Source organism: Heterocephalus glaber, unplaced genomic scaffold, assembly GCF_053883595.1.
Source record: "Heterocephalus glaber isolate CG9 unplaced genomic scaffold, H.glaber_assembly_v1.0 deba00001060, whole genome shotgun sequence".
Taxonomy (NCBI): domain Eukaryota; kingdom Metazoa; phylum Chordata; class Mammalia; order Rodentia; family Bathyergidae; genus Heterocephalus; species Heterocephalus glaber.
In genome coordinates, this window is record NW_028258185.1 from 2,402,865 (window position 1) to 2,474,953 (window position 72,089).

General features: G+C 37.1%; 1 protein-coding gene and 2 pseudogenes across 1 annotated transcript; 1 reads left to right on the plus strand and 2 right to left on the minus strand.

The window, feature by feature from the left end:
• Nucleotides 1-13,418: 13,418 nt before the first annotated feature.
• On the minus strand, nt 13,419-16,936 carry LOC101708239 (olfactory receptor 7G2-like; annotated as a pseudogene).
• Nucleotides 16,937-48,383: 31,447 nt separating this feature from the next.
• LOC101722798 (phosphatidylinositol 3,4,5-trisphosphate 3-phosphatase and dual-specificity protein phosphatase PTEN pseudogene) lies at nt 48,384-50,039 on the plus strand (annotated as a pseudogene).
• A 922-nt stretch (nt 50,040-50,961) lies between these two features.
• On the minus strand, nt 50,962-52,427 carry LOC101722450 (olfactory receptor 7G2-like). The gene has a single exon (XM_004872817.4). It carries the CDS (start codon nt 52,063-52,065, stop codon nt 51,103-51,105), a length of 963 nt encoding a protein of 320 aa, XP_004872874.3. The 5' UTR covers nt 52,066-52,427; the 3' UTR covers nt 50,962-51,102.
• Between the last annotated feature and the right edge of the window lie 19,662 nt (nt 52,428-72,089).

The following is a 72,089-nucleotide window of genomic DNA, read 5'->3' on the forward strand; positions in this document are numbered from 1 at the left end:
GATGTGTACAGAATGTTCCACCCCACAACATCAGAATATACATTCATGTCAGATATACATGGGATGTTCTCCAAAACTGACCACATACTAGCTCATAGAACATGATTAAATAAATGCAAAGTAACTGAAATTATCCCATGCATATTATCTCACTATACACATAATGAAATTGGAACTTAATTGCAAAAGAAACCACAAAAACTACATAAACACATGGAAATTTGAAAAACAACTTGCTGAACAACCAATGGGTCACAGATAAAATTAAAGAAGAAATAAGACAGTTTCTACAAATAAATGATCATGACCATAAAATGTATTGGAACTTATGAGATACAATGAAAGCAGTGCTACCAGAGAAATTTATAGCGGTGACTTACCACATCAGGAAAAGAGCACAAGCTCAAATAAACAACCTAATATTGAAGCTCAGACTTCTAAAAAGAGGAACAAGTCAAGCCCAAAGATAGCACAAAGGAGAAAATCGTAAAGATCAAAGTAGAAATTAGTGCAGTTGTGACTAAGAAAACAATACAAAGAATCAATGAATTGAAGAGTTAGTACTTTGAAAGTTTGTATAAAAATGACAACTCCCTAGTCAACCTTATCAGAAAAGGAAATAAAAGACTCAAATGTATACAATTAAGAATGAAAAGGGCCAAGGATTTAGCTCAGTGGCACTGTGCCTGCCTTGCAATTGCAAGATCCTGAGTTTAATCCCCAGTACCAGAAAAAAAAGAATGAAAAGGATGAAATCACAACAGATCCTGCAGAAATCAGTACCTACTTCAAGAAACTGTATGCTAATAAGAGGGAGAACACAGACAAAATAGACAAATTCCTTGACACATATGAGTTACCAAAGCTGAATCAAGAAGTTCTAAAATTTCTAAATAAACCAATATCAATGAAATTGAAGATATAATTTGAAAATTATTAACAAAGATAAGCCCAGGTTCCAATGGATTCACTGCTGAATTCTACAAAAAATGTAGAATAAGATCTACTGCCACTATTGCTCCAACTCTAATGAAATTGAAAGAGAAGAAATATTCTCAAACCTGGAATCAATCATTATCCTGAAAACAAAACCAGAGAGGGATGCTACCATGAAGAGGGCTACAGGCCAGTTCCCCTAATGAACATAGATGCAAAAATCCTCAATCAGACACTGACAACAGAATGCAGCAAATCATCCAGAAGATTATACACTATGACCAAGTAGGATTCATCCCAGGGATACAGGGATGGTTCAATACACGTAAACCAATAAATGTGCTATATCTTATCAACAGAAAGACAAAAACCATATGATAACTCAATAGATGCATAGAAAGCATTTGACAAAGTCCAATATGCATTCATAATAAAAACCTTACAGGAAATTGGAATAGATAGCCTTTATCTCAAACTGATAAAAGTCTCTATGACAAACCAAGAGCCAATAACATGCTAAACTGTAAAAAAATGAAAGCTTTCACTCTAAAATCAGGAACAAGGCAAAGATGTCCACTATCACCATTCCCATTCATTATAGTTTTGGAAATATTAGCCAGAGCAATTAGATAAGAGAAAGAAATAAAAGGAATAAGGATAGGAAAGGAAAAATCTAAATTATCATTCATTGCAGATGACATGATACTCTACATAGAAAACCCACAAAACTCCACCAAAAACATTTAGATTTCTTTAATTAATAAAGTTTATTGATACATTTTAGGTATACATAATGATGACATTCATCATAGGGAATTTGTACCTGTACATGATATATCTTGATTTTTATTTTTTCCATTCTGTTCCACTCCCTTCAACTCCTCTTCCCCTCCTTATTTACAAAAGCTTTGTTTCCATTATTTCCTTCTTTTCTTATTCTTTTCCTTTCTCTTCCTTCCTTTCCCCCTCCCCTTCCTTATTTTCCTACCCATTTGATCATATTCTTTCTATTTTACTATATCTACCATAAATTTTGGTCCTGAATTATACTTTCTATTTCTCACACCAGGGAAACAATGAAGTAATTACACATGTGTTTTCAATTTATTTTACTTAAGAGTAGTCTCAAGGTGCATTCATTTACCTATAAATATCTCATTTATTTTTCTCTATGGCTGAATATCCATTGTATAAAAGAAATCTTTTTCCATTCATTGATTGATGGGCATTTGAACTGTTTCCAAGATTTAGCTACAATTTGTGCCACTATAAACATGAGTGTGCTTATATGTCTGTGGTATGATGCTTTTGATTCTTTCCAGAACATATCAAGAATGGAAAGAGCTTTGTCAAATGGAACCTCTAGTCCTAGATTTTGAGGAATATCCACACTGATTTCCACAGTGGTTGTACCAGTCTACACTTGCACCAACAGTGGAGAAGGTTCCTTTCTCCCCAAAGCCTGGGCAGCATTTGTTATTGGTTGCTTTCTTAAAAATAGCCATTCTTTCTGGGGTGAGATGGAACCTTAGCGTTTTTTTTAAATTTTCATCTCACAAATGACCAGTGATGCTGAATAGTTTTTCATGTATTTATTTTCTGTTTATAGCTCTTCATCTGAGAAGCGAATATTCATTTCAATACCCATTTTTGTATTGGGTCTTTAAATTTATGGGGTCTGATTGTTTGAATGCTTTATATATTCTATATATTAGACCTTTGAGGAACAACTGGTAAAAATTTTTCCCACTCTATGGGTTGTCTTTTCACTCATGGTGATTTCTTTTTCTGTGAAAAGTTTTTTAATAAGATAAGATCCCAGTTGTTGATTCTTTGTAGTATTTCCTGTGCAACTGGGGTTTTGTTCATAAAGTCTTTGCCTATACCTATGTCTTCATAGTAGAGAGTAGTTCTGCCTACTCTCTCTACAAGAAGATTTAGTCTTTCTGCTTTAATATTTAGATCTTTAATCTATTTTTATTTTAGTTTAGTGCATGGTAAGAGACATGGGTCTAGTTTCAGTCTTTGGCATGTGGAAAGCCAGTTTTTCCAGCACCATTTACTAAAGAGTATTTCTTCCAATGAAGGCGTTTGGCCTTTGTCAAAGATAAGCTGGCTGAATGTATTCAGAGTTGTTTCAAATTAAACCATATTGAAACTAAGCACTTGCAACCACATATTAAGCACTCTAAAGAACACGCAAGAGAAGCTATAGTCCTAAAGAATGAATTTGCAGAAGGGCCGGTGGTTTAGCTCAGTGGTGACACACCTGCCTGGCAAGAATGAATTTCCACCTGGGGCACCATGGTGCATGGCTCTAATCCCAGCACTTTGGAAGACTTGAAGAGGGAAGATTCCATTTTCAAGACCAGCTTGGGCAATTCAAAAACCTAGCAAGACTCTTATTCAAAATTTAAAAATATAATTAGAAGCGGACGGTGCTCACTGCAAAGCCCTGGGTTCAATTTAAAATATACCGCTAAAAGTAATAAATTTTCAATATGCATTTAAAATACAAAGCATTGCCAAATATATCTATCAATATTATTAATTAATAAAATGATAAAATTTCAATAGATATATAATAACATATTTCTCAAAAGGGAAACCTACATAGCACAAAATACCTATGTTCATAAAACAACAATATATTACAAACTTTATATCTGAATAAATAAAAATATTTGGGGGATGATAGAGAAACCCAGGAATATATAACAGGAAGTCAAGCAGGTTAATCTCTTTAAAGTCCCCAAAGGTGAAAAATCTACTCTGCTATAGTCAGTAAATTCATTCCAATTATTAAGTGGGTTTTTTTTTTCATTTTTTTTTTTTTTTTTTTAGATTCTGGTGATGAAATCCAGAAAATCAGGCATGCGTAAGTGTAAAACACCAATTAGGTATATCCCAAACCTCAAAACCATCATGTTTTAATTAGTATTTGTTTACAATATATAACAATTACATTTATATGGTCAGTGGGTACATGTATATTATACATCTTTTTTTCTCTCTCTTTTAATCCCCTTCCCTATCCCTCCTTGCTCCTTCCAACTCTTGGTCCCCTTCTCATTTGCCCAAGCTTTATTATCATTTTTCCTTCAAACTTACCATTCTTTAGGAGATATGAAGGAGAACATTTCAGTTCAATTCACAATACTAGAAAAATAAGTGCCAAAAAATTTTTTATATATCCTTTTATTGGTACATTTTAGGTATACAATATAATGACATTTATCATTGGAGATATGCACCTTTACATACTCCCTTGATTCTTATTTTTCCCCCTTCCCCTGCCCTCCCTTCAACCTCTTCATCCCTCTCTATTTACAAAGAGTTTGTTTCCTTTTTTTCATTTCCTCATATTAGTTCCATTTATATTAATTCCATTCCCTTCTTTCCTTTCCTCTACCCCTCCAACTTCCCTTTCCCCTTTGCCCTTTTTCTTCCTATTTCATATTTTCTGTTATACATTTTAGTCCTTATTTACACTTTCAGTTTCTCACACTAGAGAAACTATTCAGTATTTACACATATGTGTCCTATTTATTTCACTTAAGAATATCACCTCAATGTGCATCCATTTAGCAATAAATGTCTCTAATTTCTCATTTTTGATGGCTGAGCAGTACTCCACTTTATATTTTTTAAAAAAGTAATTTTCTTTTTCCAGTCTCCAGTTAATGGGTATTTCGGCTGTTTCCAAGTTTTAGCTATTACAAACTGTGGTGCTATGAACATGGGTGCTCATATATAGCTGTGGTAGCATTCTTTTAATTCTTTTAGGAAAATATCCAGCAGGGGTATAGCTGGGTCAATGGGACCTCTAGTCCTAGTTCTTTGCGGTATCTCCATATTGATTTCCACAGTCGTTGCACCAGTCTGCACTCCCACCAGCAATGGATAAAGGTTCCTTTCTCCCCACAATGCCACCAACATTTCTTATTGGTTGAGTTCTTGATAGCAGACATTCTTTCTGGGGTGAGGTGGAATCTCAGTATTGTTTTCCTCTGTATCTCTCCAATGACCAGTGATGTTGAATATTTTTTCATATGTTTATTTGTTGTTTTTACTTATTTGTTTGAGAAATGTCTGTTCATTTCAGATGCCCATTTTTGAATTAGGTCTTTAAATTTGGTGGGTCTGATTTTTTTCAGTTCTTTATATATTCTAGATAGTACTCCTTTTTCTGAGGTACAGGTGCCAAATTGTTTTCCCCACATTGTAGGTTGTCTCTTAGCTCTGCTGATGTGCTCTCTTGCAGTTCAGAAGCTTTTTAATAAGATGAAATCACAGTTGTTGATCTTTTTGCTACTTCCCATGCTACTGAGGTTTTGTTCTTGAAGACTTTTCCTATGCCAATGTCTTCCAGACTTCTACCTAACTTATCTTCCAACAAGTTGTGTTTCTGTTTTAATATTTAGTTTTTTTATCCACTTCAATCTTAGTTTAATGCATGGTGATAGGCATGGGTCTAGTTTTAATCTTTGGCAGGTTGAAATCCAGTTTTTCCAACACCATTTATTAAAGAGGCTATCTTTTCTCAAGTGAAGGTGGTTGGCTTTTTTGTCAAAGATGAGGTAGCTAAGTATGTCTGGACTTGTTTCTGTATCTTCTAATCTATTCCACTGATCCTTGTGTCTGTTTCTTTGCCAGTAACATACTGTTTTTATTACACTGGCTTTGTAGTAGAGTTTCAAGATGGGGATTTTGATACCCTCTGTCATGTCTCTGTTGCCTAGAATTCCTTTTGCTATTCTAGGTCTCTTCTAGTTCCAAATGAACTTTTGGATTGATTTCTCTAGTTCTGTGAAATATACTTTTGGGATTTCAATCTGGATTGCACTGAATCTGTATAGCACTTTTGGAAGTATGGCCATTTTCACTATACTGGTTCTTCCTACCCAGGAACATGGGATGTATTTCCTTTTTCTTATATCCTCTTTGATCTCTTTTTTCAGAGTGCTGTAGTTTTCAGTATAGAGGTCTTTTGCTTCCTTAATTAGATTGATTCCTAGATATTTTGTGGTTTTTTGATGCTACTGTGAAAGGAATTGTTTCCCTAATTTCTCTCTCAGTGAGTCTGTTGTTTGTGTACAAGAAGGCTATTGATTTTTGAGTGTTGATCTTGTATCTATCTACTCTACCTAATAGGTCAATTAAATCTAGAAGTCTTTTGGCAGAGTTTTGTGTGTCTTCTATGTAGAGTATCATATCATCAGCAAATAACGACAGTGTAACTTCTTCCTTTCCTATTTTTATTCCTTTTATTTCTTTCTATTTTCTAATTGTTGTTGCTAATGTTTCCAGAACTATATTGAACAGGAGTGGTGATAGTAGACATCCTTGTTGGGTTCCTGATTTTAGCGTGATGTTGGCTGTTAGTTTTTCATAGATAGCCTTAATCAGGTTGAGATAAAGACTTTCTATTCCAATATTCTGTAGGGTTTTTTTTTTTTTATCATGAATGGTTGTTGGATTTTGTTGAATGCTTTCTGCATCTATTGAGATGATCATATGGTTTTTGTCCTTGGCTCTGTTATCATAGGGTATTACATTTATTGATTTATGTATGTTGATCCATTCCTGCATCCCTGGGATAAATCTGGTTTGGTCAGTGTGTGTTATCTTCTTAATGACCCTCTGTATTCTACTTGACAGTATCTTGTTGAGGATTTTTGCATCTATGTTCATCAGGGTGATAGGCCTATAGTTCCTTTTTTGGTTGTGTCTTTCCCTGGTTTTAGAATAAAACAGTTGCTTCCAGGAATGAATTTGGAAGAATTGCTTCCCTTTCGATTTCCTTGATGAGTTTAAAGAGTAATGGCAATAGTTCTTCTTTAAATGTCTTGTAGAATTCAGGAGTGAAGCCTTTAGGACCTGGACTTTTCTTTGTTGGTAAATTTTTTATTACATTTTCAATTTCACTCATTGTAAATGTGGTGTTTAGAATTTTTATATCCTCTTCATTGAACTCTGTCAATTTTTATGGATCTAGGAATCTGTCCATTTCTTCTGTGTTTTCCATTTTATTAGAGTATAGGTTCTCAAAGTAGGTATTGATGATTCTCTGGATTTCTGTTGGATTTGTTGTGGCTTCACCTTTTTCATTCTTAATTGCATGTTCCAGCTATCCTCTCCCCTAAGCCAGTCCAGGTTTCTATGGGAAGTACTGATCCCACCAACTTACCATCCACAATGGTTCAGTGTGCTTTTATTGAAAAGATTTTCTTCACTTACCCAGTGGGCTTCACTTTTCATTGAGGAGCTTCAGAGAGGCTCTCTCTGTTGTTCACTTCTGCTATATCTTCTGGGGCTCATAACTATGGCCTTTATGTTCCCCCTGGCACCTCTGCTGTGCAGATACATATACCATGTGGCCTTCAAGGTGGGGTCCAGAGGGGTGCAGCCCAGTCTGGTGGGACACGGCCTGCACAGTGGGTCCAGAGAGGCTACTGGTGTCCTCAGGGATGAGGCCCCATGGGCCTGCTGCCATCCATGGGGCCAGGGTCTGGTGGGGCTGCTAGCATCCTCAGGGATGGGTTCCAGCATGGGCAGCAGCTGCTCTCAATATAGGTTTGGAAACATTAGCTATAGCAATTAGACAAGAGAAAGAAATAAAAAGAATAAAGATAGGAAATAAAGAAGTTAAATTGTCACTACTAGCAGATGATATGATACTCTCTATGGAAGACACCAAGAACTCCACCAAAATTCTTCTAGACTTAATAGCCAAATTCAGTAGAGTACCTGGATACAAGGCCAACACACAAAAGTCGATAGCTTTCATGTACACACACAACAGACTCACTGAAAAAGGAACTGGAGAAACAACTCCCTTTACAATACGGTCCAAAAAAATGAAATGCCTAGGAATCAATCTAACAAAAACAATCAAAGACCTCTACAATGAAAACTATAGCCCTCTGAAAAAAGAGGTCAAAGAGGATATCAGAAAATAGAAGTACATCCTGTTCTCCTGGGTAGGAAGAACCAACATAATGAACATGGCCATACTTCCAAAACCTCTATATAAATTCAATGCAATCCCAATTGAAATGCCAGAAGCACATTTCACACACCTTTAGAAAACAATCCAAAAGTTCATTTGGGAAAAGAAGAGACCTAGAATAGCAAAAGCAATTCTAGCCAACAAAAACAAGGTAGGGAGTATCACAGTCCCCAACTTGAAACTATCTTACAAAGCCACTGTGATAAAAAACAGCATGGTACTGACAAATAAACTGACCCTAACATCAATGGAACATATTAGAGGATGCAGAAAGAACTGCATACTCAGCCACTACATCTTTCAAAAAGGAGCCAAACACCATAACTGGAAGAAAGATAGCCTCTTTAATAAATGGTGCTAGAAAAATTGGGCTTCAACTTTACAAAGATTAAAACTAGACCTATATCTCTCACTACACAATAAACTAAAATCAAAATGGATTTAAGATCTAAATATTAAAACAGAAACATTAAACCGGCTGGAAGAGAAGTTAGGTAGAACTCTTGAAGACATTTGCATATGAAAAGCTATCATGAACAAAACCTCAGTTGCACATAAACTAGCACAATCAACAAGCAGGATCTCTTCTTATTAAAAAGCTTGTGCACAGCAAAAGAAACCACCAACAAAGAGAAAAGACAACCCACAATGTGGAAAAAAATTTTAGCACCTCTTGCTCAAACAAAAGTCTACTATCTAGAATATATAAAGAACTTAAAAATATCAGACCTCCCAAATTTAAAGACCCCACGCAGAAATGGGCATCTGAAATGACCAGACATTTCTCAGACAAAAAAGTGGAAATAGAAAATAAATATATGAAAAAATGCTGAAAACCATTGGTCATTTGAGAGATGCAAATAAAAACAATGCTGAGATTTCACCTCACCCCAGAAACAATGACTGCTATCATGATATCAACTAATAACAACTGCTGGCAGGGCTTTTGGGAAAGAGGAACCCTTCTCCAGTGTTGGTGGGAGTGCAGACTGGTACAACCACTGTGGAAATCAGTATGGAGTTACCTCAAAGAACTAAGATTAGAGGTCTCATTTGACCCAACTATTTCCTTCCTAGTTATCTTCCTAAATGAATTAAAAGGATCATACCACATAGATATATATGCACCCATGTTCATAGGGGCACAGTTTGTAATAGCTAAATCTTGGAAACAGCTCAATTTCCCATTAACTGGAGACCAGATAAAGAAAATGTGTGTGTGTGTGTGTGTTTTATAAAATGGAGTACTACTCAACCATAAAGAATGAGAAATTAGAGACATTTATAGCTAAATGGATGCATATTGAGGTGATATTCTTAAGTGAAATAAAAAGGACACATGTGTAAATACTGAATAGTTTCTCTAGAGTAGGAAACTGAAAGTGTAAATAAGGACTAAATGTATAATAGGTAATGTGAAATAGGAAGAAAAGGGGCAAAGGGGAAGGAAGTGGGAGGGCTAGGGGAAAGGATAGAAGGGAATGGGATTAATATGAGAAAATGGAAAAATAGGAACAAAATCTTTGTAAAGGGGGAAGACTGGAGGGGTTGAAGGGAGGGCTGGGCAAGGGTGAAAAATAAGAACCAAGAGAGACTATGTAAAGGTGCAAATTTCCAATGATGAATGTCATTGTGTTGTATACCTAAAATGTACCAATGATTAGAATGAATAATTGATAATGCAAAATAGGAAGAAAAGATCCAAAGGGGTAGGGGTAGTGGGAGGGGCAGGGTAAAGGAAAGAAGGGAAAGGAAAAATGCTGAGAAATGGAAAAAATGGAAATAAAGTCTTTGTAAATAGGGAAGGGTGGAGGGCATGAAGGGAGGGGTAGGAATGGAGAAAAAATAAGAACCAAGATGCATTATTAAAGGTACAATTCCCAGTGAGAAATGTAATTGTGTTGTATACCTACAATGTACCAATAAAAGAATTTAATTTTTTTAAAAAACGAACCAAGATATAAAATGTAAAGGTACAAATTCCCAATAATGAATGCCAGCATATTGTATACCTAAAATGTACCAATGAATTAATGGATAAAAATTGGAGAAATACTAAGAAACTTTTACAGCAAAAAGCACTTCAAGAAATTTATGACTATAAAACCAATGGTACAAAAGTACTCAAGGATATCCTAAACAGAGACAATAAAGACAACATCAGGGAAGATACGGGAATGAATAGAATGAGCAGGATGAACAGTTAAGGAAAAGAGAAAATGAAGGAATCAACAATAGAAAAACAACACAATGACAGGAATCAATACATTTCAGTAATACCTCTCAATGTAAGAGATCTGAATTCCCCAATTAAAGACACAGATTGGAAGACTAGATAAAAAAACCCCTATGGTATAATACATACAAGAAACATGTTTAATATTAAAGAAAATATAGATTAAATATCACAATATAGAAAACAATCTTTCACGTAAAAGGAGGCTGAAAGGAAGTAGGAGTAGCTATCCAATAGACTTCAAGCCAAAGGTGACCAGAAGAGACAGAGAAGCCTGGGATGGTGGCACACTTCTGTAATCCCAACACTCAAGAGGCAGTGGCAGGAAGATTGCCTGAGTTCGAGGTTAGCTTCAGGACCAGCCTGAACTACAAAGCAAGCCCCTGTCTCAGAAAACCAAGAACAAAGTGAGAGAGAGAGAGAGAGAGAGAGAGAGAGAGAGAGAGAGAGAGAGAGAGAAACTACATAATGACAATGGGAAGAATTCAACAGGAAGAGATAACAATTGTAAATGTATCAAATACTGTCACTTCCAACTTTGTAAAACAAATACTACTGAACACAAAACATCAGACAAACATCAATACAATAGTTAAAAGGACCTCAATACACCACGCTCAAAAATAGACAGATCCACAAGATAAAATATCAACAAAGAAATGTCAGAGTTGAACCATACCTTAGAACAAATGAATTTAACTGATATCTGTAGAGTATTCATCCCAATAACAACAGAATATTACATTCTTCTCAGCAGCACATAGAACTTTTCTCCAAAATAGAATACATAACAGCCCCAAAATCTTGCTTAAATAAAAATGATCAAAATAACCCCATGTTATTTTTATCATGGAACAATAAAAATAAAAACTAATGACAAAAAGAAACCACAAAAATTATTAATACATTTCAGATTAAGCAATACAGTAACAATAATAACAATGGGTCACAGAGGAATAAAAAATTAGTTTCTAGAATCAAACAATAATGTCAATAAACCTTACCATCACTTATGTGAGGTAATGAAACCACTTCTAAGAGACAAGTTTATAACTATGAATGTCCACATTAGAACAGAATGATCCCAAATAAATAACCTAAGGGCATCTGAAGGCCCTAGAGAAACAAGAACAACGCAAATTTAGCCCAAGGAAAAGAATTTTAAATATTGGATGTGGAGAGCGAAAGGTTGAAATAATCTTGAGAGACCTCTGAGTCTCTTGAGAACATAATGAATCCTGGATACGCAGCTGGCCCCAAAACAAGGATGGTTACTTGTAACAAGAGTGGTTAAATAGAAAGAGTTCGAATGTCTGCAGTGCAAGGGAAAGTTATTCCCGGAGTTGTAAAGATACATTTGACCTTTTCCCTGGAAAATAATTAGTCCCCGAATTATGTACAGAGGAGGGGTTGTGGGTTGTGGAAAAGGTATATAAAGGGCAATAAAGTGGGAAGAGGGCTCTCTCCTCCGCCTCTCTCTCCTTTTTCTTTTCCTCAGAGGTTGTGTTTTTCTTTCATCCTCTCCCCTCCTCTCAGGTACTGTTCGACTAGTGACGGCTGGCACCGTCACAATTGGAGTTGAAATTGAGAGTAAAATTACAGTACAAAGTATTAATCAATACAAAGGTGGTTCTTGTAATACACAAACTAGACAATCCTAACCCAAACTTTCCAAGAGAAGGAAAGTCAAAACTGTATCAATGCATTTAGAAATGAAAAAGTCAAAATCACTATGAACACTCTAACATCCAGAGTTTTATAAGTATCTACTTTGAAAACTTGTACTCCACTAAACTGGAGAATCTAAAAGAAATGGGTAGATTTCTAGATGCATGTGAGTTCCAAAAATTTAATCAAGATGATAAAAACCTGAATAGTCCAATAACAGGCAATGAGGCAGTAATAAAATATCTACTGAAAAAGAAAAGATGGCCTGAAAAGATTCACCACTGAAATCCCAAGAACTTTAGAAAAGATCTAATGCCAATACACCTCAGATTTTTTACTGAAATAGAAATCGAAGGAGTGCTGTCAAACTCATTCCTGAAGGGTGCCATTACCCTGATATCAAAACCAGAAAAAAATTATGTAAAAAAGAAACCACAGGCCAATTTTTCTACAAAACAGCGATGTAAAATCATCAACAAGATATTAGTGAATAGAATGTAGCACACCATCAAGAAAATCATACATCGTGATCAAGTTGAATTCATCCTCATGATGCAAGGATGGTTCCACATGTATAAATTACTAAATGTAATACATCATGTAAACAGAAGCAAGGGAAATAGCCACATGATCATCTGATTAGATTCATAAAAAGGCTGTGAAAAAACCCAACATCCATTTATAATAAAAATATCTGAAGAAAAAAATACATATAGAATGACCATATCTCAGTCTGATCAAAGCCATTAATGACAAACCTATGCCACCATCATATTAAATGGGGAAAATCTGAAATCTTTCCCCTAAAGTCAAGTACAAGAAAAAATTTCCACTCTTGTCACTTCTGTTCAATATAATTCAAAACTTTATTTATTGAGTTTATTGCTACGTTCAAAGAATAAAACTTCTAATGTCACATGTTTTTCCTTAGTGGGCCTGAACTAGCCCATTCACCATAAGTTTTCATTCCTGGATGGAATTAATAAAACTGTATTCAAGAAAGAAAAACTTTAGCCAGGGCTCTCTGGGAAGAGAAAAATAAAGGAGGCACACATAGAAAAGGAAAAAGTCAAGATATTCATATTTGCAGATGATGTAACCTAATACATAGAAGATCCAAAAATTCCACCAAAAGATTGCCAAAACTAATAATTTCTGCAAAGTTCCAGGACACAAAATCAATACACAAATGTGAATACCATTCCTGTATATCACCAGTGAACACACTGAGAAGGAAATCAAGGAGACAATAGCATTTACAATAGTTTCAAAAACAATTAAATACCTAAGTATTAATTTAAGCAAGGCAGTGAAAGCCCTCTACAATGAGAACTCTAATCTAAGGGGACACACATAAATGGAAAGACAACCTTGTCCCTGGATAGGCAGAACCAATACATGAAATACAAAGTTGCATGAAATACAAAGTTGAAATGTACTTAGCCTTTATATCATCATCTGGTCATTTTGATGAACTTGGTGATGGAAGAATCAAGCATTCTAACACACCAGTATTTGTGTCACTGTGGCTTACTGTGTAAACCCCAGTTCAAAGCAAAAGACATATCACAGAACAGAAGACACTCTACTGAAGAACTTCCTTAATGCTTCTTTCATATCTCTGTTCCTGAGACTGTAAATAAAGGGGTTTGTTATTTGAAGAACCACAGAATACATCACTGAAGCCATACCAGTTTTTCTGGAGGAGTCCATAACAGCAGAACTAATCTAGACACCCAATCCTGTCCCATAGAACAGGGAGAGAACTGTCAGGTGAGACCCACACGTTGAAAAGTCTTTAGACCTTCCTCTAACTGATGGAATCCTAAAAACAGAAGAGACAATTTGAGCATATAAGAAAACAATTCCAGAGAAAGGAACACCACCAAATATGAAATCTGCAACATATATGAGGATGTTATTGATGATAGTGTCAGAACAGACAAGTTTCATGATTTGAGCAAGTTCACAGAAGAGGAATATTTCCAGATCTGTGCAGAAAGACAGCCACAGCACTGACAGAGTAAGCAGGAGGGCATTCAGAGTACTGATGAGCAAGGAAAGTAGAACCAGGAGAGCACAGAGGCAGGGGTTCATGATAATTGTGTATTTCAGGGGGTGACAAATGGCCACATAGTGATCATAGGCCATTGCTGCCAGGAGACAATTCTCCAAACCAGCAAAAAATGAAACAAAGCAGGCCTGAGTAAGGCAGCCTATGTAGGTGATGCTCTGATCCTGTGCTTGGATGTTCACCATCATCTTTGGGATTGTGGTGGTGCTCATACAGATGTCAGTGAAGGACAGTTTGGAGAGGAAGGAGTACATGGGGGTGTGGAGGTGGGAGTCAGAGCTGATGGCCAGAATGATGAGCAGGTTCCCCACAATGGTGACCAGGTACATGGACAGAAACAGGCTGAAGATGAGCAGGTGCAGGGCTGGATCATCTGTTATTGCAAGAAGAAAAAAATTTGCAACATCTGTTTGGTTTCTAGCTTCCACATTGCTTCTGATGGAAACATGGCATGAAATAATGTGTTAGCACCATCAGCAGTATCACTTGGAAGCATGTAAAAATGACAGTTCATTGTCCCATCTCCAAACTTTTTCATCATAAACTCTGCTGATGGGGCCAGCAGTGCATGTGTTAATAAACCTTCTGGATGACCTGACAATTAGAAATGTTCCATGGCTCAGGCAAACCAAAGATGAGAATGCAGTTATGAAATCTGTCTTCCAATGCAATGGTTCCCTAAATCTAGCTTGCCTTAGAAAACCAGCAGTTTGTGTCAAATTGCACATGTGATTTCCTGCTACCATCCCCATTTATCTAAGAGAATCCTTAGGTAGAGCGATGTTACATTGTGCATATGAAATAAACAGTACTTGGCAAAACCTATATTTGACCTCAACTACACTAACTGCTGAGTTAATTCTCTAGAGCTTGCACTGTTAATGCTTCTGGATACTGAGTCAGGGAGCTGGAAAGACTTTTAAGTAACAACTTGGCAAGAAACAAGTGGTCATAAGGATTAAAACAAATAATTGATAATTTGAAGTAGTAAGAAAAGGTCCAAAGAAGAGAAGTGGGAGGGGAAGGGGAAAGGAAAGAAGGGAAAGGAAAAATTATGAGAAAAGAAAAAAATGGAAACATAGTCTATATAAATAGGGAAGGTTGGAGGAGGTGAAGGGAGGACAGGTAATGGGGAAAAAATAAGAACCAAGATATATCACGTACAGGTACAAGCACCCAATGACAAATGTAAATGTATTGTATACCTAAAATGTACCAATGAAAGAATTTAAGCAAAAATAAATAAATAAATAAATAAATAAATAAATAAATAATAAATGCAGAACAGAAGAGGTAAAAAAAACGAGAGAAAGAAAGAAACAAGTGGGCAGTTACACTTCTGTGCAATAATGAGAGAAAGAAAGTGGATGTTTCATCAAAGGGGCAGCTGGCTACACTCCTTGAGATAAGATAGCAGACTTCCTGGGCAAACTGGAGAAGCTCATACAAGAAACCAAACTCCACTCCAACTGTAGACCCTTGAACCTTTGAAAACTTTAATGACTAATGATATTCTTTGAAGACTTCATAAGAGTCAAATATCTCCTTTGTTCTGGACTCCATCAATGGAGCACCCAGCTGTGTTTCTTTCTCACAATAAATTTTCACTTCATTTTCTCTTCAGGCCTAGAGTTATATGATTTCCATCTTACACAAAATGATTATCTACACTAGCATATGACAATTATGACAGAATTGTCCTTGCACACTGATAATTGAGATCTCACCATTTATTCTCATTATTTTAATATTTTCCTCTAGTCTTTTTCTTTCAAGATATGTCCATCTCTACCTATGAAATTAGTTGCAGCAGGTTTTTGACATCTATTCAGTGGACCTGAGCAAAGGCTACAGAAGGTTACCTCTAAACTTCAAGTTCATAAGACTCTTCTACAAATTGTGTGCCATGTTCTTTAGCAATTAATTTTAGAACAAACTGGACACCTCTGTATATATCATTCTCTGTCTCTTGGCTATTTCTTCTCTTAATTTCAGAAGTAGCATATCATTACTAAAGCAGCTAAATGAGAGAAATAGTGACGTACATAGACTTCTGGAACATGAAAACAAAAATTATTTGGTCATATTCAGAAAACAGAAACTTACAAGAAAACACAGATTTGTAAGATACCTAGAAGATAATCAGGATCCTACTAGGAGTGTTATGGTAGAGCAATGGTCTCTTTCTTCAAAGAGATAAAAAAGAGGCTCCAACATCATTTATCATTCGGTACAATACTGGACTCATACATGTTGAATGTGACCCAGGCCTTATTACATGCTTTCTGAAAGGGGAAAATCTTCAAGGATATGAGAATCCAGACCTCATATTTGTACAGCAGGAGTAATATGATTCCTGTTTGATTACATTGATCATTTTTCATTTTATATATGTACCAACCACCACTTTGTATCCCTTCCAAGGATACATTTTATTCAATGATTTTATACAGACCTGGAAAAAACTATGGGGGTGTTATATGGTGAGAAACAGATTCAAACACCCAGCACAGAGATCAGCACATGGAATGTTTGTATTCACATTTCGTATTGGTTTATTTTTGTGTTGTCTTGTACTATTATACATGGAACTATTCTTTCTTCATAAATAAGCAGTGTACCAAGGCAGCTGAGGGAAGAAAAGAGAAAGAGGACATTGCTAGCATAATAAATGAGAATCCTAGGAAAGTGTTTATGTGTTGCAGCCACCTTTGGTTATGATGGTCATGGTGAAAAAATGAGAAAGGAAACATCAATAATACCAATATTCATTTGGCATAGATATATTATAAAATATGTACCAACTAAAGTGAAATAAATAATAAATGAATTAGATATATGAGTCATGTCTGACCTTACTTCCAAAGCGTTAAATATGAGACTTTATTACCTGGTTGTCTTTAAAAAAATGATCCTCAGTATCTCACCTGAGTATTGCAAATGGAGATGCATCCTCCAGAAGGACTGGTGGATTGAATGAATCAACACGCTTCTGGTCAACAAAGACCATCTTTGGTAGGAAGCTTAGGTATTGCTTCTTAACTGGTCAGGGCAGTGGGGGAAGTGGTCACAGGCTGACTTCTACAGTATCTGGATCCCCAGGGGATCAATATCCAAAGCTCCTCATTAAGCCAGCTATTTTACTATAAATCTGCTCCCAGAAGTACATATCCTTAAAGATCAACTCTATAGAAGTGAGGAATTTTCTGACCCATGGGAACATGTTTCCATCACTTATTTCTCAGCATTTCGTCTGTTCATCTCCATTTCATGGGCCCTGAAAACATTACATATATTATGTACTTCTCATTACATATATTACATCCAGTGTTACCCTTTAGTTTCAGATGAATCCTTATGTAGTGAATAGTATAAAAGTCTAATTCTGATTTTAACTTATCGACCATTTCTATTTCTTCATTTGAGAAGTGCCTATACATTTCAATCACCCATTTTTAATTTAGTTTTTTTTTTAATTTTTGGATCTCTGGTTTTTAGACGTCTTTATATAATCTAGGTGTTACTCCTCTAGCCAAGAAATAACTGAACAAATTTTTCCCCTTCCAAAAGTTGTCTCTTTACTCTTGTGGTTATTTCCTTCATTGTGCATATTTATAGTTGATATAATTCCATTTCATGATACTTAGTATTAGTTCTCCTGCAATTAGGCTTCTGCTCAGAAAGTCCTTGCCTACACCAATGATCTCAAGAGTTTTACCTATTTTATATTCCAGTATATTCAGTGTTTCTGCTTTTCTATGTAGGTCTCTCATACATTTTTGTTTTATTTTACTAGAGGGTGAGGTAAATGAGTGTAGTTTCATTCTTCTGCATGTGGATTAATCAGTTTTCCCAACACTATGTGTAAAAGAGGCTATCTTTTCTCCAGTATATGTCTTTGGCCCCTATATCAAAGATAAGATTGCTGAAAGTGGATGGAGTTTTTTCTTCATGATCAATGCTGTTTAGTTAATCAATTCTTCTGTTTTTGTGTCAGTATCAGGGTTTTTTTTTATCACTACAGATTTGTTATATTATCTGAAGTGTGGGATTGTGATACCTCCTGCTTTGCTATTGTTACCCAGGTTTGATTTGTGTATACTGGGGCTCCTTTGGGTTTCATATAAATTGTAGGATCTTTGTATTCATTAAAGAATGTTGTTGGTTTATTTATTGGAATTGCATTAAATTTATGTATCATTGATAATACATTAATTTTGAGAATATTGTTCCTGCTTATCAAGTAAAAATGTCTATTTTCTAATATTTTCTTTTTTCAAATTACTATAGCTTTCATTATAGATGCCTTTCCTTTCTTGGTTGTTTAATTCCTTTTTATTAAACACTTTTAAAGTGCTACAAATGGGATTATCTTCCTGATTTATTTGTCAGTGCATTCATTGTTGCTATACAAAAAAGTGGTTGGTTTTCTGTATTGCTTTGGTAACCTGTGATTTTCTAGTTTTTCATGTGTTCTAAGTTTATTTTGGTGGAGTATATTTAATTTTCTATGTAAAAGAACATGTCAACGTGAAAAGTCATATATGCACTAATACAATTATAGTGGGGGACCTCAACACCCCACTGTCATAAATAGATAGATCAACTAGACTAGAAATAAGTAATGAAATATTAGAACTCAATCGAACTCTTGAACAAATGAATTTAACAGATGTTTACAGAGTCTTCCACCCCACAAAATCAGAATACACATTCTTCTCAGCTGCACATGGGTCATTCTCCAAAATACACCACATACTCACACATAGAACATGTTTAAGGAAGTGCAAAGGAATTGAAGTTATCCTCTGTATATTATCAGACCATAGTGCGATGAAATTGGAGACCCATAGCAAAAGAAACTGGAAAAATTTCATAAACACGTGGAAATTGAACAACACACTTCTGAATAACCAATGGGTCACAGAGGAAATTCAAGAAGAAATCAGACAGTTCCTTCAATTAAATGACAATGACAATACAACATATCAGAATCTATGGGACACAATGAAAGCAGTTTTAGGAGGGAAATTCATAGCAGTGAAGACACATATTAGGAAAACAGAATGAGCCCAATTAAACAACCTGATGCTGAACCTCAAGCTTCTAGAAAAAGAAGAGCAGGACAACCCCAAAGCTCATACAAGGGAGGAAATTATAAAGATCAGAGGAGAAATCAATGCAATGGAGACTAAGAGAATGATACAAAAAAATCAATGAAGCCAAGAGTTGGTTCTTCAAAAGAATCAACAAAATTGACAAACCTTTAGCCAACCTTGTCAGAAAAAGGAAAGAAAAGGCCCAAATCCATGCAATTAGGAATGAAAAGGGTGAAATTACAACAGACCCAGCAGAAATCCAGAGGATCATCAATACCTACTTCCAGAACCTATACGCCAATAAGATGGACAACACAGAAGAAATGGACAGATTCCTAGATACATATGAATTGCCAAAGCTGAACAAAGAAGACCTAAAAATTCTGAACAACCCAATATCAACCAATGAAATTGAAAATGTAATTAAAATCTTATCAACTACGAAAAGCCCGGGCCCTGATGGCTTCACTGCTGAATTCAACAAGACATTTAGAGAGGAACTGCTGCCACTACGGTATAAACTCTTCAATGAAATTGAAAGGGAAGCAATACTCCCAAATTCATTCCTGGAAGCAAGCATCACCTTGATCCCCAAAACAGAGAAAGACCCAACTGAAAAAGAGAACTATAGGCCAATCTCACTAATGAACATAGATGCAAAAGTCCTTAATAAGATAATGGCAAACAGAATGCAGAAGATCATCAAGAAGATCATACACCCTGATCAAGTGGGATTCATCCCAGGGATGCAGGGATGGTTCAATATATGAAAATCAATTAATGTAATACACTATATCAATAGAGCCAAGGACAAAATACATGTGATTAACTCCAAAGATGCAGAAAAAGCATTTGACAACATCCACCATGCATTTATGATAAAACCCCTACAAAAAATTGGAATAGATGGTCTCTACCTCAAACTGATAGAAGCCATCTATGACAAACCAACAGCCAATATCATACTAAATGGTCAAAAACTGAAATCCTTCACACTCAAATCAGGAACAAGACAAGGATGTCCACTATCACAACTCTTGTTCAATATAGTTATGGAAACATTAGCCACAGCAATTAGACAAGAGAAAGAAATAAAAGGAATAAAGATAGGTAAGGAAGAAGTCAAATTGTCATTATTTGCAGAGGACATGATACTCTATATAGAAGAGCCCAAGAACTCCACCAAAAGTCTTCTAGACTTAATAACCAAATTCAGTCAAGTAGCTGGTTACAAGGTCAACACACAAAAATCAATAGCTTTCCTCTACATGAATGACAGACTCACTGAGAGAGAAATAGGGAAAATAATTCCTTTCACAATAGCATCCAAAAAGCTGAAATACCTAGGAATCAACTTAACAAAAGAAATCAAAGAACTCTTCTCTGAAAACTATGGCACTGTGAAAAGAGAGATTGAAGATGATATCAGAAAATGGACAGACATCCCCTGCTCCTGGGTAGGAAGGATTAATATAGTGATAATGGCCATATTTCCAAAACTGCTATGTAGATTTAATGCAATGCCAATTGAGATCCCAGCAGCATACTTCATAGACCTTGAGAAAACAATCCAAAAATTCATGTGGAATAAGAAGAGACCCAGAATATCAAAAGCAATTCTAGGTAACAGAGATATGGCAGGGGGTATCACAATCCCCAACCTGCAACTCTACTACAAAGCTACTGTGATCAAAACAGCATGGTGCTGGCAAAGAAACAGACTTGAGGACCAGTGGAACAGATTAGAAGATGCAGAAACAACGCCAGACAAACTCAACCATCTCATCTTTGACAAAGGAGCCAAACACCCTCACTGGAGGAAAGATAGCCTCTTTAATAAATGGTGCTGGAAAAATTGGGCTTCAACTTGCCAAAGATTAAAACTAGACCTGTATCTCTCACCATGCACTAAACTAAAATCAAAATGGATTAAAGATCTAAATATTAAAATAGAAACTCTGAACCAGTTGGAACAAAGGTTAGGTAGAACCCTTGAAGACATCGGTGTAGGAAAAGATTTTATGAACAAAACCTCAGTTGCCCGTGAACTAGCACAAACAATCAACAAATGGGATCTCTTCTTATTAAAAAGCTTCTGCACAGCAAGAGGAACCACCAGCAGTGTGAAGAGACAACCCACAATGTGGGAAAAAATCTTCACCTGCTCTTCCTCATAGGTCTACTATCTTGAATCTATGAAGTACTTAAAAAGATCAGACATCCCAAATTTAAAGACCCAATCCAAAAATGGGCATCTGAAATGAACAGACTTTTCTCAGACAAAGAAGTAGAAATAGCAAATAAATACATGAAAAAATGTTCAACATCACTGGTCATTCGAGAGATGCAAATGACAACGCTGAGATTCCACTTCACTCCAGAAAGAATGGCTGCTATCATGAAATCAACCAATAACAAATGCTGGCAGGGATGTGGAAAAGAGGAACCCTGCTCCACTGCTGGTGGGAGTGTAGTCTGGTGCAACCACTGTGGAAATCAGTATGGCAATACCTCAGAGAACTAGGACTGGAAGTCCCATTTGACCCCCTTATTCCACTGCTGGGGATCTTCCCCAAAGAATTAAAAGAATCATACCACAGTGATATATGTGCACCCAAGTTCATAGCAGTGCAGTTTGTAATAGCTAAAACTTGTAAACGGCCCAAATGCCCAGCAACTGGAGACTGGATAAAGAAAATGTGATTTTTTAGTAAAATGGAGTACTACTCAGCTATAAAAAATGAGAAATTAGAGACATTTATAGCTAAGTGGATGCACATTGAGGCAATACTTTTAAGTGAAATAAATAGGACACACATGTGTAAATACCGAATAGTTTCTCTGGTGTGAGAAACTGAAAGTGTAAATAAGGACTAAATGTATAATAGGTAATGTGAAATAGGAAGAAAAAGGGCAAAGGGGAAGGAAGTGGGAGGGCTAAGGGAAAGGATAGAAGGGAATGGGATTAATATGAGAAAATGGAAAAATAGGAACAAAATCTTTGTAAATAGGGAGGAATGGAGGGGTTGAAGGCAGGGCTGGGCAAGGGTGAAAAGTAAGAATCAAGCGAGACTATGTAAAGGTGCAAATTTCCAATGATGAATGTCATTATATTGTATACCTAAAATGTACCAATGATTAAAATGAATAATTGATAATGTAAAATAGGAAGAAAAGGTCCAAAGGGGTAGGGGTAGTGGGAGGGGCAGGGGATAGGAAAGAAGGGAAAGGAAAAATGCTGAGAAATGGAAAAAATGGAAATAAAGTCTTTGTAAATAGGGAAGGCTGGAGGGGTGAAGGGAGGGCTAGGAATGGGGAAAAATAAGAACCAAGATGCATTATATAAAGGTACAATTCCCAATGAGAAATGTAATTGTGTTGTATACCTACAATGTAACAATGAAAGAATTTAACACACACAAAAAAGATCATGTCATCTGCAAATAAAGATATGACTTCATTTTTATCCAGATCCCTTTCATTGCTTTCTCATGCCTGATTCTTGTGTTTCAAGTAGTATTTTGAACAAGAGTGGTAAGAGTGGATGCCTTTATCTTGTTCTTGATTTGAGTTTTTCTTCATTTCAGGTGCTTTTAGTCTCATTTACTAAACACAAGCTGGCAAATCTTATATTGAGAAAATTACAGATTTTGATATTAAGATCTATTTAGCACAGACTATGAGGGAAAATCCTAAACAATGTTAAAACTAAGTATTTTTGGTCATGAACTAAACACTAGAAGTATCCACAAAGACATACGCTCTTAAAAATGAATTATACACACACACACACACACACACAAGCCCCAAAGATCTACTTCAACTATATAGATATATTATAAGCTTTTAAATCAGACATTCAGCTTAATGGAAATATTAAATATGCACAGATTGTGATACAAATCACTTAGGAAAATCCATTGGAAATATCCAGACATGAAAAACCACTCTATTACAGCCAATATTTCCACTTTGAATAAAAAAGTATCTTTTATTTCCTTCAGAACAAAGGGAATAGACAATTCAAGTGACATTATTCACAATACTGAAAGAACATATAATTAAGGCAATTTTTGGATGATTTCCCAGAATATTGTGCATATTGTTATTACCTTAAAAGAAGAGTGTTTTGCCAGCAAATGATCCTACTAATTGCTTCACAAACAATGAATGTCTGCTGCTTTTCCTGCAGTAGGATTAACACTAGTAATCAATGCACATGGTGGAACCCATTCTCTGCATATTTTCTATATAGGACCAAAGCTTTGTTTAAAACACTTCCAGCTCTGTGCATGTTTTTCAACATCACATTTAAAGGGTCCCCCCTTAATTCACCAAAACTAGGGCACTTACTTCAAATTGTACTTTTATGAAACCTGAACAATGTAATTGTGCGTGGATTATGTTTGGAAAAATATAAAGCAGATGTCAAAAATTAGTGAGCTAGACAAAAATCAATATCCTAGTTAAAGTCAAGTGAAAATGTGCCTGGTTATTAAATTAGCCATATAGCTGACTGTCATGGTAGAAGTTTCAGATACTCTTGATCACTAGGGATGCTGTGTATTCCACTTACTCAAGAAACACAAATCCAAATTAAATGACATATTAGAAAAAGAGCTGTCCCTCCAATAAATTCACTCAAGGATTCTTTTGTTTTCAAGTTCCTCAAACTATAGATAAAGAGATTCAGCAGTGGATGTACCACACTATACATCATTGAAGCCACAGAAATCTTCCTGGGTGATCAATAACTGTGTATCAAATTTACACTCCCAAATCTGTCCCAGAGAACAAGATCTTTAAAGATCAAACACCATAACCAGTTGCTACCAATGCAAGGATGGGTCAACATTGATAAAACAATAAATATAATACATCACATAAACAGAAGTAAGGATAAAATTCACATGATTTTCTCAATAGATACAGAAAAATTACTTTGACAAAATCCAATATTTATTCATGAGAAAAACCTCTACAAAATTTGTTTACAAGGATCTTACCTTCAAATGATAAATAACATTTAAGACACACTACCAACAACATATTAATCAGGAAAAAAACTGAAAGCCATCACATTAAAACCAGAAAAGGGGGCCATGGGCTTAGCTCAGTGGTTCAGTGCCTGCCTGGCAAGCACAAGGTCCTGAGTTCGATCCCTGGTACAAAAACAAACAAACAAACAAACAAACAGAAAAATACAAGGGTGCCCACTAACATTACTCTGTTCAATACAGAACTCAATATTTTAGCAATTAACGCAATTAGGTGAGAAGAATAAATAAAAGGAATTTGAATAGGAAAGAAAGAAGTTAAAATATCCTTATTTGCAAATGATAGAATCCTTTACATAAAGGTTCTCAAAACACCATGAGAAGACTCTTAAAATTCAAAAAGAAATTTAAGCAAAGTGGCATGATACAAAACAAATACGCAAAAACAATAGCATTTCTATGCACTAAGAATGAGCCTACCGAAAGAAATCAGCAAAAATATCCCATTCGGTGCCTGGAATTTAGCTCAGTGTTTCTGTCCCCTGCCTCACAAGTGCAAAGACCAGAGTTCGATTCCCCGGTACCAAAAAAAAAAAAAAAAAATCCCATTCACAAAAGCCTCAAAACTTTAAAAACTTTGTAATTAACTTAACCAACTGAAAATGCTCTACAAAAATTAAATTGCTCTGAAAAAATACATTGAGGAAGGCATTAGAAAATGGAAAGAAGTCTCCTGTTCTTGAATAAGCAGATGTCATCAAAATGGTCCTACTACTAAAAATTAGATATGGATTCAAAGCAATCCTCATCAAAATACAGCAGCTATTTATACAGAACTAGAAAAAAAATAAAACTAGGGTTTATATATAAACAGAAGAAACAGAGAATAGCCAAAGCAATCTTGGACATCAAGAGCAAGGCAGGAGTCATTACAATCCCAGACTCCAAGATATACTACAAAGCCATGGCAGTAAAGACAACATGGTATTGGCATCATCATATTGATAAATGAAATAGAATACACAGTGGATAAATAACACAGAGCATCTTTAGCCAATTGATCTTTGACAAAGAAGTTACTAATAAACATGGGAGAAAAGCTACCCTCTTCAACAACTGGTGTTGGGAAATTAGTCATCCACATGCTGAAGAATGAATCTTGATCTATATCTCCCATCCTGCAATCAAATCAAATCTAATCAAAATAGATTAAAGACCTATATATAAAAATAGAAACACTGAATCTTCTGGAAGAAAAATTGATAAAACTGCTGGAGACATTGGCATAGGCAAAGACCTACTGGAAAAAAAATTCATAAGACATAATACCAAGAATCAAATACTTGGATTATATCAAATTAAAAAGCTTCTGCCCAGCAAAGGAAACAACCACCAGAGTGAAGAAAACCTACAGAATAGAAAATAAAATTTGATCAGCTATTCTATGGCCAGAGGTTTAATTTAGAATAAAGAACTAAAAAAAAGACCACCAAAATAAAAAGACCCAATCAAAAAAATGGGCAATTGAAATATACACTTTGCAAAATATTAATGAAATATAGAAGAAATACAAAAGTCAATGAATACATGAAAAAATGTTCACCATCTTTAGCTATTAGTAAATGCATAAAACAATACTGAGATTCTCTCTCACCTCAGTAAGAATAACCACTATCAAGGACTCAAAAACCAGCAAAAGCTAGAGAAATTGAGTGAAAAACAACCCTTCTACATTGTTGAGGGGAAGGTAGACAATTATAACCACTTTGAAAATAGCCACAGCAATTTCTCCTGAAACTGAAAATAGAAACTCCATTTGACCCAGCTATATCTCTCTCTCCTGGTTATGTTCCCAGAAGAGCTAAAGGTATTCTACTGCATTGATATATACATATCCATGTTTACAGCAAAACAACTCACAATGTGTAAATCATGGAAAAAGCCATCAATAGATGAATGAATGAAGAAAGTGTGATTTGTATACACAATGAAGCACTAGTCAGCCATAAAGGATAATTTTTTTTTGTTTTGGTACCAAGGATCGAACTCAGGACCTTGTGCTTATGAGGCAGGTGCAGTAACACTGAGCTAAATTTCTGGACCCATAATGGATAAATCTGAAATTTTTCAAAGAAAAATGGATGGATCTTGACACAGTGATGCTAAGGATAATAAGTCAGTCATGAAACATTAAATATTGCATGTTGTCTTTAATATAAATGACCCAAAAAATAAACAATTTAAAGAGGAAAATAAAGAAGCACATGAAGGAATAAGGAGATAGTCTGTAGAGATTGGAAGGGGATCTGTGTAAGGAGGGAGAGGGAAGGGAGGAATAAGGAGATAGTCTGTAGAGATTGGAAGGGGATCTGTGTAAGGAGGGAGAGGGAAGGACTGGAATGGTAAGGGAAGAGTAGGAAGACGGTGATATGTGTACATAGCATATTCCCAAGCCAAATAAAAACACTGCATACCACAAACATCTTAAAAGAATAATAATCAATGGAATTGACCACTCAAGAAAAAGAGAGAGAGGAAGAGAGTCAGAGCCTGACCTGGGTAACTTAACACCTTAGTGAAACCAAATCTCTAAATAGATACATACAAGCATACATACATACACATACATGCACATACATACATACATACGCAAGAGGTTTGGGGCTGTAGCTCAGTGCAGAGGTCCTAACTTCAATCCCAAGAGTAGGTAAAATCCCCAGCACTTAGGCTACGTCAGAAATTATCCTTACTTGATTTGGCAGGAAAACAGGATGTAGATGTTTAGAGATGGGGAAGATGAGAGGGTGAAGACAGATAGTGGAGTAATGAGATAAAAATGGTCAAAATACATCAGATATGTGTATGAACTTCCTGAAACAAAGCACACCATTCTGTATTACTGATACACACTTTCACAAGGCTTCTTATTTTTAATGCCATCAAACCCAATGTAAAAAGGAGAACATTGAAAACAGGTAAATGACAGCTAAATCCAGCCAACTGATTCTGAAACACAATGTTGGGGAACATAACAAGATAGAGGATCCTTCTAGCAGTTTGAACCTCCATGGGCTCAAAAAGAAGACTAGCTAAAGAAATTGGGATGTCTGTGGAACTGATCTGAGAAATAATGGCTTTGGTGGGCAAAAGTGAGTAGATATGAGCAATTACGCATGGGCTGATCAATCCAATTACTGCCCCCATAGTTAACTCATACTTTACCAGTGAACTCTCTCTCTCTCTCTCTCTCTCTCTCTCTCTCTCTCTCTCTAATAAGGAAACATATAATCACATTTTAGGAGTCAAACATACAATCAAGAAATTACTCCTTTCTGCCAACAGGCAACATGCACCCGTATGATATATGAGAAAATATGATACTGGTGGGACAGGATCTGGACATATTTTTGAGCCTCAATTCTGTCCATTACAGAGATAGTACAGATGATCTGTGAGAAACTTAACCACCAATGGACCAAGAAAACCAGTTTCCTGTCTCTGGCATCATGACTGGGTGTGACATCTGCATTTACCACAACTACCTGTTAACATGAAGGAAAACTAGCTCTATGATAAGAATAGCTCCTGGAGATTACAATGAAGCTCTAAGCACTGATCTGATATATACCTGCCCCCTGAAGTCCTTGTTAACAAAAGGCAACTCTATTGTTTAAAGATATTAGTGCTTTGAAATTAAGGTTTTGGGTTTTTTTTTCTTATTACAATTAAAAATGTTTATTGATCAGTTCCAAATATCACATGATCTGTCCAAATTAACCTTATCATCAAATAATGACAGTTTGATAAACAATGACCCTGAATATGGTGGATTCTGTTTTTGCATCAGAAAGAAATAATGTATCAAGAGCTGGTCCTAGTAATTCTTTTACATACAGAGAGTTTCCACTGCTTAGCCCCACTGTAGGATGGAATTCACATGACTTTAACTACACTATCAGGTAGAAACTATTCTTTCGATATGGCCAAAGGCTTTGCTAAATAATATCCTACCTTGTACATCTTCTCCAACTTGCCATGTCTAAAGAGTGTACCAAAAATATTTCACAGAATTGGAACATTTGCTTCCCATTTTGCTTCTGTAGAACTTGGACAAATTGACTGTGTTTGGAAAATATAAATCAGGTATTACACATTACAGAGGTGGACATATGTCCAGGCAGTAGCCCATATCTAAGCAACATGAAATGCACCTGGTCAGTCAGTTGCTTAGTCATTTAACAGGTAATAGTGACAGAAGTTTCATACATTTGAGATCACTAGGGATGCTGTTTCTTTGACTCATTCTAGAAACATAAGTCCAAAGCAAATGACACATCATCATGAATAAGAAACTAACCTACCACTGAGTTTTTTCAAGGCTTTTTTCATGTCCCTGTTCTTCAAACTGTAGATAAATTGATTTAGCATTTGATGGAAAATGGTATACATCACTGGAGCCATTGCAGCTTTCCTGGGTGAATCAGTAATTGTGGACCCAATGTACACACCCAAAATCTGTCCCATAGAACAGGAAAACAAAAGACAAGTGAGATCCACAGGTAGAAAAGCCTTTATGCTATATTCCTGAGAACTTCATTCTCAAAATAGAGAATTCAGTGCAGATTAAGAGAAAATTATCCCAGAGAGAGGAACACTATCAAATATGTCAGATACAACATTCATAAGGATCTTATGAATTGGAATATCAGAACAGGCAAGTTTGATAATCTGGCTAAGTTCACAGAAGAAGTAGAGGATTCTCAGGTCTCTGCAGAAGGACAGCTGCAGCAGCATCGGGCTTTGGAGCAGGGCATGCACAATGCTAATAACAGAGACAACAGAGCCACCAGACCCCAGAGGCAAGGGTTCATGAAGATTGTGTACCTGAAGGGGTGAGAGATGGCCAAATAGCAATCATAGGCTATGACAGCAAGGAGGGAGTTTTCAAAGAATGTAAAAGTGATGATAAAGCCAACCTGGGAAAGGATTTCCCTCTAGATAATGCTCTAATCCTGTGCTTGAATGTTCACCAGCATCTTTAGGATTATGGTGGTCCTTAAAAAGATGTCAGCCATGGACAGGTTGGAGAGGAAGAAGTACACGGGGGTATGGAGGTGGGAGTCAGGTTTCCCAGGATGGTGAACAGGTACATCTCCTGGAAGAGGTTGAAGATGACAGGTTGCTGCCCTGGATCATCTGATAGTCCTAGGGGAAGGAATTCTGAAGCACTGTTTAGTTTACAGATTTTATGCTATTGAAGAATCTGATATAAATGGGGTAAATATTAAAATATATGTACAGCATAGATGGAAATATATTAGATACCCACCTCTGTAGGCACCTTGATCTTTGGACTTTAGCCTCTGAAGCTATGAAAATAAATTCTATTGCTAATTTTTGTAATTTCTGGTAATTGTTTGTGAGAGCCCTACCCATAAGTACACTCATCAAATCCCTACTGCCCAACATTACCATGAGAATAAAAGTGAATGTGAAAATGTTTTGTAATGCTCATCACACTTTAGAAAGGGCTGATTTCTCATGAGAAGTAGTCCTTGTGGATTGAGTAATTGAGTGTGGATGCAAATATTTAGGAGAACTGCCAAGAGGATGGGCAATATTTGATGGGAGAGGCACGTAGGCTTTATTTCTCATCATTTTATGCATGCCTTCTTTCTTCACAAAATGAAATTTTAGTAGAATATCTGTCCTCACTTCCAAAGCATTTGGTAAGGGACACTCTGTTACCTGGTTGGTTTCAAGAGGAACAATGATCAGTAGTATCTGACCTGAATATGTAAGATGGAAGCTGTGTCATCAGGAAGTGAAAATAGAATAAAACGGTCACCAGGCTCTAAATCAGGAAGCATCACCTCTTGGAAAATGTCCAGGTGTTGCCTTATGACAGGCTGCTGAAAGAGGTGGTCACATGCTGACTCCTGAAGTCTCTGAAATCCTGGTGGAGGGGTCTATATCCAAAGCTCCTCATTTAGATCAGCTACTTTACAATCACTCTGATCTCTAGGATGCATATTCTCATAGGTCAAACCTGTTGAAGTGGTAATTTTATAATAATCTGATTCCTTGAGATTGTTTGCTGCATTCTTTTCCATTTAATGGATCTTGAATACAAAATACAAAGCACTTCTCTAACATATTCCCATGTTCTTTTTAAAGTTACAAGTGAAGGTATCTCTATGTAATTACTGTACTTAAATCAGGCAGCTTGATTCCCAATTTAAGTATGAATCTATGTCATATATATGTCAGTACAAACACCATAGTTATAAATAATATTATCTCATATCTTTTGGTACCAGGGATTAAACTCAGGACCTTGTGCTTGCAAGGCAGGTGGTGGCACCATTGAGCTAAATCCCTGGCCCTATCTCAATTATTATAAAATATAAGCTGTCTGGAGTGTCTTTTTATATAAACTGATGCCCCAACCATAAGATTACTTTTATATTTCACACAGAAGATTTAATCCATTTGTTTGGTCAATGCAGATTGCTAGAAATACACACAGGACACCCAATCTCTGATTAGAATTAGAATTAGAAGCCCTGATTTCATCAGGTTTTTCAAGATTGTCACAATAATTTCAATATTTTTTTTCACAAAAAGAGAATGTGAGTGGAATTTATGGTTTGTCTTTTATTAGGGGCTGGTGTGATTGTACACAGAGTTACATCCAGCCATTTAATTTGTATTTTTATACAAGTTCTCACTAGACTGCTAAATTTCCCAGGCAGAGATCATACTTGAGGTTCTGCCTGAACCTCCCCAAGTGCTGGGACCCTGGGATGCATGCACAACCATTCCTAACTTGGTACTTCATTTTTAATAAAGAAAGGTGTTAACTCAATTACAGAATCATTAAGTGGTAGTACCGTGCAAACATGTCTATATTCTCAGCACATAATTTCAGATTTCAACCATCATTTCATAGGTATAAGTGATGTTCCATGAAAAGTACGTCAATATTTTCATGTGTCTATCAACAGAGTTTATAACACATTGAATGATTTTATATGAACTTATAATTTTCAGGAAAATTATTTGAAGTTCATAGCAAGATGTGCTGTGATATCTTTATTCACCATCTTAACTCAATTCATTTTTAAAAAGAATAGCAAATAAAAATAGAAAATCATTAACAGGATTAAAAATAATTTCAAATTTTCTAGGAACCACAGAGAGGACAGTTACATTAAAAAATAGATAAAATTATTCCTCTGATGAAAATTAAAATTTTTAAAATGCAAACAAGACCCAATGAGGAGGCTGAAGTCAAAGGCTCTATGGATTCATCTCCATGAGCAAAAAAAATAGTTCTTTCTACCTAATGACAATTAAAGGTCCAAGAAGGAGATGAGTCTCCAAGAAAAGACACCCAGCTTCTTTAGATAATAGATAGATAGATAAATAGATAGATAAATAACAGACATACAGACAGAAATATAGGTATCAATAGATATAAGCATATATACATATGGTGTGGCAGGCAGGAATATATAGATGGACATGTAATGTTTCTCCTTTTTGATTGACAATATTTTCATATACTTTGGACATACAGTGAGATGATTTGATTCTTGTATCCATTAGGTAATAAGGAACTGAGAGTATTACACTATCTATTTCCTTAAATAGTTGTCTTTTCTTTCTGGTGAGTAAATTCAAATTTTCCTCTTCTACCTAGATTGAGATATGCAATGCATTTTCACTACATATGGTCACCGTGCTGTGCCCTGGAACACTGGAACTCATTACTATTCTCAGTCAATAATATGGTACCTATTGATTGACAGCACCTTTTCACCCCTCCCTCTTACTCTCCCCTGACTCCAGTAATAATTATTTTGCTCCCCACTTCCATCAGACCAAATCAGTTACATTCCTCTTATGAGAGATATCACCCATGTTTGTCTTTTGTTTTTATGATGATATAATATTTTATCTTCTTAGTATGTTTGCAATAATAATTACATTCATTTTGGGGAATCAATACATATACATATCACATCTTGTTCACTTTTAATCACCTTTCCCCACCACCCTACCCTCTCCCTCCTTCCCCTATCCCTTTCACCATCTCAAAAATATTTACCTCCTCTTTCCTATCATTTTTCATTTCTTTTTCTCTTTAAATTATTTATATTTTGGGTTTCCTATTTAAGAGAAATCATGTGATATTCAACCTTCTTAGTCTGATTTACTTTACTTAGCATTATAATCTCAATATTCATCCATTTTCCTACAAATGACTCAAATTTTTATCCCACTACAGGGGTCTTCAATAACGTTGTCAATATGTGGGGCTATTTCAGTGTCTTCTATTACTGTCCATTGGTCTACATGTCTATTTTTGTGCCAGTACCGTGATGTTCTAAGTACTGTTGATTTGTAGTGTAAGTTGAAATCTGGAATTATAAAATATCTCACTTTGGATTTTATGCTCAAGACTGTTTTGGATATTCTAGATCTCTTCTGGTTCCCTATACATTTTCTAAATTTTAGGATTGTTTTTTCTAGTTCAGTAAGAAAAACTTCTTGTGCTGGGGATTTAGCTCAGTGATTTTGCCGCCTGCCACGCAAACACAAGGACCCGAGTTTGATCCCTGCTACCAAAAAAAAAAAAAAAAGAAAAAGAAAAAGAAAAAGAAATACTACTTGTATTTTGATTGGAGTTGCATTGAATTGATATATCAGTGGTGGTGATATGGCCATTTTGATAATATAGATTCTGCCCATCCAGGAACAGGGGATGTCTTTCCCTTTTGTAACATCCTCTTCAATCTCTTTCTTCAAAGATTTTACTTTTCATTATACAGGTATTTACCTCCTTGGTTAGGTTTATTCTCAGGGATTTAATTTTTTTTGAAACTTCCCAAAATGAATTTGCTTCATAAATTTTTTGCTAGGTTCATTATTGTTGTACAGGAATACTTTTGATTTTTTTTATTGATTTTGTATCCTGTCACTTTGCTGAATTGTTTGTTATGTAGGTCTTCTGGTGGAACTTTGGGGTTGTTTTGTAAAAGATGATATCATCTGCAAATGAAGATAGTTTGACTTCTTTCTTCCCTATTTATATTACTTTTATACCCCACGATTATAGATTAAGAACACCTGAAACGGTCAGAAATGTCCCCAAGAAGAATGTATTCAAGTTCACTGTTGGCTTGCTGGATGGACTGGGGACACGATCCACATCATCAGGCACCAGAAGTCAGGAAGCTGAATCCAGGAGCAGAGATCTGACTGGTGGAGAAAGAAGGTGACTGTGGATCGGAAAGATGAAAAATCAGACTAAAGCCTGATTGTGTTGATCTCAGAAAAATATAGGAGAAGAATTAAGAAAAGTGAATACACCTTTGAGGGCTACTGTTACAAAAGGAGGAGAGAATGAGATTGTAGCCAGAAGAGAATGAGAGTTCTGGAGAGTATTTTTTTTAATTAAGTGTAACTCATGGAGCTGGGTGTGATAACACAAAGCCTGTGATCCCAGTCACTTAGGAAATTGAGGGGGGAGAAGCAAAACATCAAAGCCAGTCTGGGGAAATTAAAATATTATTAAAATTAAAAAATTAAGCTGGCCCAGAGGGAAGGGCTTTTGGGCCACCGTCTGTCCTACTGCTACTGGCCCAGAGGTGGGGGCTTCTGAGCCATCATCCCGCTGCTCCTGGTCCAGAGGAAGAGGCTTCTGGGTCAGCAACCAGCCCGATGTTCCCAGCCTAGAGGAAGGGGCTTCCAGGCCACTGTACATCCTGCAGTTCCTGGCCCCTGTCCCACCTCTCCCAGCTCAGAAGAGGTGAGCCACATGGGCACCAACAGCACACTCCCCGGTTAAAATGAGAAGACATGTAAATAAGTCTCAAAACCAGACTTGAAGATCACCTAGAGCAACCCCAAAGGGAAATGAGGTGGAATATTCTGATACTCAACCACCTGAACCAACTGAACTGGCAACAAAAAGTGATCCGGAAAAAATGAAATCAGAAATAATTTCACAGATAACAGCAGAGATTGTGCTCATAGTGCAAGATATGATTAATAAATCTAGAGAGGAGCTGAGGAACATGATGGAATCCCAACATAGGAAACAAATGGAATCCATAAAACAGATGCAAATAGATTTCCAGGACATGAAAAACTCCACTGAAAGTCTACACAGCAGAATGAGCCAATGTGAGGACAGAATTTCAGATATAGAAGATAAGATTGCAATTAGCGACCAGGAAAAGAAAAATTGCTGCAAAATTGTAAGGGAACACAAGAAATCAATCCAGCAGCTGCTAGATGATGCAAAGAAGAATAACATAAGACTGATTGGAGTCAAAGAAGAAACAGGAGAGAGTGCAGATGACATAAAAAATTTCTTCATGGAAGTAATGGCAAAAACCTTCCCAAGCAGGGGAGAAGAACTTGACATACAGATAAATGAAGCATATAGGACTCCAAATAGCCTTGATCAAAAAAAATCTGCACATGGGCATATAATTGTTAAGATTCCAGAAATTCAACAGACGAACAAAGTTCTACAAGCAGTCAGAGAAAAGAAACAAATCACATACAAAGGAAAGCCCATCAGAATGACAGCAGACTTCTCAACACAAACCATCAAGGCAAGAAGAACTTGGAGTGACATATTCCAAGCCCTAAAAGAAAACAGCCTCCAACCCAGATTGATGTACCCTGCAAAACTATCTTTCAAAATTGATGGAGAAATAAGATACTTTCATGACAAAGAGCACCTTAGGAACTTTGTGAATACCAAACCAGGATTCCAAAAAATTTTACACAATATCCTAGGAACAGACATTGAGGATCACAACCCCAGGAAGCAAAGCAGAATGAACCCATTTGGCATGACAAGAAATTAAATGTAAAGGGGGAGCACCCAACAAAAAGAAAAAGTTATGGCAATGATAAGTCAATACATTTCAGTTATAATCATCAATGTTAATGGTCTCAATTCACCAATCAAAAGAAATAGACTGGCAGAATGGGTCAAGAAGCAAAATCCAACCATATGCTACATACAAGAAACATGCTTAATTCAAAACGAAACCCATAGACTGAAAGTTATAGGGTGGAAAACAGGCTCTTTAAGCTGCAACTGGCTAGGTAAGACAAGCAGCTTGAAGCTCTGAGGCTGTCCTGGGCCCTGCCCATGCCACTGTGAGGTCCACTTAGCCGTGCAAGTGCCTCCAAGGTCCAGTCCCCCCACCCTGTGAGCCTCTGGCCTTCTGGCTTTTCTGCTACCTGGTCCCACACTACAGAGGCACAGGAGATTATAAAAACCCTTGTCCTGAGCGCCACAAGATAGAGCAGAAGTTAGTAACAGAAAGAGGACTTCTCAGGCTCCTCAATGAAAACTGTAGCTCAGCAGACAAGTAAAGAGAATCTCTACAATAAGGGCACATCAGACCATTGTACATGGTCTACTGCTGGCTTTCTGAGACTCATCAACTTGTATATGCACACAGACTCCTACATTGCGTACTGTGACAGCAGAGACATACCCTGAAGGAGGCCCATAATTTCTATTGCTATTTGCAAAAAAGAAAAAAAAATTTTTTCTCTTCTTTGTAATTATTTTTACTTTTTTTCTACTCTTCAAAGTTTTACTTTTCTTTCTTTTATCTTTTCTTTCTCTCTCTCTCGCTCATTCTCACCCTGTCCCACATTGCTCCTTATCTCCCTATTTGTTTCTTTCTGCACTGAATTCGGATTTCTCCCTTATTGTTCTTTTCTTCTCTTTTTCCTTCTCTTGATTATCATTAGGTTTAAAGGAAAGTAAATTCAGTATCTAGCCTCCCTGTTGCTGTTAGGTGATTCTATTCACACCTTTGTTCTTTCATTCTCCCTTTTTCTCTTGCCTTTAACAACTTCTTAGCATTTGTGTGATCTTTCTGTGTTTTCTGGACTCACCACCAATCTTACCTGTTCTTTCTACCTATCCCTCCCTCCCCAACTCCTTGTAACTCCCCACCATGAAGGGGAAAGATGCTATATTGAAGAGTTTATTCATTATAAACAGGTCAGGTTGGTCCTCAGTTTTAATTTAACTCACATAGTTAAAAGTGATAGATTAATAACTACCACAAATTATCATTTTCTAAGCTGTGCTTGATGCTATAATATTGCTGACTATGTCATTTGGGCTAACATGTTGTGATTGATCTAATTAGTTTTCCTTCCTGGTATAAGGAAAGTAAAATAGCCTCAGAGTCAGTAGAGTCTCAAAACCCAAACATAAGCTATATCTGGAAGACACCTCTGAAAAGCAATCATTCCAAAGGGTTTTAAACACAAGCAACAAAGATACCTACATTAAGCAATTTTGAAAGATCAACCCAGGAATTAAACCAAGGACAGTACCAAAAACAAAAATGAGAAAACACTTAAGCAAGGCACAAACTCAGGCTTCCAAGCCACAGAAAGAAAATGCTGGGGGACATGAGGTGGAAAAGACTGATAAGCAACCACTTGGACACCCTGAAATGATAACACAGGAAGTAACAAAGCAGATGCATGAGGGTCTAGAAAAATTCAAAACAGAAATAATCTCCCAGATAAATACAGACATGGTGAGCAGAATGAAAGACATGATTAGAAGCTCTAGAGCAGAAACAGGTAAGAAAATAGATGAGATCAGAAACATGCTGGAAGACATGAATGCCTAGCCTAAGAAAGAAATGGAATCCATGAAACAGATTCAAACAGATATTCAGGAGACTAAAAACTCCATTGAAAGCATGCAGAGCAGACTGAGAGAATCTGAGGACAGAATATCAGATATAGAAGACAGGATTGCGGTTAAGGAGCATGAAAACAGATTTCTTAAAGATAGTAAGGGACCATGAGAAATCAATCCAACAGCTGCTCGATGACGCAAAGAAGAATAACATAAGATTAATAGGAGTCCACGAAAAAAAGGAGAAAGTACAATTGACATAAAAAAGTGTTCACAGAAGTAATAGCAGAAAACTTCCCAGACAGAGGTAGAGAATGGGACATACAGATAAGTGAGATATATAGAACTCCAACTAGCCATGGCCAAAAAATCTACACCTACACATATAATAGTCAAGATCCCAGAAACCCAAGAGAAGAACAAAATTCTACAGGCAGTTGGAGAAAAGAAACAGATCACCTACAAAGCAAAGCACAGCAGAATCATGGCAGATTTCTCAACACAAGCCCTCAACTCAAGGAGAGCCTGGAGTGAAGTATTTCAAGCACTAAAAGAAAATAACTTCCAACCTAGACTGTTGCATCTGGCAAAATTATCTTTCAAAATTGATGGGGAAATTAGATACTTTCACAAGAAGGAACACCTGAGAAATTTCGTGAACACCAAACCAGCACTCCAAACAATTTTAAGCAATATCCTGGGAAAAGACAATGAAAGTCACAACTCCATGAGGCCCAGCAGAGAGAAGGCACCATGCAAGGTAAGACACTAAAGTGAAAGGGGGGAAAATAAGAAATAAAAGACTCAACAACAGTAAGACATCATGACCATGATGAGTCAATATCTTGCAATTATAACTATCAATGTTAATGGCCTCAATTCACCAATCAAAAGAAATAGACTGACACAATGGATTAAGAAGCAAAATCCAGCAATATGCTGTATACAAGAAACACGCCTAACTGAAAAGGAAATCCATTGACTGAAAGTAAAAGGATGGAAAACAGTTCTCCATGCAACAGGAACCCAGAAAAAAACAGGGGTAGCAATCTTATTTGCAGACAAAGTAGATTTCAAACCAAAACTAATTAAGAGAGACAAAGATGGTCACTACATACTTGTGAAGGGAACAATCCAAGAGGAAGAGACGATGATCCTAAATATATATGCACCAAATACCAATGCCCCCAACTATACAAAACAAATATTAATGGACATGAAAAACCAAATAAGCACTAATACAATTATAGTGGGGGACCTCAACACCCCTCTATGACAAATAGAGAGATCCACTAGAAAAAAATTAACAATGAAATTCTAGAACTGAACCAAGCTATTCAACAAATGGACTTAATTGATATTTACAGAGTGTTCCACACCACAAAATCAGAATACACATTCTTTTCAGCTGATCAAGGGTCACTCTCCAAAATAGATCCCATGTTAGCTTAGAAGACATACCTAAGAAAAGGTAAAAGAATTAAAGCTATCCCCTGTATATTATCAGAACATAGTGCAATAAATTTGGAGATCAATAACATAAGAACCTGCAAAACTCCCACGACCACCTGGAAATTGAACAATACCCTCCTGAAAAACCAATGGGTGACAGAGGAAATTAAAGAAGAAATTAGACAGTTTCTACAAGTAAAGTAATCATGCCAGTACAACATACAGGAATCTGTGGTACACAATGAAAGCAGTGCTATGTGGGAAATTCATAGCAGTGAATGCCCATATAAGGATAACAGAACTCAGTTAAATAACCTAATTCAGAACCTCAAGCTCCTAGAAAATGAAGAGCATAACAAACTCAAAGCTCATAAAAGAAACGAAATTATAAAGATCCGAGCAGAAATCAATGCAATGGAGACTAAGAGAATGATACAAAAAAAAATGCATCAAAGAGTTGGTTTTTTGAAAGAATAAATAAAATCAATAAACCTTTAGCCAACCTTATCAAAAAAAGAAAGAAAAGGCTAAAATTCATGCAATTAAGAATGAAAAAGGTTAAGCCACAAAAATCCAGCAGAAACCCAGAGAATCATCAATACTTACTTTGAGAACCTATACTCTAATTAAATGGAAAACAAAGAAGAAATGGATAGATTCCTACAGACATACGAATTGCCAAAATTAAATAAAGAAGAAATAGAAATTCTAAATACCACAATAACAATGAATGAAATTGAAAATATAATAAAAAACTTACCAACAAAGAAATGTCCAGGTCCTCATGGCTTCACTGCTGAATTCTATAAGACATTTAAAGAAGAATTATTGCCATTACTCTTCAAACTCATCAAGAAAATTGAAAGGGAAGCAAGGATTCCAATTCATTCCTAGAAGCAAGTGTTAATTTGATCACAAAACCAGGGAAAGACATAACCCAAAAAGAGAAATACAGACTAATCTCCCCAATGAACATAGATGCAAAAATCCTCAACAGGATACTGGCAAACAGAATACAGAGGGTCATCAAGAAGATGGTACACCCTAAGTCTGATTTATCCTAGGGATGTAAGGATGGTTCAACATCCATAAATCAATAAATGTAATACACTATATTAACAGAGTCAAGGACAAAAACCATATGATCATCTCAATAGATGCAGAAAAAACATTTGACAAAATCCAAAACCCATTCATGATAAAAATGCTACAGAAATTTGGAATAGAAGGTCTTTATCTCAACCTGATTAAGGCTATCTATGAAATACTAACAGCCAAAATCATACTGAATGGTAAAAAACTGAAAACTTTCATGCTAAAATCAGGAACAAAACAAGGATACCCACTATCACCATTCCTGCTCAATATTGTTCTGGAAACATTAGCCATAGCAATGTGAAAAGAGAAAGAAATAAAAAGAATAAAGATAGGAAAGGAAGACGTGAAACTGTCATTACTTGTTGATGATATGATACTTTACATAGACGATCCAAAAGACACAGGCAAAAGTCTTCCAGACCTAATTGACAGATTCAGTAGAGTAGCTGGATACAAGCTCAACACTCAAAAAACAATAGCTTTCTTGTACACAAATAATAGACTTACTGAGAGAGAAATTGGGGAAACAATTCCTTATACAATAGCATCTAAAAAATGTAATATTTCGGAATCAATCTAACACAGGAAGCAAAAAACCTCACACTGAAAACTACAGAACTCTGAAAAAAGAGATCAAAGAGGATACAAGAAAATGGAAAGACATCCCTTGCTCCTGGGTAGGAAGAACCAATATAGTGAAAATGGTCATATTTCCAAAACTACTATATAGATTCAATGCAATGCCAATTGAAATTCCAACAATATACTTCACAGAACTAGAGAAAATAATCCAAAAATTCGTTTGGAACCAAAAGAAACCTAAAATACCAAAAGCAATTCTAGGCAACAGAGACATGGCTGGGGATATCACAATCCCAAACTTGGAACTATACTACAAAACTACTATGATAAAAACAGCATGGTACTGGCAAAGAAACAGACCCGAATATCAGTGGAATAGATTAGAAGATGCAGAAATAACTCCAGACATGCTCAGCTACCTCATCTTTGACAAAGGAGCCAACCACCCTCATTGGGGGAAAGATAACCTATTTGATAAATAGTGTTGGAAAAACTGGATTACAGCCTGCCAAAGATTAAAACTAGACCCATACCTATCTGCGTGCACTAAACTAAGATTGAAATGGATTAAAGATCTAAATATTAAGTCAGAAACACTAAACTTGCTGGAAGATAAGTTAGGTAGAACTCTTGATGACATTGGCATAGGAAAAAACTTTATGAACAAATCTTGAGTAGCACCGGAGCTACCACAAAGAATAAACAACTGGGATCTCATTGTATTAAAAACTTCTGCACTGCAAGAGAAACTACCAACAGAGCTAAGAGACAACCTACAATGTGGGAAGAAATTTTTAGCAGCTTTACCTCAGACAAAGGACTACTATCAAGAATATATGAAGAATTTAAAAATATCAGACCCCCTCAAATTCAATGACCCAATTCAAAAACGGGCATCCAAAATGAACAGACATTTCACAGACAAAGAAGTAAAAAAAGCAAAAAATATATGAAAAAATGTTCAACATCACTGGTCATTCAAGAGATGCAAATGAAAACAACACTGAGATTCCACCTCACCCCACAAAGAATGGCTGCTATCAAGAAATCAACCAATAACAAATGCTGGTGAGGGTGTGGAGAGAAAGGAACCTTTCTCCATTGTTGGTGGGAGTGCAGACTGGTGCAATCACTGAAGAAATCCATATGGAGATACCTCAAAGAACTAGGACCAGAGGTCCGATTTGACCCAGCTATTCCCCTACTGGGAATCTTCCCAAAAGAATTAAAAGAATCATACCACAGCAATATATGTGCACCTATGCTTATAGTCACACAGTTTGTAATAGCTAAATCTTGGAAACAGCCCAAGTTCCCATGAAGTGGAAACTGGATAAAAAAGATGTGTTTTTTAAAATAAAATGGAGTACTACTTAGCCATAAAGAATGAGAAACTAGACATTTATAGCTAAATGGATGCATATTGAGGCCTTACTCTTAAGTGAAATAAATAGGACACACATGTGTAAATACAAAATAGTTTCTCTAGTGTGAGAAATTGAATGTAAATAAGGACAAAAATGATTAAAATGAATAACTGATAATTTGAAATAAGAAAAGGTCCAATGCTTTGGGGATGGTGGGAGGGGAAAGGGAAGAAGGGAAAAGAAAAGTTATGAGGAAAAAAAATGGGATCAAACTCTGTGTAAATAGGGAAGGGTGGAGAGGTGAAGGGTGCACAGGTAATGGGACAAAAAATAAGAACTAATATACATCATATTCCGGTACAAACACCTAATGATAAATGTACATGCATTTTATACATAAAATGTACCAATCATATATATATAAATAAAAAATGGGTGGAAAACAATATATCATGTAGTGGGAACCCACAAAAAAGCAGAAGTAGCTATCCTCTTTGCAGATCAAGTAGATTTAAAACCAACACTGTTGAAGAGAGATGAAGAAGGACACTACATCTATGTAAAGGCAACAATCCAACAGGAAGAGATGACAATCATAAATATCTATGCACCAAACACTAGTGTACCCAACTATATAAAACAAATATTAATGGACATGAAAAGTCATATATACACTAATAAAATTGTAGTGGGGTCCTCAACAATCCACTGTCACAAATAGAAAGATCAACTAGACAAAACATAATTAATGAAATACTAAAACTCAATCGAACTCTTGAACAAATGAACTTAACAGATGTTTACAGAGTCTTCCACCCCACAAAATCAGAATACACATTTTTCTCAAATGCACATGGGTCATTCTCCAAAATAGACCACATACTTGCACATAGAACATGTTTAAGTAAGTGCAAAGGAATTGAAGTTATCCCCTGTATATTATCAGATAATAATGCAATGACATTGGAAATCCATAGCAAAAGAAACTGGAAAAATTACATAAACACGTGGAAATTGAACAACACACTTCTGAATAACCAATGGGTCACAGAGGAAATTCAAGAAGAAATCAGACAGTTCCTTCAATTAAATGACAATGACAATACAACATATCGGAAACTATAGGACACGATGAAACCAGTCTTAGGAGGGAAATTCATAGCAGTGAATACTCATATTAGAAAAACAGAGTGAGTCCAATTAAACAACCTGATGCTGAACCTCAAGCTTCTAGAAAAAGAAGAGCAAGACAACCTCAAACCTCATACAAGGGAGGAAAATATAAAGATCAGTGGAGAAATCAATGCAATGGAGACTAAGAGAATGATACCTAAAATCATTGAAGTCAAGAGTTTGTTCTTTGAAAGGATCAACAAAACTGACAAACTCTTAGCCAACTTTATCAGAAAAAGGAAAGAAAAGGTTCAAATCCAAGCAATTAGGAATGAAAAGGGTGAAATTACAACAGACCCAGCAGAAATCCAGAGAATCATCAATACCTACTTCCAGAACCTATACGCCAATAAGATGGACAACACAGAAGAAATGGACAGATTCCTAGATACATATGAATTACCAAAGTTGAACAAAGAAGACTTAAAAATTCTGAACAATCCAATATCAACCAATGAAATTGAAAATGTAACTCAAAACTTATCAACAAAGAAAAGCCCGGGCCCTGATGGCTTCACTGCTGAATTCTACAAGACATTTAGAGAGGAATTGCTGCCACTACTGTTTAAAATCTTCAATGAAATTGAAAGGGAAGCAATACTCCCAAATTCATTCCTGGAAGCAAGCATCACCTTGATCCCCAAAGCAGAGAAAGACCCAACTGAAAAAGAGAACTATAGGCCAATCTCACTAATGAACACAGATGCAAAAATCCTTAATAAGATACTGGCAAATAGAATAAAGAAGATCATCAAGACGATCATACACCCTGATCAAGTGGGATTCATCCCAGGGATGCAGGGATGGTTAAACATATGGAAATCAATCAATGTAATACCGTATATCAATAGAGCCAAGGACAAAAACCATATAATTGTCTCCATAGATGCAGAAAAAGCATTTGACAACATCCACCATGCATTTATGATAAAAACCCTACAAAACATTGGAATAGATGGTCTCTACCTCAAATTGATAAAAGCCATCTATGAAAAACCAACAGCCAGTATCATACTAAATGGTGAAAAACTGAAATCCTTCACACTCAAATCAGGAACAAGACAAGGATGTTCAATATCACCACTCTTGTTCAATATAGTTCTGGAAACATTAGCCACGGCAATTAGACAAGAGAAAGAAATAAAAGGAATAAAGATAGGAAATGAAGAATTCAAATTGTCCTTATTTGCAGATGACATGATACTGTATATAGAAGATCTCAAGAACTCCACCAAAAGTCTTCTAGACGTAATAACCAAGTTCAGTAAAGTAGCTGGTTACAAGGTCAACACACAAAAATCAATAGTTTTCCTCTACATGAAGGACAGACTCACTGAGAGAGAAATAGGGCAAACAATTCCTTTCACAATAGCATCCAAAAAACTGAAATACCTAGGAATCAACCTAGCAAAAGAAATCAAAGACCTCTTCTCTGAAAACTATGGCACTGTGAAAAGAGAGATTGAACATGATATCAGAAAATGGACAGACTTCCCGTGCTCCTGGGTAGGAAGGATTAATATAGTGAAAATGGCCATACTTCTAAAACTGCTATATAGATTCAATGCATTTCCAAATGAGATCTCAGAAGCATACTTCATGGACCTTGAGAAACTAATCTAAAAATTCATTTAAAACAAGAAGAGACTCAGAATATCAAAAGCAATTCTAGGTAGTAGAGACATGGCAAGGGATATCACGATTCCCAACTTGCAACTATAGTGCAAAGCTACTGTGATAAATACAGCATGGTACTGGCAAAGAAACAGACCTGAAGACCAGTGGAACAGATTAGAAGATGCAGAAACAACGCCAGACACACTCAACCATCTCATCTTCAGTAAAGGAGCCGAACACCCTCGCTGGAGGAAAGATAGCCTCTTTAATAAATGGTGCTGGAAAAATTGGCTTTCAACTTGCCAAAGATTAAAACTAGGCCTATAACTCTCACCATGCACTAAACTAAAATTGAAATTGATTAAAGATCTAAATATTAAAATAGAAACTCTGAACCAGTTGGAATAGAGTTTATTTAGAACTCTTGAAGACATCTGTGTAGGAAAAAATTTTATGAACAAAACCTCAGTTGCCTGTGAACTAGCACAAATATTCAACAAGTGGGATTTCTTATTAAAAGCTTCTGCACCAGCAGTGTGAAGAGACAACCCACAATGTGGGAAAAAAAATCTTCACCTGCTTTTACTGACAGAGGTCTACCATCTCGAATCTACAAAGAACTTAAAAATATCAGACCTCCCAAATTTAAAGACCTAATTCGAACATGGGCATCTGAAATGAACAGACATTTCTCAGACAAAGAAGTAGAAATAGCAAATAAATACATGAAAAAATGTTCAACATCACTGATCACTCAAGAGATGCAAATGAAAACAACGCTGAGATTCCACCTCACTCCAGAGAATGGCTGCTCTCATGAAATCAACCAATAATAAATTCTGGCGGGGCTGTGAGGAAAGAGGAACCGTGCTCCACTGCTGGTGGGCATGTAGACTGGTGCAACAACTGTGGAAATCAGTACGGAAATATCTCAGAAAACTAGGATTACAGGTCCCATGTGACCCAGCTATTCCTCTGCTGGGGATCTTCCCCAAAGAATTAAAAGAATCATACCACAGTGATATATGTGCACCCATGTTCATAGCAGCAGAATTTGTGATAGCTAAAACTTGGAAACAGCCCAAATGTCCATCAACTGGAGACTGGATAAAGAAAATGTGTTTTTTTTAATAAAATGGAGTACTACTCAGTCATAAAAAATGAGAAATTAGAGACATTTATAGCTAAATGGCTGCACATTGAGGCGATACTCTTAAGTGAAATAAATAGGACACATGTGTATAAATACTAAATAGTTTCTCTGGTGTGAGAAATTGAAAGTGTAAATAAGGACTAAAATGTATAATAGATAATGTGAAATAGGAAGAAAAGGGGCAAAGGGGAAGGAAGTGGGAGGGCTAGGGGAAAGGAAAGAAGGGAATGGAATTAATATGAGAAAATGGCAAAATAGGAACAAAATCTTTGTAAATAGGGAGGGATGGAGGGGTTGAAGGGAGGGCTGGGCAAGGGTGAAAAATAAGAACCAAGAGAGTCTATGAATAGGTGCAAATTTCCAATGATGAATGTCATTATATTGTATACCTAAAATGTACCAATGGTTAGAATGAATAATAGATAATGCAAAATAGGAAGAAAAGGTCCAAAGAGGTAGGGGTAGTGAGAGGGGCAGGGGATAGGAAAGAAGGGAAAGGAAAAATGATGAGAAATGGAAAAAATGAAAATAAAGTCTTTGTTAATAGGGAAGGGTGGAGGGGATGAAAGGAGGGCTATGAATGGGGAAAAAACAAGAACCAAGATGCATCATATAAAGGTAAAAGTTCCCAATGAGGAATGTAAATGTGTTGTATACCTAAAATGTACCAATTAAGTAATTTAAGTAAAAAAATATTAAAAGGAAGAAAGTGATACAGATCAGTGATAGAGTACTGACCGGGGATACATAAAGGCCTGGGTTTAATCCCCAATACAAAAATACAAAGCTATCATTTGTTTCTTATCATCCTCCACAAACAGAGAGTAACTCACATGCACTGTGCTACTACAATCATTAAGAAGTGATTAGGGGGCCAGGGATTTAGCTCAGTGGTTCCAGCGCCTGCTTCGCAAGTGCAAGGTCTGGAGTTCGATCCCCGTTACCAAAAAAAAAAAAAAAAAAAGTGATTAGGATTAGGGCAAGGATAGATATGATCATTCCATTGTTCAGAAAATATGTCAAGAAAATATCACCTAAATGATATGTATTCATTTGTGAATTGAGCACAAAAATGACCCTGGATTTCTGTCTCAACTCACAGACAAAGCTAAATTCCAGGTGGTATATGTCTAAACTACAAGTCATTTCTCTAAGTGTATTGATATAAGTATGGCTTTCATTGTCAAGAATTATTAAGCACATTGGAGCATGATGGTGTTTGACTTTGGAAGGCTAAGGCAGGAGGATTGCATGTTTGAACTCAGTCTGAACAATTTAACAACTTAGAAAGAAACATCTTTTTAAAATTTACAAATAGTTTGAGGTACAAAGCAATGTGAAGACCTTGTGTTTGTTTCCAGTGCCACAAAGGGTTTTTTTCAAAAAATTGATCACAAATCATTAGGAAAAATATTGCCGAATTCAACCATATTGAAACTGAGCGATTTTGCACATACACTGAACACTTTATTGATGATTGAAGATTTATTGATGCTTTTGGTATGTGAGCCACATATCTAAAGAAATTAGCAATTCATATAATTCACAAAAACATTAATGCCATATGCCAATTTAAGAATGCTTTCAAGTACACATTAATTTAAAAAGACAAGTCGGGTTTCACAACTGGTTAGTAGAACACTTGCCTAGCATGTACAGGTGCTGGGTTCAAACCACAGGAGTGACAAACACTTCAATGGAAAATTTTAAAAGCATAGGGTTGCAAAACAGAAAATGCAAATGCTCCATAATATATGAAAAAAATAAGAGAAATATCCAGAATAAGAGAAATATAGAACCTGTCCCAGCAGAAGCTGCAGCCATGATAGAAGTGTGCGAGTTCATCTCCATGAGACCAGGCCTGGCTTGGGTGAGGAAGGTGAGAGAGGTGGCAGCAGCAGCATTCTCCATCTCCTTTTGCTCTTCTTCCATAACTGTGCAGCATCCTGTTGGCTTCTTGTTAGAAGGAATGTGGAAGCCGTGGGCTAGGGCAGGAGCCTGTTGAGGATCTATAGCTGCATCTTCCACTTCCAGAGGGGTGGCTGCAGGTCTGGAGGGGGACCAGGGTCACCTGTCACCATTCCCAGGCCTGGAAACACCCTCCCCTTCTGCTGCCTCCAACATGGCAGCAGCACATGATAGTATTTGTAATAGCATCTGTTTGCAATACCTAACAATCACACTCATCTTGGGGAATTGGTACAAATACATATCACACTTGAATCATTTTATTTCCCCTTCCCTTCATCTCTCTCCCTTCTCCCCCACCTCCAGATCCCCTTCCCATCTCCAGCAAGTCTACCTTCCTGTTTTCTGTCATCTAACTTTTATTTTTCCCTTTACTTCTATTTTGAGTTTTTCATTTAAGAGGAACCATGTGATATTTAACCTCCTGTATCTGCTTTTTTTCACTTAGAATTATGGTCTTGAGGTGCACCGATTTTCCTACAAATGGCTTAAATTTATCCCTCTGTTGTGTATATATACTATATTCTCCTTTTCCATTCATCTGTTGATCTACATATAGGCCACTTCCAAGATTTAGCTATTAGAGATATGCTGCTATAAACATGGTATGCATGGTTCACTGAAATATGATGTCCTTAACTCTTTTGAGAATATACCTAGAAGTCGAATAGCTGAGTCAAATACAATTTCCAGTTTTAGTTTTTTGAAGAATCTAATGTCCATATTGGTTGTTCTGGTTGACACTACCACCAGTTATGGAGAAGGATTCTTTTCCCCACAATCTCACCAGCATTTGTTTTTTTAAAAAATTTTTTGATGATAGCCATTATTTCTGGAATAAGATGGATTCCCAGTATTGTTTTGATTTGCATTTTTGTATATGTGCTGCCAAAGCAAGCACTTGATTTGCATTTTCTAATGGCCTAAGATGTTGAAGATTTTTTGTCATGTATTTATTAGTCATTTGGGGATGATTTTAAACCTCCACTCCCTGCCACAGCATCCTCCCTGGCTGAGCTCCAGAGGCCACTGAAGGAGGCAATTGAAAAGATTGTCTTCTCCACATCTTCCCACTCTTGTTGCTGCTGCTGCTGCTGCTGCTGCTGCTGCTACTGGCAGGTCAGTGACTGCCGAGGAGAAACAAAAAGAAAATCATTGCAATCATCAAGCAGCTAATACAGAGGCCTCTACTCAGCTGTTGTTCAGAGCCAAGCTGCAGCCAAGAGAGGGGCATCAACAACCACCAAGTCCAGAGCCATTTTCATTCTGAAGAAGAATACCCACCACAAGCATCTTCCACCATCTCTCTCCTTTTTCTTCAGCCACAGGGTCCCAGACATGGCAGCCAGCATCAAAGAGATCATTAGCAGAAACAAAAGGAGATATCAAGAGAATAAATTCAAGTTAGGCTTGATTTATATTTATCCAAATATTATTACTATGGGATTTCCTGCAGAGAGACTTGAAGGTATACACAGGAATAACATTGATAATGTAGTGAGGTGTTTGGATTCAAAGCCTAAAACCATTACAAGGTATACAGTGTATGTGCTGAAACACATTATAACACCCCAAATTTCCTTCACTTGCAGAGTATTCATTTGAAGAGCCTCTCTTACCACAACTAGAATGTAGCACTCTTTTGTGAAGATCTTGACCAACGGCCAAGGGAAGATGACAATTATCTTGTGGCAATTCACTGTAAAGCTGGAAAGGGAGTTACTGATGAAATGGTTCATGCATATTTATTACATCAAGGCAAATTTTTAAAGGCATAAGAGGCCTTGGATTTCCATCCCGAAATCAAGACCAGAAGACAAAAATGAAGAAATCATTCCCACTCAGAGACACTATGAGTGTTGTTAAAGCTACCTGTAAAAGAATCATCTGGATTATAGACCTGTGTCACTGTTGTTTCACAAGATGATGTTTGAAACTGTTGCAATGTTGAGTTGGGGAATTTGCAATCCTGTTTGTGATCTGCCTGCTAAAAGTGAAGATATGTCCCTCCCATTCAGGCCCCACAAGACAAGAATGCAAATTCACTTCATTTCATCTCACTCAGCCATTGCCTATGTGCAGTGAAAACAAAATTTCTTCCTTCCCTAAAACAAAACAAGATGAGTTAAAAAGGAACAAAATATTCCACTTTGGGGTAAATACTTTCTTTGTACCTGGACCAGAATTGAAGCCTCAGAAAAAACAGAAAATTAAAGTCCATATGATCCAAAATTTATGATATTTGCAGTACAGAGCATTCAGATAATGACAAAGAATCTCAAGGTCTTATTTTAACAAAGGATGATCTTGACAATGCAAATAAAGATATGGTGCACGAAAAAAAGAGAAATATAAAGTAACCAAACAACATTTTACAGATTGTCAGGGTAACTAAAAATGTTTCTGATGATGTAGAATTTACAAACCATCTAGTGGGAAGGTCAATTAATTCAACTATTTAGAAAATGTTTTGGGGGATTACACAAAAAAGAAAATTTATACTCTTAAAACTAATAATGTCACACAAAAAAGCTATCTTTCATTTTCATGTGTAAACATGAGAGAACATTCAGTTTATCCACAATGTCAGAAAAAGATCTACCTAGAATTCATCAATATTAGAAGGACTCCTTATTTTTTGTCACTATACATCACGTAAAATGGAGAACACTGTAAATTAATGTATCACTGGTAAACCAGATGACACGATGGAATACCAGAAGATCAATGAGGAAAATAACAATATATAGAAAATAACAAAAATATAGAAATAATTCATCACCTTAAGTTTATCAAGGTCACAAAAAGCAAACTGATGTGACAAGTTATCCGGGCATGTTTAAAAGGGGACTATGAGACATTATAGTCATAGGGAATTGGTTTTGTGGACAAGTGTGTAAACAAAAGTCATCAAAAATTGGTTGCATTAATTCAATGTCTATTTCTACTTCTGTATATCTTGAAAGAGTCTATAAAAGTACACTTAAAGAAAATAAACTGACATATGTACTTTCTCTGCAAAGACCTCTGTTGTATATAAGGGCCATTCCCCCTTCTCGTGTTATAAGTTCATAGTCACCATTGAGGGGGATCAGGATATGGAAGTATTATTTGGCCAGCCACCATTTAACTCAAGTCAGAAATATAGTTGATTGACTTCATAGAGGTCTATGATCAATGCACTGGGAGAAGAACACTCAGTTTCAGTTTCTGGCCTCCATCTATATATAAAAACTGAGAATTATCCTAGGAAGAGGCACCTCTAAATAAAGTCCTGATCCTTGAAGCTATACATGCCCAATTTCTAAAGTCCTTATAATGAACAGTAGTCCTCATTGTCTAAGCATAATAAATTTAGAGTTCCTTTTTATGAGAAATGAAGGCATTTTTCACTGATGAAGTTCAAAATTTCAAATCTCACAAGACCATCTCAAACTTCTGAGGTGATATAATTGTGATAATTATATAATTAGTGAAACTGAGTAAGGTAGATGGTAATATTACCCTTATAGGAGACTGTTTTCCCATGACAAGTCTCAGTAATTTTTTCATGGAGCATGAAGTTACTGATTTTGCCTCATAGTAAGTGTATATGGTGGTGCAACCCATATGACCTTAACCATGAGGGTCAAACACAGAAGCCAGCCCCAGATATTAACACAGGCTTGCTTAAACCTTTCTCTCCCCTGTTCACCTTTTCCAACATTCCCTCTGAGATTCAGCTGTATGGAATTGCTAAAACTGAATGTCTAACTCCAGTGCAACTTCCATGAAGTCCAAACGACAAGATGGAGTTTAGAGATTAAAATCATTTGTCAATCATCACATCCCTGGAAAAACAGCAAAGTCGGGGTTGAAGTCCAAGTTGAAAGGTACTCAGACATCATAGAATCAGGCATTTTGGCTCCTTGATATTGCAATTTGAACTTATTCTAGAAACCAAAGCTCCAAGCCAATGGCACAATCACACAAAAGATAGTCCAACAATGAGACTCCTCAAGGCTCCCTTCATTTCCTTGTTCCTCAAACTGTAGATAAGGGGGTTCAGTGTTGGGGGGATCACAGTGTACATCACTGAAGCCACTACATTTTTAATGGAGGAGTCAGTAGCTCCAGAACTCATATAGACTCCAAAACCTGTCCCGTAGAACAAGGACACCACTGAGAGGTGAGACCCACAGGTGGAAAAGGCTTTGTACCTTCCCCCCACTGATGGGATCCTCAGAATAGAGGAGACAATTTGTATATAAGAGAAAATAATCCCAAAAAGAGGTACACCAAAAAATATGACACCCATTATGTATACCAGCAGGTTGTTGATGAAGGTATCAGAGCAGGCTAGCTTGATGACCTGAGCAAGTTCACAGAAGAAGTGGAGGATCTCCAGGTCTGTACAGAAGGACAGCCGCAGCACCATGAAAGTGTGGAGCAGGGCGTGCACAGTGCTAATGAGCAAGGAAAATAGAACCAGCAGGACACAGAGGCAGGGGCTCATGATGACTGTGTACCTCAGAGGATGACAAATGGCCACATAGCGATCATAGGCCATGACTGCAAGCAGACAATTTTCCAAGCCACTACAAAGCAGAGCTAAGCAGGCCTGGGAGAGACAGCCTGTGTAGGTGATGCTCTGATCCTGTGCTTGGATGTTCACCAGCATCTTTGGAAGCACGATTGTGCTTACAGAGATATCGATGAAGGACAGGTTAGAGAGGAAGAAGTACATGGGGGTGTGGAGGTGGGAGTCAGAGCTGACAGCCAGGTTGATAAGCAGGTTCCCAAGCACTGTGACCAGGTACATGGACAGGAACAGGCTGAAGATGAGGGGTTGCAGCTCTGGGTCATCTGTCAGTCCCAAAAGATGGAATTGTAAAACAGTTGTTTGGTTACTGAGTTTCATGTTACTAGTAAATCTCATAGAAAACATGGTGTGAAAATACAATAAAAAGACTTGTTTCTAGCCAAACAGCAGGAGTATGACATGGTGACTTGGTAGAAAGGAAAACCTTTGGTACAGTTATAGTGTTACTTATGACAAGATATGGGAATGGGGACCCATGCTGCAGGTGGATTTTATATATCTAAAGTTTGAAAACCAGGGTTTTTACAAAAAAAGGAAAATTATCTTGTGTATACAATGGAACCAAAAGGTTATTCAGATATTTTTGTCACTGTTTCTTTCCATTCCTCTTCTCTCTTCTCCTCCTCTAACTTCCACACCCTTTATTGGAAACCAACACTTTTTCACACATTGTTGTAGGTGCTGAGACTGTAAGAAATAAGACATGCAATTTCCATAAGAATTATCCCATGCCTTCAATAGAAATAAAGATGAGGGTTAACTTATCAAATATGTCTTCCAAAGCCATGGTCTGCAGTGTTGGCATCTGAAGGTCTTCAGATCATCTGAAGGGCTTGTCAAATTATAGTTGAGATAGTTGATGCTCTCTCCCTGCCAGACATGAATGTCACAAGGTTATGTAATGCACATAAACTACACTGTTCATGTTTGTCAAACTCTGAGTCAGAACTTAGGTTATCTGGCTGCTGGATTGATTCTCATGACCAATTTCTGCTAATGATTGTGGACAGCATAAAGTCAGTAATGCTAACTCGAAATTTCCAGTATAGTTCTTTTTCATTCATTAGGTTTATTGGTACATTTTAGGTATACAATACAATGACATTCATCATTGGGAATTTGTACCTTTACATGATATATCTTGTTTCTTATTTTCCCCATTTCCCTGCCCTCCCTTCAACCCCTCTACTTACAAAGAGTTTGCTTCCATTTTTTCCTTTTCTCATATTTTTTGTTTCCCTTCTTTCTTTTCCCTCCCCCCACCAGTTCCCCTTCTCTTTTAGACCTTTTCTTCCTATTTCACATTATCTAATATACATTTTGATCCTTATTTTCACTTTCAGTTTCTCACACCAGAGAAACTATCATGAACAAAGATTTTTTTTTTTTCCTTTCTTTCTAGGTATGCCCACTTCTACCACTTCTACAATTAAGGAGAGGGAGATTCATCCAGGTAGATTTGAACAATAATTAGAAAATATTGCTTTTAAATTCAAGCCCATAAGAATCTCCCTGGAAATGCCAGAAATCTGCTTTAGCAATAAATTCTAGAAGAAATGGGTAATCATGTTGAAAACACTTTGTCTTATCCTAAGGGAACATCTTTTCTTAGTGAGAGAGGTAGCATATCATTACACAGAATAAACAAGTACTAGCCACATGAGTGAAAGAATGAAATGTAGAGGCTCTTATATAGATAGATTGAAATAAAAACCAATTTGTTAAACTTCAGACAGCAGAGACGTCAAGATGACACCGATTTAGATAATCAGGTTTCCTAATAAGACGGTCTCTCGAGAGCAAAGATCTTCCTCTCTTGGGGAAGACAGAAGCAGTATGATGCTGATCATTTGGTGTAACATTAGATTCACACAGTCTGAATTTAATCCAGGACCTGGTGTTTGCTTTCTGAATGAGGGAAAGTCTTCAACAATATAAGAAGCCAGGGTGTCCCTGTTTGCTTAATGAAACTGTTTGATGAATGTGTTCCTTAGCTGTAGTTTGATAATCATTTCTCAGTTTAGAATTCTGCCCATATTGTGTATCTTAAGTATACACAGTTTTTCTTTGTGTAATTATGCCTCACGAAATTTGGGAGGAAACTGCATGTGAATCTTTTGCTTGATGAGAAATGAATACAGCAAAGTGGCCAGCACAGTGCTGGCAATTGGAACTCTGGTATTGATCTGTCCTATCATGTGCATGACAATAGCAAGTGATGCTGTTCACCCATTAGAAGGAATAGACATCTGGAGCAGGGGAAGGAAGAAAGACAGAACATCTCCAGCATATGAACTGCACACTTTGGGGAAATTTTATGTGCTGAATCTTCCACTAGGAATATTGATTTGCAGAAAAGTACAGAAAGATGCATCAGTGATACCGATATTCCTTTGGCCATATAACATCTAACACTGAAAATGAATCAAATGGTAAATGCATTAGACACAGGAATCACAAAATTATGACTACCTAAATAGGAAAAAATATATACGTAAATAGCATTCCTTGAGAAAACTGGAAATATTTTAACCTTCTCAGAGAAGTGTGTTTTATTACAGATTATTCAGGCATGATGGGAAGTAAAATCATGCATTCATCACTCACCAGTTAAAACTATTCTAATTCATGAAGAGTCAGGGCATTTAAAAAAGAACCAAGCTGTATTATGTACATGTACCCACTCCCCAAGATGATTGTAAACTATATGTACTGCAAACATATACTAATAAAAAATAAAATAAATGGTATCATAGGATAAAAACTCATATATTTCACCATTTTTCCTTTAGACATCTTTAGTGCAAAAATATTAGAGGCATATTTGAAACCTCCATTTTATATTCTTGCATAAAACTGATTTTCTTCTTTCCCCAGGGAAAGTACCACCCTCATGAAACATACATTATTCTGTTCAGTTTTAATCAAATTGATATTTTTCTTTCAAATAATAAAAACTGCATAATGTTGTATTTGGTAAACTTTATATAAATAGAATCTTATAGCATATGATATTTATAATCAATGCTTTTTGGTAATTTTTTAAAATTAGCCTTGTTGTATTTAGTCCTTCATTATAAATTTTTACTATTACAGCATCCCACTTTCTTGTCACAGTACAATTTATTGTCCACAAGTGATGTGTATGCCTGTTAACATATAGGTAGATGATGGCAGATGGATGGTACATAGATAGATAGATGATAGATAGATAGATAGATAGATGATAGATAGATAGACAGATAGATAGAGAGATAGATAGATGATAGGCAGAATAATAGCCTGATAGAAAGCTAGGTGGATTGATGTGACTACATGTACAATATAGAGCCATGTGTTTGGGGAACCCCATTACATTCACGATGTCATATTTGGAGAAAGGAAGAAGAGGAATGCAAGAAAATATAGTTTACAAATTGGGTATACTTACTACTTTGTTTTAAAATACCTGAAACCATATTATAATGTCCCAGGTTTTAATTCTGGAATGAGGCTAGGGGTGTTGTTATTATTATTAACTCTAGTCTCTCTGTTGTTCCTATACAAACTATTTGGGAATTTTAGGAAGCAGAAAAGGGGAAGGCAGTACCTCTGCATCTCCACCTCTCTACCCAGAGCCCTCAAATTACCTACCAGCATAGAACAAAAGCTTTCTGTACAATGGTGGACCAAAACCACCAAGATAAATCAAGGAGCTGATTGCTATGAGCCGACTTCTGTACCCCCTTAAATTCATGTGTTGAAATCTTTATCCCTAATTCCCTAAACATATGATGGTATTTAGAGATAATTATTTCAAAAAGAACTTAAATTAGAATATGCTCAGTAGGGGGAAGTCTAATCTGATAGGACTAGTATCTTTACAAGAAGTTATTAGGACCCGTACACACACACTTTGAAGACACAGGGAGAAGATGGTCAGCTACAAGCCAAGGAAAGAAACCAACCCTGCTGATGTGTTGATCTTCCAACTTCTACATTCTGCAACTGTGGGGGGACATTCTGTTGTTAAGTTGCCTGGTCTGTGGTCTTTTGTGTCAGCAGCCCTAGCAATGAATTCACTGAGTGAAACAGCTCCCCCACCACCCTCCCCAAGTACTCCAGTAAATGTCAAGGTATTTTATGAATCATTATGTCTGAGAAGGAGCACAATTTTGCTCAGAATAAAATGGGCCTTCTCCTTGTGGAAAGTAGGAGGAGAGCAGGAAGACAATGTGTGAATATGGTACAAAGGAATATGAGAATATGCAACATAACAGACTGGCAGGGGTCGCCTGGGGATTTAATTTGTTAATTATTTTCTTATGCATACAATATCATCTTTGCTTCCCCTGAATGAAATTTAAGCAGAATACCTGTTCTCATCTCCAAATCATCACCTAGGAGACTGGCTTCACTGAGAATGATGTTTAGCACTTCCAGGATGTTGAAGGCAGAAGATCAGTTCTCAGCACTGGTAGACAAATCAACTGAGGCAGGAAGGACTTGCTCAGGAAGGTCATCCTGAAAGGAGGGTCAGGTATTGCTTCCTCACTGAGGCTGGGCTGTGGAGTGACTTGGTCACAGGCTAACTCCTACAGTCTATCCAGAGCCCCTAAGGGGCTTAATATCCAAAGCTCCTCATTAGAGTACCTATTTTTCTATCATTTTTGTCCCAGGAGTGTGTGTCCTTAGAGACCAAGAGTACAGAAGAGAAGAATTCAGGATGGCTGATCTCTTGACTTCTGATGTTATATGTACCTCCTGTAGTTGTCCCTATGGCTCATGCTGGGCTCACTTCTCAGATCTTGCACACATAACTAATGTGACTCTTCCATTTTTGCTATAAACCAAATCATTTCTATTTCACAATATTAGAAAGCCTGGTTCAAGGTTAGGTGTGGAAATATATGGGTATGGAGAATATAGCTCTGTGAATGAAATTCATAATTTTATTTAAATTTTATATAATTTAAGTGGTCATGAAATATATCTTTTAGTTTTTTAAGCCATTTAAGAATTTAACTATGATTCAGAGCTCATAGAGCCATATAAAAAGAGGTAACAGGTCAGATATAACCCAAGGGTCACAATTTGTTGACTCTAGTCTGAAAGAACCTTAAAAGGTGTACTTCACTGAAGTTGTAGGAGGCATCTGAGGTTTAAATATGAGGAGAAGTCTCCAAAGTTGGTTAACTTTCTCTGAAAAGATCTTGTTAAATGTAATAGAAGTATAAATATGACTACAATGTGAAACTGTATTTGTGGTATATCCTCTTGTCATCCTCTTGTCAATGAATAGTTCCAGAATCTTAATATTTTTCTATACTTTACACAGAGGATTCTAATCTTTTATGTCATATATATATATATATATATATATATATATATATATATATATATATATAAAATTTGCTTTGGTGTGGTCCCATTTGTCCATTTTTGCTTTTGTTTCCTTTGCTTGGGAGTAATATATTGTTGATTTTTGGAGAAGTGGGGTGGTACCAGGGATTGAACTTGGGACCTTCTGCTTGAGAGGCAGGCAGCAGCACCTCTGAGCTAAATCTCCAGCCCTCACTGTTGATTTTTTGTAGAGATGATACGTCTATTTGTGATAGTGGGTTATTGAAGTCCCCCACTACAATCGTATTAGTGCTTATTTGGTTTTTCATGTCCATTAGTATTTATTTTGTATAGTTGGGGGGATTCTTATATGGTGCATATATATTTATGATTGTCATCTCTTCCTCTTGGATTGTTCATTAATTAGCTTTGGTTTGAAATCTACTTTCACTGCAAATAAGATTGCTACCCCCTACTTTTTCTGGGTTCCTGTTGAGTGGAGAACTATCTTCCATCATTTTAATTTCAGTCTATGAATTCTCTTTTTTAGTTAGTTGTGTTTCTTGTATACAGAATATTGTTTGATTTTGTTTCTTAATCTGTTCGGCCAGTCTATTTCTTCTGATTGGTGAATTGAGCCCATTAACATTGATAATGATAATTGATAGATATTGACTCATTCTTGTCATGATGTTTTACTGTTGTTGGCTCTTTTACTTTTCCCCCTTTCCCATTAGTTTCTTGCTTTGCCTGGTGGCTTCACTCTGTTGGGCCTCATGGAGATGTGATCTTCATTGTCTTTTTCTAGGATATTGTTTAGAATTTTTGGAGTGCTTATTTGGTGTTCATGAAATTTCTGAGGTGTTCTTCATCGTGGAAGTATCAAATTTCCCCATCGATTTTAAAAGATAATTTTGCAGGATACAACAGTCTAGTTTGGAAGTTATTTTCTTTTAGGGCTTGAAATACTTCACTCTAGTTTCTCCTTGATTTGAGGGTTTCTGTTGAGAAGTCTGTTGTGATTCTGGTGGGCTCTCCTTTGTAGGTGATTTGTTTCTTTTCTCTAACTGCTTGTAGGATTTTGTTCTTCTGTTGGGTTTCTGGGATCTTGACTATTATGTGTATAGGTGTAGATTTTTTTTTTTATTGTGGCTAGTTGCAGTTCTATATGCCTTACTTATCTATATGTCAAATTCTCTACCTCTGTCTGGGAAGTTTTCTACTATTTCTTCTGTGAACAGTTTTATAATGTCATTTGTATTTTCTCCTGCTTTTTCATGGACTCCTACCAGTCTTCTGTTATTCTTCTTTCCATCATCCACCAGCTTCTGGATTGATTTCTCATGGTCCCTTACTATTTTTATGAAATCTCTGTTTTCATGGTCACTAACCACAATCCTGTCTTCTATATCTGATACTCTATCTTCACATCTGCTCAGTCTGCTGTGCATACTTTCAATGAAGTTTTTAACCTCCTGGATATGTGTTTGAATCTGTTTCATGGATTCCATTTCCTTCCTATGTTGGGCATTCATGGTTTTCATTTCTTTCTTATCCTGGGCATTCATGGCTTCCAGCATGTTTCTGAGCTCATCTATTTTTTTTTTTTATTTGTTTCTGTTCTAGAGCCTCTCATCATGTCTTTCACTCTTCTCACCTTCTCTATACTTATCTGGGAAATTATTTCTGTTTGGCGTTTTTCTAGAGCCTTATTCATCTGTTTTGTTACTTCCTGTGCTATCAGTTCAGGGTGTCCAGGTGGTTGATTATCAGACTTTTCCACCTCATTTCCCCCAGAATTTACCTTTAGTGGGATGAAAATCTGGGTTGGTGCCTTGCTTAAATGTCTTCTCATTTTTGCTTTTGGTACTGTCCTTGGTTTAATTCCTGGGCTGATACTTCAAAATTGCTTACTGTAAGTATTTTTTTTGCTTTTATTTAGAACCCTTATGGAATGATTGCTTCTCAGAGGTGTCTTCCAGATATAGCTGGTCTTTAGTCTTTGAGTCTCTAATGACTCTGAGGCTATCTCATTTTCATCATACCAGGAAAGACAACTGACTAGATCAATCACAACACCTTAGCCCAAGTGATACAATCACCACACCATAGTATCAAGCACAGCTTAGAAAATGACAATTTGTGGTAGTTATTAATCTATCACCTTTGTGTGAATTAAATCAAAATTGATTACCATCCCAACATATATTTATAATGAGTAAACTCTTCAATATAGCAACTTTATCCTTTGGGATGGGGAGTTAGAAGGAGTTGGGGAGGAGGGGATAGATAGGTTGAAGAATAGGGCAAGGTTAGCAGTGAGGCCAGAGGACACAGGAAGACCATGCAAACTCTAAAAAACTGTTGAAGATAAGAGGAAAAAACAGAATGAAAGAATGAAGATGAGATGGAATGTTCTCCTTTTTCAACTCACCATAAAATTATGGATCTAGGCAATGATTCTTAGTAGCCACTAATGGCATATGGTGAGCAACAACAGAAAAATAAATGTAATCAAGGAAAATTTGCAACACAACTTATGCGGTATTTTTCCCTTCATGATTCAATTCTGAACCTAATCAATCATCTAGATCTAAAGATCAATTTACTGTAGCTGGGTATCATGGCACAAGCCTGTGATCTCAGTAGTGTGGGAGGCTGAGGCAGGAGAATTGCAAGTTTGAGCCCAGCCTGGACAACTTAGTGAGAACTTGTCTCAAAATAAAAAATAAAAATGGGCTGGGGGTGTAGGTCAGCATGTAAACTATAGGTTCAACTCCCAGTACTACAAAATTAATTAATTAAACATCAATATATTGTTATAATTTAACAGATGTCAAACAATGACACACAAAAATGATCAGCAAAATCTAGACCATTTATTCAACAAATACATTCATTAAGCTATAAACAAGAAGGAACTGAAACCTATAGATTAATTGGCATTATGATGGTGCTTTCAAGAATTTTTATTCTCTTAGAGACATACCAAATTTTTATGATATATGAAATTTTCTCTGAAATTTTCCAGGACGGGAAGTCAGCATAGGGTGCAGATAAAATGAAGCCTTGATCCAATAGTCATTAAAGTTGAGTGATGCATTTATGGGGTTTTGCTACATTTAGCTACACATATAAAATTGGTAATTTTATTGGTTAAAAATGATAGTACACTGCCAACTTCACATGGTTCAACCTATTACTCGGCCAGCCATTCCTCTCTTTCTATGGTCCCATTGAGGTAGTGGCTGGACTGGGTGCCTCAGACATAGGATGTCACATACCCTATGGCCTAGGCCAGGGCTGAGGTAAACCTGGTCCTAACCAGGCTGGATCTTTTCCCAACCACACTCTGAGCAGACCTTGAGTCTCCATTGATGGAAGATGGCAATTTCTGGCCACATGGGCCTCCTCATATGCCAAAGGAAGAAAGAAGGTGCTAGAAAAGGGAAAGAAGGAGAAGGAATGGAAGGAAAAGGAGAGAAGGAGGGCAAAGAGGAAGAAAGCAAAGAGGAGAAAGAAGAGAAAGAAAATGGTGGAAGAGAAGAAAGCTGAAGAAAGAGGGAAAGAAGAGAAGGTAGAGAAGGGAGGAGGAGCATGGGGAAGGAAGAGGAGGAGAGAACAAAGAAAATGAAGGCCATGGTCTTTATAATTTAATACCATAAGTGACATCCTGAGCCCTATTCTGCATTCTATAATTTGTTAGAACCCCACACTCACAGTGAGAGCTTTCACAGGAGGGAGGATCTTCAGGATCTTGGCCATCTTGAAGTCTTCCCACCATACCGACATTCTCCTAGTTGGCCATTTCTCAACTAACAAAGGGATGATGTCCTAATAGACTGTCCTAGTGAACTCAGGATATCACCAGAAATTCAGGGCATTCTCAGTGCTGAATCTTGGCACTGACTTCAAGGACTAGACTCCAGATTGGTGGAGTTCCAAATTCTGATGCACAAGGGTGGCAGGAACACGTCACTTGGAAGTCTCAAGCCCCTAGGTTCTTTGGGATGTTTATTAGAGTGTCTCAGTTCCAAGCTTGGAAAGAGAGAGAGAGAGAGAGAGAGGGAGGGGAAGAGAAAGAAGGAGGGGGGAGAGGGAAGAGGGAGGGGAGACAAAGGGAGGGGAGGGGTAGAGACAGAGAGACAGACTGAGGAATAGACCCTAGGAACTTTATGGCTGAGCTGCATCCCCACCCCTAGCCCTTTTTTACATTTTGAGACTGAGTCTTGCTAGATGGCCTTGAACCTTCAGTCCTCCTGTCTCAGCTTGTTGAGTAGCTAGGACTTTTGCTTAGTCCTAGTTCCTTCACCTACCTATTCAGCCCCTTTTGCCACCCAAGAATCATAAGCCCACATCCCAGGGGCTTCTCAACCTGGACCATGTGTGGAAAGGCTTGGAAAGTGTCCTTACATCTCCCACATTCTGCATTTCACCCCTAGGCTCCCTCAATCTTTGTGTCCTTCCATCTTCTCACCTTTTTTGCAGTTTTGGGGCTAGCACCTAGGTTCTTGCACACGTTAAGCAAGTACTCTATTACTGAGCTACATGCCCAGACTTAGATTATCTTTTTTTTTTAAGAATCAAAGTAAAGAAGGAGAAAAAAAACACATGAGGATAAAGGGAAATGTTATACTTTTCTTTTAAACAGCTTTACTGAGGTATAATTTATGCATGTATCATACATTCACCCATTTCAACTATTCAGGTAAATGGTTTTTAATGTTTGCATGATATTCTGGGTCTGATTTCTCTCACTGGGTATAGTGATTGCAAGACCCAGCCACTCTGTAGCTCATGTCTGTGTTTCATTCTTTTCCATGGCTAAGTAACTTTTCAGTGTGTGGATACACCATACTTCATTTATCTATTTAGTCATGGATGGACTTTTGAACTGTTTTACACTATTTTTTATGAATAAGCCCTCTAGGAAAGGTTTTGCACAAATTTTTGTGTATACAAGATTTTAGTACTATTTGGGAAGTTTTATTTGTAATTCTATTTTTATTTTTATTAAAAATGATGATTGTCCTTACTAATGGGATACAGGGTGATATTTCACTACATGTATTCAATGTATAATGATCAGATCAGAATAACTGGGGTGTCTGTCATCAGAGATCTATATCATTTCTTTGTGTTGGGGATGTAGAAAATCCTTTCTACCGACACATTGAAATATTCTCATTTTTTCAACTGTGGTTACTCTCTGCTCTACAGAATGTTACGAGTTATTCTTCCTATCCAGCTGCACCTGTTTCAATTAACCATCCTCCCGTCCCTGAAATGCTCCATGCTCTAGTAACCAATCTATACTCTGCTTCTTTGAAATCACATTTCTAACTCCTTTTTTATCTCTTTAGCTCAGGGGCATTCTACTGTGTGTACAGACCACATTTTCGTTAACCTTCACAGGATTGTACTTTTAAATAAAGTGGTTAGGGGAGACCTCTCCAAGAAGCTGACCTTGATTACAGGACTGAGACATGTGAAGGAGGGATGTATAAAGTGGCCATGGGGTGAAGCCAATGCAAGCCCCGGATATGAAGGCATCAGACATGCTCAAAGAATCCCTCAGAGTATAAAGATGAGGCTATTTTAATGCAGCTAAATAATGCCCAGTTTTCTTCTCAGAGTAAGGAAATTGGAGCAATTCCCAGTGATGACTAAGACCTGCTCACAAATTTCAGTCTGCAGGAGGGAGGGGGAAGCCCTGAGGTGAAGAATGGTGAATGAGTCACCACCCATCAGCAAATAGGCAAATGGGGACCTGAGTGTTGGGTGGAGTTGTGAGCCTGGGTAACAGCCAGTAGGGAGGAAGTAGCACAGCAAGAGGGGCCACCATCCACTTTAGAGACTGAGACTGATGCTGTAAAACCCTGGAATTCCCCCTGGGGAGTTGGAATCCTCCCCAATCCAGCCCCTTTCCTCTGATTTCTTCCAATAGCTCAGATCTGAGCTTAAAAATCACATTAACTGAAGCTGAGCATGATGGCATAGGCCTGTAATCCCACCACTCTGGAAGACTGAGGCAGGAAGATCAAAAGTTTGAGTTCTGCCAGGGCAATTTGAGAAGACTTTGTCTCAGAATAAACTATAAAAAAATACTAGGGAAGTAGCTCAAGGTAAAGGCCATAGATTCAACCTCCAGTATGCCAAAATCAGAAACAAACAAAAAACAAGTCAACTGAAAGAAGCCAGGCATTGAAAGATGAAACACATTGTCCCACTCATGTTTAGAAGTTTAAAAGTTTGATCTCCAAAGAGAAGAGTAGAACAGTAATGATTGGAAACTAGGAAAGTTTAAGGAAGGAGGGATAGTGGGAGAGTGGATAGTACATACCAAAATACAAATAGATGGAATCGTTTCTACATTCTACAACACTGGCAGGACTATAGCCCACAAGAGCATATTATATGTTTCATGAAGAATTAGAAGAGAGGAGGCGCCAAATAAACACACACACACACACTCACATAACATGGAATTGTTAATTACCTCAATCAGATGATTGAGGTAATTAGAGAAAGAATCAAGAAAGAACTAAATTTTTACACTAGACCTTTTACTCATGGATGCTGGTTATGTGTCAATTAAAGAGAAAAATAAAATGTGTCAAATCCTGCCTTTCTGACTAAGCCACGTCATGCCCCACTCCGCAGCACAGTGCCAGTCTCGGGCATTGTTCCTGAATTAATGAAGGGTTTGGAGAAGGTGGCATTCCCAGCTGGTATGAAGATCCTGCTCACTGCTGTGTCCTCAGAGCCACACACAGAGTTTGTGTGTGTTTACCATGCACAGACTTTCTCTTTCCATGCCTTGGCATCAGGGAAGGGCTGCGGCTTCCCGGGGAAGTCCAGGTGTAAGTTTTCACTCTGTGGACAATCAGGGTTCCACAAGTCGGTGTAAGATCCTGCAGGGAGCAGCTAAAACAAGGAAAAGGAAGAAGAGTTTTCTTCACAATAGAGTGCAGATTCCTGAAGAAAAAGCAAGATCCCCAGGTCTATTCCAGGTATTTGAGAACAAAGAAAAGTAGATGGTTTTATCTTTGTTTTTTTTCTATTACTGAGGATTGAACCCAGGGCCTTCACACTGAGCTACATCCCCAGCCCTCTGTATTTTTATTTTAGTTTGTTTATATTTTTGTTTTTTTTCTGAGGAAGGCTCTTACTAAGTTGCTAAATTGACCAGGCAGGGCTCTAATTTGTGATCCTCCTGCCTCAGCCACCTAGAATGCTAGAATTATAGGTGTGCATCACAGTGCCCAGCTGAAGTCTTCTTAAGAAGTAAGTTAGGGCTGAGGGTATAGCTACATGGTAGAGCATTTACCTAACACAAGTGAGGCCCTGAGTCCCATCCCAGCACCACAAATATAATCAATAAATAAAATAAATAAGTTAAAGCAATTTCCCATTCCATCTTGAGTGCCAAACCTGAATGAGAAACTCACAGAAGCCTAAAGCAAGCTCTCTGCCCACACAAATGCACATCTATGGTCACTCTGATAATTGTATTTGTTTCTGTGGTTAAATACACAGATTAAGCTCAGGTTGTTTGGAATAAAACTCTGGACCACTTGCTAATTGGGTCACTTTGGGCAGGATCTTTAGTTCCTCTGCCCATTTTCTTTTTTATAAATGGGCCTGTAAGATAATAACAATATAGGCTCTCATTGGATCACTGGCTGTTTAAACATTGTAAACCATGAGGAAGGAGGCAGGCATCATCCAGCAAACAGTGGATGCTCGATTATCAATATTATTATTGGTGAACCTGATGTGTGTACTTCCTAGTACACGTGAACCTGTTTAGGCCATGTTTTAGGGTCAGGGAAAAGGGGTGGGGTAATTATTAGAGTCAGAGCTCTAACAACTGAGGTTTAGAATCACTGACTCAAGGGTGATTCGCATGGAGACAGCAGTTAAATCTAAACAATGCTATTTTTAATGTTGTCTCTGAGTGGAAACTTAGGGACACCAGGTCTCTGCACCCTGGGGAGAGCAGGAAAAGTGGCTTGTGGCTTGAATTTGGGTTCCTGGGAATATGGGAGAGCTCTGTCCATGCTGCAAAAGGAAGCTCTTCTGGGAACTTGTTGTTTAAAGGCCTCTGGAGGTCTGCAGCATACATCATGTCATTCAGGAATGTTTCCCTCTGCAGGAAGAAAATCTGGCAAGATTGATCACTGATGTTTTCTCCAACCTGCTCAAAGGAAGAGTGTTATACTTTGAATCTGAACTGTCTTTCAAAAGCCATGTATAGCCAGGTATGGTTGCACACACCTCTAATTCCAGTTCTCTGGGAGACTGAAGCAGCAGGATCAAAAGTTTGAGCCCAACCTGGGCAACTTAGTGAGGTGCTATCTCAAATTATTTATTTTTGTTCTTAAATTATTTTATTGGTACATTTTAGGTATACTACACAATTACATTTCTCATTGGGAATTGTACCTTTACATAATGCATCTTGGTTCTTATTTTTTCCCCATTCTTAGCCCTCCCTTCACCCCCTCCACCCTTCCCTATTTACAAAGACTTTATTTCCATTTTTTCATTTTTCTCATCATTTTTCCTTTCCCTTCTTTCGTTTCCCCTGCCCCTCCCACTATCCCTACCCCTTTGGACCTTTTCTTCTGATTTTGCATTATCGATTATTTATTCTAATCATTGGTACATTTCAGGCATACCATATAATGACATTCGTCATTGGAAATTTGCACCTTTACAAAATCTCTCTTGGTTCTTATTTTACACCCTTGCTCAGCCCTCCCTTCAACCCCTCCATTCATCCCTATTTACAAAGATTTTGTCCCTATTTTTCCATTTTCTCATATTAATCCCATTCCCTTCTATCCTTTCCCCTAGCCCTCCCACTTCCTTCCCTTTTGCCCCTTTTCGTTCTATTTCACATTACCTATTATACATTTTAGCCCTTATTTACACTTTCAGTTTCTCACACCAGAGAAACTATTCAGTATTTATACATGTGTGTCCTATTTATTTCACTTAAGAGTATCACCTCAATGTGCATCCACTTAGCTATAAATGTCTCTAATTTCTCATTTTTGATGGCTGAGTAGTACTCCATTTTATAAAAAAAACTCATTTTCTTTATCCAGTCTCCAGTTGATGGGCATTTGGGCTGCTTCCAAGATTTAGTTATCACAAATTGTGCTGCTATGAACATGGGCACACATATATCACTGTGGTATGATTCTTTTAATTCTTTGGGGAAGATCCCCAGCAGTGGAATAGTGGGGTCAAATGGGATTTCCAGTCCTAGTTCTTTGAGGTATCTCCATACTGATTTCCATAGTGGTTGCACCAGTCTACACTCCCACCAGCAGTGGAGCAGGGTTCCTCTTTCCCACATCCCTGCCAGCATTTGTTATTGCTTGATTTCATGATAGCAACCATTTTTTCTGGAGTGAAGTGAAATCTCAGCATTGTTTTCATTTGCATCTCTCGAACGACCAGTGATGTTGAACATTTTTTGATGAATTTATTTGCTATTTCTACTTCTTTGTCTGAGAAATGTCTGTTCATTTCAGATGCCCATTTTTGGATTGGGTCTTTAAATTTGGGATGTCTGATCTTTTTAAGTTCTTTATAGATTCAAGATAGTAGACCTCTGTCTGGGGAAGAGCAGAAGATTTTTTTCCACATTGTGGGTTGTCTCTTCACACTGCTGGTGGTTTCTCTTGCTGTGCAGAAGCTTTTTAATAAGAAGAAATCCCACTTGTTGATTGTTTGTGCTAGTTCATGGGAAACTGAGGTTTCATTAATAAAATCTTTTCCTACACCGATGTCTTCCAGAGTTCTACCTAACCTCTGTTCCAACGGGTTCAGAGTTTCTATTTTAGTATTTAGATCTTTAATCCATTTTGATTTTAGTTTAGTGCATGGCGAGGGATATAGATCTAGTTTTAATCTTTGGCAAGTTGAGGCCCAATATTTTCAGCACAATTTATTAAAGAGGAAATCTTTCCTCTAATGAGGGTGTTTGGCTCCTTTATCAAACATGAGATGGCTGAGTGTGTCTGGCGTTGTTTCTGCATCTTCTAATCTGTTCCACTGGTCCTCAAGTCTGTTTCTTTGCCAGCACCATGCTGTTTTGATCACAGTAGCTTTTAGTAGAGTTGCAGGTTGAGGATTATGATACCCCCTGCCATGTCTCTGTTACCTAGAATTGCTTTTGCTATTCTGGGTCCCTTCTTGTTCGAAATGAATTTTTGGATTGTTTTCTCAAGGTCCGTGAAGTATGCTGCTGGGATCTCAATTGGCATTGCATTAAATCTACATAGCAGTTTTGGAAGTATGGCCATTTGCACTATATTGATCCTTCCTACCCAGGAGCAGGGGATGTCTGTCCATTTTCTGATATTATCTTCAATCTCTCTTTTCAGAGTGCCATAGTTTTCAGAGAAGAGTTCTTTGATTTCTTTTGTTAAGTTGATTCCTAGGTATTTCAGTTTTTTGGATGCTATTCTGAAAGGAATTATTTGCCCTATTTCTCTCTCAGTGAGTCTGTCATTCATGTAGAGGAAAGCTATTGATTTTTGTATCTTGACCTTGTAACCAGCTACTTGACTGAATTTGGTTATTAAGTCTAGAAGACTTTTGGTGGAGTTCTTGGGCTCTTCTATATAGAGTATCATGTCATCTGCAAATAATGACAATTTGACTTCTTCATTACCTATCTTTATTCCTTTTATTTCTTTCTCTTGTCTAACTGCTGTGGCTAATGTTTCCAGAACTATATTGAACAAGAGTGGTGATAGTGGACATCCTTGTCTTGTTCCTGATTTTAGTGTGAAGGATTTCATTTTTTGACCATTTAGTATGATATTGGCTGTTGGTTTTTCATAGATGGCTTCTATCAGTTTGAGGTAGAGACCATCTATCAATTTTTTATAGGGTTTTTATCATAAATGCATGTTGGATTTTGTCAAATGCTTTTTCTGAGTCTATGAAGATAATCATATGGTTTTTGTCCTTGGCTCTATTGATATAGTGTATTATACTGATTGATTTGCATATATTGAACCATCCCTGCATCCCTGGGATGAATCCCACTTGATCAGGGTGTATGATCTTCTTGATGATCTTCTGCATTCTGTTTGCCATTATCTTATTAAGGACTTTTGCATCTATGTTCATTAGTGAGATCAGCCTATAGTTCTCTTTTTCAGTTGGGTGTTTCTCTGCTTTGGGGATCAAGGTGATGCTTGCCTCCAGGAATGAATTTGGGAGTATTGCTTCCCTTTCAGTTTCATTGCAGATTTTAAACAGTAGTGGCAGCAGTTCCTCTCTAAATGGCTTGTAGAATCCAGCAGTGAAGCCATCAGGGCCTGGGCTTTTCTTAGTTGATAAGTTTTTAATTATGTTTTCAATGTCATTGGTTGATATTTGGTTGTTCAGAATTTTTAGGTCTTCTTCGTTCAACTTTGGAAATTCATATGTTTCTAGGAATCTGTCCATTTCTTCTGTGTTGTCCATCTTATTGGTGTATAGGTTCTGGAAGAAGGTATTGATGATCCTCTGGATTTCTGCTGGGTCTGTTGTAATTTCACCCTTTTCATTCCTAATTGCGTGGATTTGGGCCTTTTCTTTTCTTTTTCTTATAAGGCTGGCTAAGCGTTTGTCGATTTTGTTGATTTTTTTGAAGAACCATCTCTTGGCTTCATTGATTTTTTGTATCATTCTCTTTGTCTCCATTGCATTGTTTTCTCCTCTGATCTTTATAATTTCCTCCCTTGTATGAGCTCTGGGGTTGTCCTGTTCTTCTTTGTCTAGAAGCTTGAGGTGGAGCCTCAGGTTTTTTAATTGGATTCATTCAGTTTTCCTAATATGTGTATTCACTGCTATGAATTTCCCTCGTAAGACTGCTTTCATTGTGTCCCATATATTCCCATATGTGTTATTGTCATTGTCATTTAATTGAAGGAACTGTCTGATTTCTTCTTTAATTTCCTCTGTGACCCATTGGTTATTCAGAAGTGTGCTGTTCAATTTCCATGTGTTTATGAAATTTTTTCAGTTTCTTTTGCTATGGGTCTCCAATTGCATCACACTCTGGTCTGATAATATACAGGGGATAAGTTCAATTCCTTTATACTTACTTAAACATGTTCTATGTGTGAGTATGTGGCCTAGTTTAGAGAATGATCCATGTGCATTTCAGAAGAATGTGTATTCTGATTTTGTGGGGTGGAAGACTCTGTAAACATCTGTTAAGTTCATTTGTTCAAGAGTTCGATTGAGTTCTAGTATTTCATTACTTATTTTTTGTCTAGTTGATCTATCTATTTGTGACAGTGGGGTGTTGAGGTCTCCCACTACAATTGTATTAGTGCATATATGGCTTTTCATGTCCGTTAGTATTTGTTTTATATAGTTGGACACACTAGTGTTTGGTGCATAGATATTTATGATTGTCATCTCTTCCTCTTGGATTGTTCCCTTTACAAGGTGTAGTGTCCTTCTTCATCTCTCTTAATCAGTGTTGGTTTGAAATCTACTTGATCTGCCAAGAGGATAGCTACTCCTGCTTTTTTTCGGGTTCCTGTCACATGGAGTATTGTTTTCCACCCTTTAACTTTCAGTCTATGAGTTTCCTTTTGAATTAAGTGTGTTTCTTCTATGCAGCATATTGTTTGATTTTTCTTCTTGACCCTTTCTGCCAGTCTATTTCTTTTGATTGCTGAATTGAGACCATTAACATTGATGGTTGTAACTGAAATGTATTGACTTGTCATTGCCATGACTTTTTCTTTTTATTGGATTCTCCCCCTTTACATTTAATTTCTAGTCATGCCAGATGGGTTCATTCTGCTTTGCTTGCTGGGGGTGTGATCCTCAATATCTGTTCCTAGGATACTGTGTAAAATTCTTTGGATTCCTGGTTTGGTATTCACGAAGTTCCTAAGGTGCTCTTTGTCATGAAAGTATCTTATTTCTCCATCAATTTTGAGAGATAGTTTTGCAGGGTACATCAATATTGGTTGGAGGCTGTTTTCTTTTAGGGCTTGGAATATGTCACTCCAAGCTCTTCTTGCCTTGATGGTTTGTGTTGAGAAGTCTGCTGTGATTCTGATGGGCTTTCCTTTGTATGTGGTTTGTTTCTTTTCTCTAACTGCTTGTAGAACTTTGTTCTTCTGTTGAGTTTCTGGAATCTTAACAATTATATGCCTAGGTGTAGATTTTTTTTTGATCAAGGCTATTTGGAGTCCTATATGCCTCACTTATCTGTATGTCAAGTTCTTTTCCCCTGCTTGGGAAGATTTCTCCCATTATTTCTGTGAAGAGCTTTTTCATGTCATCTGCACTCTCTCCTGTTTCTTCATTGACTCCAATCAGTCTTATGTTATTCTTCTTTGCATCATCTAGCAGCTGCTGGATTGATTTCTCATGTTCCCTTATAATTTTGAAGCAATTTTTCTTTTCCTGGTCATTAATTGCAATCTTATTTTCTATATCTGAAATTCTGTCCTCACACTGGCTCATTGTTCTGTGTAGATTTTCAATGGAGTTTTTCATCTCCTATAAATCTATTTGCATGTGTTTTATGGATTCCATTTGTTTCCTATGTTGGGATTCCATCATGTTCCTCAGCTCCTCTCTAGATTTATTAATCATGTCTTGTACTAAGAGCACAATTTGTCCTGTTATCTGAGAAATTATTTCTGATTTCATTTTTTCCAGATCCCCTTTTGTTGCCATTTCAGTGGGTCCAGGTGGTTGAGTATCAGAGTGTTCCATCTCATTTCCCTTTAGGATTTCTGTAGATGACCTGGAAGTCTGGTTTTGAGACTTATTTATGTGTTTTCTCATTTCAGTTTGGTGGGGGGCTGTTGGCACCCGCACAGATTACCTCCTCTGAACTGGAAGATGTGGGCCAGGGACCCGGAACATTGGTAGGGATGGTCACCCAAAAGCCTTTTCCTCTGGTCTGGGAGCAGTGGGAGGGATGGGGGCCAGGAAGCCCCTACCTCTAGACCAGGAGCAGTGGGAAGACAGCTCAGAAGCCCCTACCACTGGGTCAGGAGCGGCAGGACTCAGTACTGTGGTCTGGTAGTCCGTTTTCCTCCGTGTCTTTGTAGTGTGAAACCAGGTGGCTGTACAGAGGAGCAGGGAGGGGGGTGTCCAGTGGATTGTTGCCAGGGTGCGGGCTGATTTGGCATGTTCCACATGACTCGCAACCTCGGTAGGGCGTGGGCAGACCTCTAGCTCATACTTTTTAAAAGGGCTGGGGATATAGCTCAGTGGCCTTGGGTTTAATCCCCAGTACTGCAAAGAATAAAAAGACCCATGTGTTAAAGGACTGACCACCAATCTGTGTTGTTACTGGGAAGGGTAGAACTGTTACAAAGTGGGGCCTAGTGGAAGAAAGTTAAGTCACTGGAGATGTGCCCTGGAAGGGAATATTGATGCCTCAGTCTTCTTTCATCTCTCTCTTTTCTTCCTGGATGTCATGAGGTGAATGGGACTCCTCTGCTCCTACTTTGATATACGGTGCCACCATGGGCTCAAATCAAGAAGACCAAGTGACCATGGACTGAAACCTCTGAAACTGTAAGGAAAAATAAACAAACAAATCAATAAAACTTACTTCTTTTTAACTTGCTTACCTTGGGTATTTGTCACCGAACCGCAAAGCTGAGTAACAGAGTAGGCACCTATTTTGGTATCTGCCTGCCCTTTTGTAGGCTTCATCCATTCCTTTGTGAAACATTCGTGAGTTTCTTGAGAGTGAAATAGAGAAGAGCAAGGGCCTGGAGGAGCTTTGCTGTAGAGGGGACTTACACAGAAGGGGATCTCAGTCCAGCCTGGATGCTACCACTGAGGGAAGGCAGAGAAGGCTTTCTGGAAGATGGTCCACTAAGTTGAGAGAGCTAGGAGGGAGAGGGCAGAATGACAAAAGAGAAAGAGCACTTCAGGTGAAAAGAGCAGCAAGTGCAAGCATCTAGAAGCCTGGCATTGTAGTCACTCTGTAAAGTTGATCTTTTCTGCCAAAAAGATCTGTAAAGCAGAGTATTTAAATTTCTTTC

What these genes read in the sequence shown, in the direction of transcription:
- LOC101722450 (XM_004872817.4), bottom strand. Translation starts at nt 52,065, where the DNA reads ATGTTTTCTATGAGATTTACTAGTAACATGAAACTCAGTAACCAAACA.